Here is a 71,720-nt window from a genome sequence, read left to right as displayed (position 1 = left end):
ATTTAATGATCACAGGGTTCGGCTTCAAGTGAAGATGCGCACGGGGACTTCCCGTAAGCTCCATCGCGTAAGCGACATAATGGGAACGTAGATTAAGTGAATGGACGTTGCACTTACAAAGCGCCCGGTTGGGAGAGTAAATAATGAGAGGAGTTAGGCATTCAGCAGGAGAATAAATCTTCCGACAATTTTCGACTCAGCATTAAACATTAAGACACATTCGCCAAGAAGTTATAAGCATGAAATGAGGGACGCTGAATCTCAATGTCCAAGAATTCGCGCTTTGATAAAAGTTATGAGTATCTGCTTTTTATTTTTTTACATGGTGCCCAGTAAGTATCCAAATCCTTGTCACCCAACTGAAATAGTGCGTTTGAAATTGCAAGTGACAGTAGGTTCATTCAGTTCTTTAGCAAAACAGACGTTCGATTCCGCACTGCTGTTTTTAGAGTCGAGGCTTTTATGCAGGTAAAGGGCCCCTGGGAGAGAAGGAACATGTAATTAAGTTTCTGCACAACCTAGGGCAATCTTTAAACTTTGTTCTTATTTCTCTGTCGAGGCCTTCATTTTTTTTGCTAGCCTAATGTTGCAGACAAGCAAATGCGTATTTTAAAAACTGCATAAAATTGTTCTTTTTGGCCCTCTGTTAGGCTTCTAGTCGCGAAATACAGCTGACGAACTCCAAATGAATTATGCCGGACGTTTACCTTTGTGGTAATGACAATTGCCCCGAGAGCCGGAGTAGTGCGTATTGCCGATGTCAGTTCATCAACTATGTGTGGGGTGTCGAAAAACGCATATGAAAATTTTCTGTCGCCACAAGACATTTTTTAGAGTATTTTTGGCCATGAACTTGTAGTAACAACTGAATTTTCTGTAGTATTGTGCTGTCCCTTCTCGTACACTATAAACACGAATGTGCCTATATGGGAGCAATAAGAGAGTAAGCTGTCCTCAATCGCACTTCCTTTTCTATAAAAGAGAGTTCTCTAGAGGAAAAGTTACTCCCTTTTTATTCCTGCCTGTTCAAAGTGTAACGGCAGAGCTACAGAAGTACGCTACAGAAAAGTAATACAACAATGCAGAAAAAATTGTTGCTGCGAAAAAAAGACAAACGATTCTGTGAAATTGTGGGGGTTATAAGTTAGGCGTGCGTCAGGCCAGACCGTGTGTCGCACCATATAAGGTGGGTGTCCGGCATGACAGACGAAGGAACGTTGAGAGGAGAGAAAAAGGAATGAATTGAGGAAAAAGATGAACTCCTGAGATGACGAATGTCGTCATGGTGTTCAGATAAATCAATAACTGACATTTTGGACAATCAGTGAGACGCATTTTCCTACCGTCGTGCATGACATCACTGCATTCTGGCCAATCGGCTTACCGCGTTGTCAAGACGTTATGTGTTACGGCAATGGCACATAAACGGTAAACGCGGGCTTACCAGCTGCTTTTTAATGAGCATTAGAGAGTATTAGATCTAACACAAATGCTTAGTGGCTCACCTGATGACAAGAATCGATCTGTAGTGGATAACAATTTCGATGGAGGCGAAATTCTAGAGGCCCGTGTACTGTGCGATGGCAGTGGTCGAAATTTCCGGACCCCTTCCCTACGGCGTCCCTTATAGCCTGAGTAGCTTTGGGACGCTAAATCCTATTAAACCAAACCAATTTTTCTGTTACGCTATGAGTACAGTTTGAATATTGTTTAAGGTGAGGCTATGGTACTATTAAGCGTTTAATAGTTACAGCAGTCTTTGGGTTCTAGCACATTGTACTCTACAGGTTAATGCAGATAAAAGCTCGTGATCATCGTCATTATTACTGTGTTCAAAGTCCTTACTTCTTATTTGCGTCGCAAGGTTGTTATTCAGGATCCAAGAAAACCTCCCCTGCACCTGTTGAAGCCTGTAAACCTTGCAGGGTGCGTCCGTGTCCGTGAACATCTATCCAGCCATCGGCATTTTTATCCACTCCCTGTTTCCGGTCTTGAGTTCGTGAGGTCACTCTCCCGTCATCGTCTTCGAGCCAACACATTAAACTTTCATGTGACTTACGCCGCCACTGGCAATCAGTCAAGCGAGCAAAACCGAGATATAGCAAAAACGTGATGAAAATATAGCTTGTTGATTACTGCTTGTGTCATCCCGCCAGGAGCTTCCCGCGAAAGTCGCCAGTAAAAGTGAAGGAAAGTTTCTTTCGTTTTCTTCTGTCGCGTTTGTATGCCCGCTGAAGAACTGCTGGCAAAAGCCATAGCGTCTAAGGCGAACACGTCAAACGCTGACGTCAGCAGCGTACCATAAACTCGCATCCCCGGCATTCCCCGTGACCGAATGTATTCTTCGGTCATAAGGTAAAGTAACTAGCACGTGATCAACGGGCTTGCGCACGCTATGGGGGTTTTTAACCTTCAGAACAGGCCGCACTACAGAGAAAAGGCCTTCGTCATTTCCTTCTCTGGTAACATCTGAAACATTCATTCACGGACGCCATGGTGAGATGGAAGACGGAGATGCGAGTAAGTGCGACAGCCTCGTACAGTAATGTACGGCGTCGATGAACGATAAGAATGCAATACTCCGGGTGTGCCACACTTTCCGCATTGAAGTGCGCCTAATCTCTACGAACGGGAAATTGAAGACGGCGAGCGCAAAACTTTACCCGGAAGTCCTGGCGGAAATTGGTGGTCTGCACTCACCGTGCTTACCTTTTTCGGATGAAGGTTAAAGGAAAAAAAGAAATTATATACACAGAACTAAACGAAATGGTCGAAGCACGACAAAATACGATTTATTCCAGGGAATATACGCCTTCTTCCTGTACGCCTAGATGTTTTTATTTCGACATTGACTCCAGGCTGTTTGCATTGGTGCGATCGTCGTTGTGGTTGCTGGAAGAAGAAAAGCCAAGGACAAGAATACGCCCTGCGCTAGCTTTTCTCCTATGTTTCCTTTTTTTTAGCTTGTTAGCTGTTGAAACGTTTGGTTTCCTGCACAGGCACCCTCCAAGGTGCCGGAAAAATAAAAATAAAACGAAACCCAGAAAGTAAATGTAGTTTCGATTACTGTTTTCATTTTGCGTTTAGGATAAAAGCGCCAAGAACAACAGAAAGCCGACAGGGAGGAGAGGAGAGACCTGATGCAAGAGAAATTCAAGCGGACTGTTATGGGTCGTTTACGAAGGCCATTAACAAGAGGCATTGAAAGGAGTTGTCAGGTATGTGGAATTTAACGCCAGGAAGCTATCCATGCGCGATTAGAGGCGCCCCTTAGTAGAAGGCTCCAGGTTAATTTCGACCACCTTGCGTTCTTTACCATGCGCTGACATCGGACAGTACACGGGTGTGTTTGCCATGTGCATCCATCGAAATATGGCTGTTATGACTAGGATGCGAACCCGCGCCCTTAGGCTCAGCAGCCAGACGCCATAGCAACTAAGTTGTAGGTCGAAGTTCTGAGCGAGTTCGCGTTGTATTTAACGCACGCATTGCAAAGAGAGGGAAAAATTGTAACCCTGCGAGACAGTGGTAAATGGTAAAGCGTTGCATGACCCACACGAATACCTACAATTACAAATAGTCCATGGTAGAGAGAGGGTGCGGTAGATGGTCCTTGGCGATCACAAAATGAACAAGGGAGGGGAAAACCTCAGTTTGCTAGAGCCAACGTTTCGACAAGGGGACTTGTCTTCGTCTGGGCAAAGCGTTCATCATCGGCAGGGATTATATAGGGCCTTCGCTCCGAGGAGGAAGGCCCCGGGGGTGGGGAAGGAAAGTGGTGTGGGAGGGGATGCGTGTCAGGAAGGGGAGGGAGGTGAATCATCATTCGCTAGGCTACAATAGTGCAACAACCTATATCCGGGTGGTATGCAATGAACAAAAGGCTTTGAAGGGGCTGCGACGGGAGGGCGGGGGGAAGCGCTGGGTGAACCTGCAAAACTCAGATAAAAGGATTAGTCAGTGTGGTACAGGGACATGATAACAAGGAAAAAAAAAAAAAGGGGGGGGGGGGGGCTGGCACTGGAAGGAGAAAGGAAGGGGGGCATTTCCCAGGAAGGACTAGGCAGGGGGGGGGGGGGGGGAATGGCTCGTGTTCAGAGAAAGCCAAAAAGTGGGGGCAGAGGGGGTAACAGGAGTGTCTTGGTTTCCGAGAACTGGTAGCAGGGGATTAGGAGAAAAAGAAAAAAAAAAAGAGAGAAAAAAAAAAAAAAAAAAAAGGTGAACAAAGGAAGAGGGTGACAAGGCCGGAAATGGGGTGGAAGATATGACTTGGGAAGGGTGCAAGGAGCGACAATATACTTATGTGAGGTTCTAGGAAATAGTCTGACCACGTGCAAGACATTTGTTAATTTAAAATTATGCTGAACCTGGAATGTACCTGAGAGATTCCAGGTTTCCTCTGGACATGTTGATCCCTGTTGGTTGCAGTGTTTTAAATTTGTGGATTAGGAATGCTTCTCTGTATTTTCTGTCCCTAGTCGATTTGAAGCCTGACTGAAGAATGAACAATTTGAGTTCGTCGAATTTGTGATGGCGTTGATTAAAATGGGTCGACACTGGCTTCTGTTCATTCCGTGTTGTGTCAGCCCGGTGCCCGTTTAATCTGGCACTCATTGTTTGTCCGGTTTCTCCGATATATTGTTTCTGGCAGTAGGAGCACTGGAGCATGTAGATAATATTGGACGATGTGCAGTCAAAACTGGTCTTTATATCGAAACTGAAATCGCTTGCCGTACTTTTAATCGTAGTGTCCCTTTGTAAATGTTTGCATGTCTTGCATCTGGGTCGAGAGCATGAAGTTACTGTCGGTGGTGGTTTCTTACCGAGCCTAGCATGCACCAGGATGTCCCTCAGGTTTGTGTTGCGTCTGTATGTTACCCTTGGTGCGTCGGGAAATATTTTCTTGAGACGGTCGTTACCACTTAAAATGGGGTGGTATTTCCGCAGGATATTGTTTATGTTTGGAAGCGCGTTTGAGTATTTCGTTATAAGTGCAGGAGGTCGTTGACTGTTAGCTTTTGTTCGTTTTTTAAGAACTACATCTCGTTTCAAAGTGGTTGCTCGTTGGAACGCATTATTAAGGGTTGTCTGTGGATGGTTTCTGGTGATTAGTGTGTTTTTTAGCGAGTGGAGGTGTTTCAGGTAGTCATCGTCGTCGCTACATATTCTTCTTAGTCTCGTTGCCTGTCCTACGAATATACCTTGTTTGCAGTGTCTTGGATGATGGCTAGTGAAATCTAAGTATTGTTGTCGGTCAGTAGGCTTCCTGTAAAGTGTGGTTTTGAGCTTGCTATTTTCTAAATGGACAGTGGTGTCAAGGAAATTGACTTGCGTTTTCGAGGAGTTGAAGGTGAATTTAATGCTGGGGTGGAATGAATTGAAATGTGTGACGAATGCCTTCAGGGTCTCAGCCCCGTGCTCCCATATCATGAAAATATCGTCTATGTACCGCAGGTATATGAGTGGTTTTTTTAGAAATGAATTTAGAAGTTTAGATTCTAGTAGCCCCATAAAAATGTTCGCGTAGGTGGGTGCGAAGGGAGTGCCCATGCTTGTTCCAAATACTTGAAGGTAGTAAGAAGAATTGAATTCAAAGTAGTTGAGTGTTAGTACCAATTCAAGTAGCGTGAGGTACACTTCAGTTTCGTGCGGGTGAGGACTTTGAGTTAGAATTTTTAAGAGTGCGTCGATACCTTCATTAATGGGAATATTTGTGTACAAAGCGGCGACGTCAAGTGTGACAAGTATGCTATCTGCTGGGATAATGGAAGCGTCATTCAGAGACTCTATTATGCGGAGAAAGTGCGGTGTATCCTCGACAAAGGAAGGGAGGTGGGTGGGAATATCTGCAAGATAGTTGTTCAGGAAAATTGATAAGTTCTCTGTGGGCGTGTTATTGTTTGAAACGATAGGTCTGCCGGGGATATCTGCGGTAAACAAGTCTTCTGCGGAAACCTTATGAATTTTGGGAAGTAGGTAAAAGCGTCCTGCCTGTTTGTTTAGCGGATTTAAAAAGTGGTAATCGGACTGCGTGATTAGTTCTCTTGATAGTAAGTTTGCCAGTTTGTTCAGAATCAATTTGCAGAACTCTGAAGTGGGATCTGAATCTAATTTCCTATAATGACAAGGGTTGTTAAGTTGCCTAAAAGCTTCTTTTTTGTATTTTTCGGCTGGCAGGATAACTATGCTACCTCCTTTGTCTGCAGGTTTAATGACTATATCGGTTCTAGAAGCTAAGTGGTTCAGAGTAGCCTGTTCCGTTGGGGTAACGTTTCTGCGTTTTCGAGCTTGCTTTGTTTGGTCTATAATTTCTTTCGAGACAGATTTAATGTACAAGTCTAATTCGGGACTCTGCTGCGCTTCCGGCGTCCACGTGCTTTCGGCTTTGAGAGGGATGGGATTAAGGCTGGTTACTGCAGTAGGGTGAGCACGTGTTGACCACGTGTTACAGGAAAGAGCTAGGTTAGTAATTGGGGTGTTTGCTTTTTCGGCAAAGAATTCCTTAATTCGCAATCTTCGCGCAAATTCTGTGAGGTCTCTGTGAAGTTCATACTCGTTAAAATTATTGTTAGTTGGACAAAATGTAAGGCCATGCTTCAGAAAGCATGGCCTTACATTTTGTCCAACTAACAATAATTTTAACGAGTATGAACTTCACAGAGACCTCACAGAATTTGCGCGAAGATTGCGAATTAAGGAATTCTTTGCCGAAAAAGCAAACACCCCAATTACTAACCTAGCTCTTTCCTGTAACACGTGGTCAACACGTGCTCACCCTACTGCAGTAACCAGCCTTAATCCCATCCCTCTCAAAGCCGAAAGCACGTGGACGCCGGAAGCGCAGCAGAGTCCCGAATTAGACTTGTACATTAAATCTGTCTCGAAAGAAATTATAGACCAAACAAAGCAAGCTCGAAAACGCAGAAACGTTACCCCAACGGAACAGGCTACTCTGAACCACTTAGCTTCTAGAACCGATATAGTCATTAAACCTGCAGACAAAGGAGGTAGCATAGTTATCCTGCCAGCCGAAAAATACAAAAAAGAAGCTTTTAGGCAACTTAACAACCCTTGTCATTATAGGAAATTAGATTCAGATCCCACTTCAGAGTTCTGCAAATTGATTCTGAACAAACTGGCAAACTTACTATCAAGAGAACTAATCACGCAGTCCGATTACCACTTTTTAAATCCGCTAAACAAACAGGCAGGACGCTTTTACCTACTTCCCAAAATTCATAAGGTTTCCGCAGAAGACTTGTTTACCGCAGATATCCCCGGCAGACCTATCGTTTCAAACAATAACACGCCCACAGAGAACTTATCAATTTTCCTGAACAACTATCTTGCAGATATTCCCACCCACCTCCCTTCCTTTGTCGAGGATACACCGCACTTTCTCCGCATAATAGAGTCTCTGAATGACGCTTCCATTATCCCAGCAGATAGCATACTTGTCACACTTGACGTCGCCGCTTTGTACACAAATATTCCCATTAATGAAGGTATCGACGCACTCTTAAAAATTCTAACTCAAAGTCCTCACCCGCACGAAACTGAAGTGTACCTCACGCTACTTGAATTGGTACTAACACTCAACTACTTTGAATTCAATTCTTCTTACTACCTTCAAGTATTTGGAACAAGCATGGGCACTCCCTTCGCACCCACCTACGCGAACATTTTTATGGGGCTACTAGAATCTAAACTTCTAAATTCATTTCTAAAAAAACCACTCATATACCTGCGGTACATAGACGATATTTTCATGATATGGGAGCACGGGGCTGAGACCCTGAAGGCATTCGTCACACATTTCAATTCATTCCACCCCAGCATTAAATTCACCTTCAACTCCTCGAAAACGCAAGTCAATTTCCTTGACACCACTGTCCATTTAGAAAATAGCAAGCTCAAAACCACACTTTACAGGAAGCCTACTGACCGACAACAATACTTAGATTTCACTAGCCATCATCCAAGACACTGCAAACAAGGTATATTCGTAGGACAGGCAACGAGACTAAGAAGAATATGTAGCGACGACGATGACTACCTGAAACACCTCCACTCGCTAAAAAACACACTAATCACCAGAAACCATCCACAGACAACCCTTAATAATGCGTTCCAACGAGCAACCACTTTGAAACGAGATGTAGTTCTTAAAAAACGAACAAAAGCTAACAGTCAACGACCTCCTGCACTTATAACGAAATACTCAAACGCGCTTCCAAACATAAACAATATCCTGCGGAAATACCACCCCATTTTAAGTGGTAACGACCGTCTCAAGAAAATATTTCCCGACGCACCAAGGGTAACATACAGACGCAACACAAACCTGAGGGACATCCTGGTGCATGCTAGGCTCGGTAAGAAACCACCACCGACAGTAACTTCATGCTCTCGACCCAGATGCAAGACATGCAAACATTTACAAAGGGACACTACGATTAAAAGTACGGCAAGCGATTTCAGTTTCGATATAAAGACCAGTTTTGACTGCACATCGTCCAATATTATCTACATGCTCCAGTGCTCCTACTGCCAGAAACAATATATCGGAGAAACCGGACAAACAATGAGTGCCAGATTAAACGGGCACCGGGCTGACACAACACGGAATGAACAGAAGCCAGTGTCGACCCATTTTAATCAACGCCATCACAAATTCGACGAACTCAAATTGTTCATTCTTCAGTCAGGCTTCAAATCGACTAGGGACAGAAAATACAGAGAAGCATTCCTAATCCACAAATTTAAAACACTGCAACCAACAGGGATCAACATGTCCAGAGGAAACCTGGAATCTCTCAGGTACATTCCAGGTTCAGCATAATTTTAAATTAACAAATGTCTTGCACGTGGTCAGACTATTTCCTAGAACCTCACATAAGTATATTGTCGCTCCTTGCACCCTTCCCAAGTCATATCTTCCACCCCATTTCCGGCCTTGTCACCCTCTTCCTTTGTTCACCTTTTTTTTTTTTTTTTTTTTCTCTCTTTTTTTTTTTCTTTTTCTCCTAATCCCCTGCTACCAGTTCTCGGAAACCAAGACACTCCTGTTACCCCCCTCTGCCCCCACTTTTTGGCTTTCTCTGAACACGAGCCATTCCCCCCCCCCCCCCTGCCTAGTCCTTCCTGGGAAATGCCCCCCTTCCTTTCTCCTTCCAGTGCCAGCCCCCCCCCCCCCCTTTTTTTTTTTTCCTTGTTATCATGTCCCTGTACCACACTGACTAATCCTTTTATCTGAGTTTTGCAGGTTCACCCAGCGCTTCCCCCCGCCCTCCCGTCGCAGCCCCTTCAAAGCCTTTTGTTCATTGCATACCACCCGGATATAGGTTGTTGCACTATTGTAGCCTAGCGAATGATGATTCACCTCCCTCCCCTTCCTGACACGCATCCCCTCCCACACCACTTTCCTTCCCCACCCCCGGGGCCTTCCTCCTCGGAGCGAAGGCCCTATATAATCCCTGCCGATGATGAACGCTTTGCCCAGACGAAGACAAGTCCCCTTGTCGAAACGTTGGCTCTAGCAAACTGAGGTTTTCCCCTCCCTTGTTCATTTTACAATTACAAATACCTCTTCGTGTGGAGCTATTTGACCCATGGGAAGCTCTATGAACCACAAACCATCAATCCTCAACCACAAACCTCAATGAACCATCAATCTCACCAAGAACGGTGACAGTTTCTATTTATAGAAAAGAGCAATAGGGACCCGTCTTTCGCCTAGGTCTTCATATTGTGGTACCTGGCTTAGCCAGCGTCACATTTCGGTATTATTTTTGCAGCACCTGTAGGTGTACTTGTGGCTATACTTGAGCTCAGGTGTTGTTATGGTTTAAGGCAAGCAGGAAATGCATGAGGAACTATTGAGTCCTTGATAAGGGCAGCGATGGTGGATTCCACAACCGAAGCTTTCCTCAGTTAGATCCCAAAGGTCCTTCTTCGGACTCTGCAGGAGCTTGAAAACTCCGTCAGCTTGGAAAAAGCGACAAAATATCGCTTCTGCCTAGAACTCCGTAAAAATTCTCTTTTCGCCATAATTTCATACTTCTCAAATTCCATAAAAAAGGAGAAATTTTCAGAATGAAACATGACTGCCCTGGGCTTAGAAGAGTCGAGTGGTCGTTCTATGCACTTTTCCATTCTTTTTTTTTTCTACGGGGTTCTAGCAAACAAAATAATTTGCGTACAAACTTTTTATGTGAATATGCAGCGGAAATTACGCGACAAAATGTTTCACTTTTATCTAGAACTGCGTCTCTATAGCTTAGCTCACTTTTGCTGGACGCAATCTCTTGCTCAGATTATCTACCTGTCCGCAGGCAACATGGTCGCGCACGTTCCCCTAATCCTCTTGAGCGTGCGTGCTCGCACATGTGTTAGCCGTGAGGCGCTGCTCAGCCAAGCGCGAAGCCCAACGACGTTCGTAACACGGTCACATTCGGCGAGCGTTGAAGCGAACGCTCCTCGTCACGCATGGTGTCACACTGCAATTCCTTTCTCTCGAGGAAAAAGAGGCTGGCTTAACACCTTGCGGATTACGGAACGAAAAGGATCGCGCGAGTATCACCACGTGAAGCGCATGATAAGCTTCGTAAGCCCATAAACCTGAAACCAGCCACTGGTTGTTCCGCGAGCGCAGTTTTATTGTACTGCGAAATAAGTCGTAAAGCTGTTCAAGTCGATCGCGAACGCACTGTACCGAATCAGGATAATTTTCGCCAGCACGAGTCCGCGCTTTTTACCGTGAGCTGGAATACGAAGTATAGTGATAAAATCTGAACGCTTGGTTTTTAGTACCATGCAGCCATCCAAACGCCCTTGGTTTCAGAGTTCCGTGTAGGTAAAATTGAGAAAGGAGGAATCTTACTACACTTATTTTCTTTCCTTGCTCTCTCCTGCTCCTTCTGGGAGAGGATAATAAAATGGCTGTAGCACACCTTCCTTCCCCCTTTCAGACCACCCAGTGTCAGCCATTTTAGTCAGGATTAGGTGACCACACACGAAACATTCTCGAAAGCTGGATACCGCTGCTTCCTACTCTACATATTCTCTGTTCACACAACCCGCGACTGGAATTTTCAGTCTCCAGACGTTGTTCTACTCGCTCCTCTTGATCTGTTTTACCACGCTTTCAGACATTCATCGTTTTTCGTTGTTGCTCTTGTGCACCTGTTCTGTAATGCCCGAAAGGGGAATGCAGGTATGAAGTGAATAAATAAAATAAAAAATTATCTCACCGAGGAGGTGAACGCAGCAGATTTTTGTGACGACGTACTACGGCTAAACTTCTTCGAATAATCCCTCACTGAGATATCATCGTCAAAATGAAAAATATTAACGCTTCAGTACACTGTTTTTTCTGGAACATGCCTGAAAGGTGGAAAAGCGGTTCATTTTTCGCGCAAAACTATAAAATTCTATTAATTCCATACCATAAATTACCCCACCGTGGGGGCTCAGTGGTTATGGCGCTCGGCTGCTGGCCCGAAAGACGCGGGTTCAATCCCGGCCGCGGGGGCTGAATTTTAATGGAGGCGAAATTCTACAGGCCGCGTACTGTGCGATGTGAGTGCACGCTAAAGAACCCCAGGTAGTCGAAATTTCCGGAGCCCTGCACTACGGCGTCCCTCATAGCCTGAGTCGCTTTGGGACGTTAAGCCCACATCACCATCATCATCAGCCTGACTACGCTCACTGCAGGGCAAAGGCGACTCTCATGTCTCTCCAATTAACCCTGTCCTTCGCCAGTTGCAGCCACCGTATTCCCGAAAATTTCTTAATCTCATCCGCCCACCTAAGTTTCTGCCGCCCCCTGCTACGCTTGCGTTCTTTTGGAATTCACTCCGTTACCCTTAAGGACCAGCGGCTATTTTGCCTTCGCATTACATGACCTGCCCAAGCCCAGTTCTTCCTCTTGATCTCAACTAGGATGTCATTAACCCGCGTTTGTTTTCTCACCCACTCTACCCGCTGCTGCGTTGTCCTTAACTTGAGCTGAACCCTCTTTGTTAGCCTCCACGTTTCTGCCCCATAGGTGAGTACCGGTAAGATACAGCTGTTGTATACTTTTCTCTTGAGGGATATTGGTAAGCTGCCATTCATGATCTCAGAGAACCTGCCATATGCGCTCCATCCCATTCTTATTCTTCTAGTTATTTCCTTCTTATGATCTGATCCGGATCAACTGTCACTACCTGCCCTGAATAGACATATTCTCTTACTATACTTCCAGCACCGCGCCATCAATTGCGAACTGCTGTTCTCTTGCTTGACTGTTGAATATTACTTTGGTTATCTGCATGTTAATTTTTAGCCCCACTGTTCTGCTCTGCCTGTCTAATTCATTGATCATGCTTTGCAGTTCATGTCCTGAGTGGCTTAGCATGGCAATGTCATCAGCGAATCAAAGATTACTTACGTATTCTCCATTAATTGTTATCCCCAACTGTTCCCATTTCAGGACCCGGAATACCTCCTGCAAACAAGCAGTGAATAGCATAGGCGTGATCGCGTCTCCCTGCTGGACACCTTTCCTTATTGGAATTGTAGTAGCTGTGCAATCGTTATAAATATCTTCCAATATTTTCACATAACACTCTTCTACACCCTGATTCCGCAATGTCTGCAGGATTGCTCAGGTTTCTAATGAGTCGAATGCTTTCTCGTAATCAATGAACGCTATATATAGGGGCTGGTTATATTCTGCGCATTTCTCTATCACCTGATTGATAGCGTGATTATGGTCTATTGTCGAGTATCCTTTACGAAAGCCTGCCAGATCATTTGTTTTATTCAAGTCAAAAGTTGTCCTGACCCTATTAGCGATTACCGATTAGCGATTAGTGATTCCTTAGTAAATACCTTGTAGGAAACATACAATAAGCTGATCGGTCTGTAATTCTTCAAGTCCTTGACATCTCTTTTCTTATGAATTAAGATAATGTTAGCGTTTTTCCAAGCTCTAGGTATGCTCGAGGTCACAAGGCATTGTGTATACAGGGTGGCTAGTTTTTCGAGCACAATCTCTCCTCCATACTTCAACAAATCTGCTGTTTTCTGATCCTCACGAGCTGCTTTCCCCTTTTGCATTGCTCCTAAGGCTTTCTTTATTTACTCCTTCGTTACTGGCGGGACGTGCCATTGCTGTTCTCTACTGCCTCTCTCAGTAACATTCCGATTGCAATCGCTACTGTATAGATTTGTGTACAACACTCCGGCTACTTTAACTATCTTATCCATATTGCTAATGACATTGCCCTCTTTGTCTCTTATCGCATACATCTGGTTTTTACCTATGCTTAGTTTTCTCTTTTCTGCTACACCCCCATGAACCGTACCAAACCAAACCAAACCAAACCAAACCAAACCAAACCATACCATTAATTCTAGTAGTTACGCATCATGTCTGCGACGTTCGCGGAACGCAACAAACCACATGCGCCGCGGCGCCTGAAGTACACGCTAAAAAAAAAAAAAAGAAGAGGAGCAGAAAAAACGCACTTGCATCGAAATCACACGGCCCGGAAGCCGAGGCCACAAAGTTGCCGAGTGCGCGTGAACTGGAAGGGCGACTCGACAAGCAGGCTCTGTCGCTTTCCTGCACGTGGCGTCGTCACAAGGCGCCCCTTGAGATGGAGTCGCCGATATGAGGCAATAGCCCTGAAGCCCCTTCATATATTTTACCATTTTTATTACCGTTAGCTCATTGAGCACTCACGTGCTTTTGAACATTCGCGACTTCCGATGCAAATCAGGGTGTTATGTATAGACGGCGGCATTCTAGCACAGCTGCGATGACGCGCACAGGCCGTGTCTGGCGCAACTAACTGCCCTCCCTCTCCAGTGGATTTCAACGCCACCGATACGAAAGAAGAAGAGGACAAGGAAAAAGTGGCGTAGCGAAGGCAAACGGAGTGGACTGCGGCGTGCATACATGCTACTGGAAGCAAGTTTCCGACGACAGCGGCGTATGATTTTTATATCGTATCCTAACTGTTCTAGGCTGGAGCATGTCTGTGTTCAAGAAGAAAGAAGACTGATTTTCCAGAAAGAAAAGCCGGTGGAACAGTAGTGTTTTCTCGTCAAAATGGAAGAAGAAGCGGGAAGAGCTTAGATGCACCCTGGCCAATCCCCCGCCGTGGATGTGTGTCATTAAGCCTCAGGACATCATCATCATCAGTACCGAAAACGCACGGCCTAAGGCATCTTGTGGTTTTTATGCAGAAAACAAGCAAATAGGTCACACGTCGGCGACGGTGCGGAAATAAATGAAGAGGGAACAGACAGGGGCGGCGTAGGCTGTTGGAGTTTGGGAAAGAAGTTAGCAAAACTCGACAAATTGGAAGACTCCGAATTAATTTCGAGCATTGAGCCTTCTTTAACTCCAATTTACGCCGCACAGAACATGGGTGTTTTCGGGCTTCGCCCCAATCTCAACGTTACTAGCGCGGCCTAGACTAGTGTTCAGCACCCGAACGTCATAGTCACTGACCTACCACGGCGCGCCTAAGGCATGCTGTTGGACATCTGGCTGTGGGAAGCAAGAAGTGGATGGCGTCCAGACAGCTTATAGGCTGCAGCTCGAGACTCCTGCTCAACGCCAGCGCAGTCCGAAAACCGTGTGATTTCGGTGCGTTTCCAACATTATAAGAGATTTGGAGCGCAACGACCACGTTAGATGTTAGAAGAAGGCAACGAGCAACCATGCCTTTGCTCTATTCCAACTGACACGTTTCCACAGAGTTGCATGCAAATGACGACTTGCATGTAAATGGTGAGAGCGAATACACAGAAGGTTATTCACCAGCTGGCGTAAGCCCAATGCCATTTTCCTCCCCACTGGCGCCATCGGCCGCGCCGACCGTATCGCGAGTGTAAGGAGGTGTTGAACCGTATCGAGGAGAATCCCACGACCCTCTGATTTGGCACGATGCTTCGATGCCCGGGCCGTATTTCTCTCCAGACTGGATGTACTTCCCAGATCGTCTTATTAAGGCGTGGTTTCTCCAAGCTCACTAAGCACGCTTCACTTAGAAACAGCAACACACACACACACACACACACACACACACACACACACACACACACACACACACACACACACACACACACACACACACACACACACACACACACACACACACACACGCACACGCACGCACGCACGCACGCACACACGCACACACGCACGCACGCACACACGCACACACACACACACGCACGCACGCGCACGAGCACACACGCGCACACACGCGCACACACGCACGCACACACGCACGCGCACACGCACACGCGCGCACGCACGCACGCACGCACGCACACGCGCACGCACACGCGCACGCGCACACGCACGCGCACACGCACGCACACGCGCGCACGCGCACACCCGCACACGCGCACGCACATGCGCACACGCGCACACGCACACGCGCACGCGCACACGCGCACACGCGCACGCGCACACACACACGCGCGCACACACGCGCGCGCACACACGCACACACACACACACTTATATATAATGCGCAGTCTAAAGAAAAGTCGCGGGACACTCTGCCGTCAAGAGCCGGGTATTTAACTTTCCCTTCGCAAATTTATGTACACGCCTAGAAGTATTTTCATTAAGACAGCATCAGACGAACCTCATGCATTGATACACACAGGTAATTAATATAAGGCCATGAAAGTTATGGAGGAGAAAGTATCGAAATTCACGCAGGTAGCTGACGCACGCAGAATAGCAAAGACTGCCGTAAAGCGTTCGGGGGATGCACCGGTTGACAGAGCTACTCCCCTCCCACCCATGCGCCCTCATATACGCATGCCTCGCGGAATGCCCGGTGAACGGCGATGTATCTTTCGAGGAATCAAGCGGCGCGCGTCAGCGACCGAGACCGAAGGACGCCGCCCGAGGGGGAGCAGCCCAGCGATCAATCGCTCGCGCGGATTATCAGCCGCGAGATTACGCTCCGGCGCCACCGCCATTACAGCAGCCGCTTGGAATACAAATTCGGGTCGCTTACCTGTGGCGCGCAATGTTTCGATACGCTGCGTGCTTTTTTGCTCGCAGCCGAACCCCTCCCGTTTAGGCCTTGAAACGCAAACCCCCTGGCCCGTTTCTCGTCGCGAGGAGCGAGGTTCGTTCTCGATACATTCGTGGGAATGAGGGCGAGCGATCTAGCGATTCTGACACACACTGACGAATATAACGCGGAAGTGTCTTAATAAGGAAACAGCCGCGCCGATTTCGGTCAAGTTTGTAGGACTCCAAAGAGTCTTTATTTAGACCCTCTGCTCTGCGCAGAAATATCGCTGAAAACTGCATTTTTTTTTAAACAGAGAGCTTAAACGTTTACTTTTAAAACTCCTGCGTCTCGACCGCAAAAACGTGTCAAATTTATGCAGCCCAAAATTAAAGGAAGGCGCTGAAAAGATGGAATACACGACGTGAATGTGGACCGAGTCAAACGAACGCTGCCCGACGTAATATCAGCGTCGATTGAAACGCGAACAAGCCAATTGAAACGCGAACAGCACAACTCGCAGATATTATACTAGGGAGGCAAAATACATGAGCAGTTCATTTTCCCATCGAAGCCGAAAAGACCGCTCTTCTGAAATGTTAATAGCCCACGCCTGCATTTCATCTCGAGCCTCTAAAATGCTTGATTTTTTGTGCTCTCGTTCCAGTTGTTTTGCTCGCGTTTCATTTGACGCTGATAGTACATATTAGGTTGCACTGTTCTGTAGACGTGGCTGTATCGTTACTGAAAGGGTTAGCTTTACGCGACTGTGGATGTGAAGCCATCGGCGCTGTGTCAGGTAATCGAACTCTGAAAGGGAAAACTGGGACGAGAAAGCCGGTATGCGTTTTGGGGAACGCTTTGATGTGTTAAGTTCAGTGGCATGATCGGGCTGGCGCCGAGGACATAAGAACATGGAACACGTAGAAAAATACCAATTAGTTGCACGGCCTTCGCATCATAGCAAACGCTATAGCTTCAGCGATTACAGGACAACCAATAGGAATCATGTGTTCAAAAAAAAAAACAAACAAACAATGCAAACTCGGAATAAATCCTCGCGTTCTGCAAAACATGACGGTGTACTCTCTGCAAGAATTTCGACTTTGGGATCAAATCTTTCGAACGAGGCGTGTAATTATAATTGCAGCGGCTTCCGATTGCTGTATGCGCAATGGCTGCGGAGTACAGGTAAACGCAGCCCAGCTTCGTGAATGTGTAGACTTAGCTGCGTGTTTATGCACGCGGCGATCCTGACATATTCCCGACCAACCTGTGGCCATAAATGAATGCGTAGTCTTAGTTAAAAGTCCGCAGTTTACCACACGAGTGCCCGAATCGCAGTGCTCCACACTGCTTCTTCCACTCCATGCGTTTGATAATATCCTCACTAAGTTAAGAGGATTTCAATGCGTCTAGCTCTAGTTTTGATCGACAATATTTTTTCGTTCCGAAAACATACGCTGTCTGAAAGTTTGATGAGACCTCAGGAGCGTGTGGACCATGTGCCCACAGTAATCGCCGGTGATCAGTGGGCTCACAAAGAACATGTAGGAAATCGTTTACTGGCATGGCTAAAAGTGCAGTAGTAGGTTTTTCTGATACCCGGGAAAAAAGTGTAGGCAGTTGAAAGCATAAGTGCATCATTATTGAATTTCCATTACTTCGAATGTGTTGCTTCTTACTTCCTACAGGTTTTATTTCTTTTCTGAGAAATTGTGTGCTTTTTTTCTTTCCTAGCAGGGGTAGCCTTATACTGAGCATTCTCCTGGCTAAAAGCCTTTGACGCCGCCAGCCATTAGCGTTGCCGTTGTGTACGTTCCCCGAAATATTCGACTCTCACTGCCCTACACTGACGACTTGGAGGTGAGCGTGAACTGTAAGACACACGCACCAAGGTATGGGGGCTTTCGAAGTGTACCACTGGGGTCTTGCGATTTTGTTGGACCTATGAGTAAGCGCGCTTAAAAAAGAGTAGGTGGGCGCAGTACGCTTATTGTCGCATCTTCACACCGTGGCAGGCCGAAAGACGTGGAAGTTCTGTTTAAAATCCTAGCTTAGTGTGGCTGAAGCTTTGCAAAGTAGCTAATGCCAGAACGCAGATGCTACTTTAGCTTTTTCAGGTTGTGAACAGCTTTCAACTGAACTTAAGTTTAGCACGCGAAGTATAGACTGGAGGAAGCTGTGATGCCTGGCGTTTCGTAACGTGCAGACTCCGCCCGGCGAAGCTTGTCAGCTCTGCTGCATTTAGATGCGGGCGTGTTACTTAAGCTAGGCGTTACGAAACTATTGGAGTCGCTTGAAGCGATTCGAAATCGAAGCACGTATGAGGGGCTCGTGTGTCCTGATAGTCGATGTTAGTCGGCGCGAGGTACCAACTTAGCGTCAGGCCATTCCAGGAGCGCACTGTGAGGTACGAACATGTATTCTCAATAATCGAGCTTGCAGAGTGCCGCTCTGAGCCTTATGCTTACTACGACCGCGACTAGCGCGCTTGCAACTTAATGAACTTGAAGTGCGTCATCCTAGTAGACTGCATTTTTTTTTAGTTCTGAGTGCGTCATCCTATAGTAGACCACATTTTTAGTTCTTTTAGCAATGCGCCGCTGAGCGCCTAGAGATTTGTGTTTCAAACTGGAAAGAGAAATAAGAAAGAATGTAAATAAAACCGGTCCGGAGGAAATCCCTTCAACGTAAAGCACACGTCACGTGAATTCGAAACTATCGACACAAAAATGCGTCGGGCAGCAGGAAGACTTCATCTGGAACAGACGTCGGCTATGCTCGACGGTTGTTCTGTTCTTGTATTTTGATAAGTGTGGCACATGTTAAGCCTTCCCGAAGAGTGAATGGCCTAGAGGGCATTGCGAACGCATCTGGCAGGACAGAAACACCGCTGTTTTGCCCTGTTGCCAAGCACAGCATTTGATGCCCATGTCTTTCCTCAGATATACTCGAGTCCCCTCGCATTTGGCACGAGTTGTTGTGACCTCTGTTGCGCTTTTCATTTCTGTAAACTGTGAATGGCAGGAAAGCTGGCACTTCGTGTAACTTCAACCCGGAAACAGCGCCACAGAAAAGAGAGACGCAGAAATGCCTCATAACTACCTGGCAGAAACCACCTGCGCAGTTTTGACGCAGTGATACCGAACAATTCTCGACTAAAGCAAAGTGAAAGAGTTTATGTACGCAATTTTTTTATATATTGTAAGGTTTCATTATAACAACCAATATGACCGAAGCTCTCCCGTCGGCAGGCTTGCATTTTTTTGCTATTAACTTTCTGCTATCGTCCGAAGCGTCCTGCATTAGTTTTTCTGTGGCAGTCTTAACTGCTCGATGCGAGCGATGGAAACACTTTAAAAGAAAGAATTTGGTACCCATCGGTTAAATGGATCATTTCCTTTAATATTTTCATAACAGCACCTTACAATTTTTCAATGTTGACAATTTTTGTACAAGAATGTTGGACATGGTATTTTGTCCTATTTCTGTTCTCTCTCTCTGGAGAATGTGTTTGAGAGTTAACTGGGGGATACTATCATTGCAATTAAGCTACGTGCCCTTCTGGTCTTATTACCAGCTGCGAGATATGTTTCAAACAAGGTTCTGTGTCCTGAATACAACGAAAAGCAATATTATTCACTGCCAACGCCAGGTTCATATGAGAGTAAGGGACGTAAGAAAGGGGCTCATGCCAAGGATGTTTGCGTTGGCTTCTGTGGTTCCTACACAGAACCACAGGTTGGGCTTACACAGAGAATGTTCACTACAGGCCTGTGTATGGTTGGTCTAAAAAAATTTTTTTGGGGGCCCCAAAGAACATTAGTGATTTCTGTGTGGAACGGACGGAGTTCTACTGAGAACTAATGAAAATAGCGGAGTCGAGTCTTTTGTTCAGGATGGTAGATGGCCGTAGCAAAGCAGGCACAAAGTAAATGATTTAGGGCGTTATTTCATGCCGCTGTTCTGTGTCCACAGGAGCTGCGACATAAGTGCTATTGAAGACCACGCAAGGGCTTGAAGCAGCGTAGACAAGTTAGAGAAGGTATAGTGTAGGTCTGTGGCAACCTTACGTGGTTGAGTTACAGGGCGTGTTAGGGTGCATGTCAGTTATCCATCTGCAGAATAAGTCATTATCGGTCTTCTCGACAAAAAAAATTGCAATCATTTGGTGACAAGTGCCAACAACCGTCTCTTTCGCAAGACAAAATTTTCATCGAACAACCCTTATAATAACAACTACGAAAGCAGCACAAAATAAAGCGGAGATGCTGCTGTGAATGATTCAGAAGAGAGTGATAAAACTATGTGATAAGATTAAATAACGACAAGGTGTACCTGAGAGCAAAAATACTTCAGATAAATAGCGAGCGAATAAATATAACTAAAGCGTACTTGCACGCTGACCTCCCAGACAAGGGACCTTGCTGTTGCAAAAATTTATAACTCATCGGCTCAAGCAAACAACTCGACAGGAAACAGTGTGTGGCGTCCGTAAATTGTTCGCACCAGCAATTTAATAATCGAATCATCTACTTTCGCGTAGAGAACATGCTGCGACATGCTGTAATACATCACCTGCTATACTGATAATCTTCGGCTGCACCGATCTTACTTTTCCATCCTAATCAACAGCCGATGACTCCACTGCAAAGGCCTGAAACATCCCCACTTCATCTAGGCTTGCTTCGCCTCACTTCGCAGCTACCGTAGCGAATAATCGCTCGATCTACTTTTCGCTTAGCGGACATGCAGGCAGTGCCAAGTACTATAGGATACGTAACGCTGACGTTAATCCCGTCTGATTCTACTGTATAGTATCCCACAAGCGAAGACTCGACTGTAAAAGATAGGCATTCGTACCACACGCACGCTATGTTCGTCCCGCTATCGGAGTGTCCTTCTTGACAGCGGGCAATTAAATCCAATTGGTTTCGTTCTCTCTGCGTGGCTACTTTCTTGCGGCATCAACAGCTCTGGCACCGAACCGAGACGGCCACGTGGAGAACCCGTTCTCTGCCGCCGTGCTCCCAAGGCGGCGAAGGCTGCCGTCGGCCAAGGCGCCTCTTTCGCCCATTAGGTTGCCACTGCACCGGCGACCACGGGCGTTTCGCCAAACAATGCTGGCTAGGACCGCTGCAGCTGCCTCATCGGCGCGCATGTAGGCACGTGAAACACTTTCCTCAATATCTTGTTGCGTAGACGTAGTAGTTAAATTATGAGAAAGGAAAGAAAGAAAGATGTCCCCAGGTGTCATAACGTTGAGTAGAACGAAAAAAATTGAGCTTGCACTATGTAGTACACCGTATCTAAGGTGTGGTCTAGTTGGGGATCATGACAGATGTTCTGCAGGGTAAACTATAGCACGTGGAACATGTGCCTCTCATGGGCCAATTGCCTCCGGTCTTTCTCCCAGCCGGGTATTCACAAGCGTTTCAAGCTGTAGATCTGTAACGCAACGCCATTCTACACGGCGGCACTAGAGGCCTCTAGCCATGCAAAGGGGCGTAAATATTAGTTGTAATACAATAACGACAAATATGAGTGATTATTACAATAAAATTTAAAATAGTCCACCCCCTCCCCCTCCTTGCCTCCAACATTAATTATTTCGTAAAACGGCTGTCATGTCTCACAAGTTGCCATTATTGATCTCGACGAGCGGTTAATCTAGCATTCTCCGTCCGTTTAGTTTAGCAGTACTTCATTATTACAAATAAAAAACGCTGTCTAGACTACTTCGGGCTTGTGTGTACCCCTTTGTATCTTTGAAATTCATTACCGCGAAAACTTAATTTTTGGCGCTTTCTGCCAACCGCTGCCTCCAAGGGTAAACACGAAGGGTTAAAATACTTCATTGGAGATTTTCGTTCATTGACATGTCCACCTCTGTTGAAGGAATGCGCGCTACTCTAAGCAGGAAAAAAAAGAAGTAAACTGAAGAACGAAGTGTGAGGATGCTGATACAGGCAGCATGTGGTTGGTTTTTAAGGAAAACTCGTTCATGACTCCGCAGCAAGTAAAGAGCTTGAGCGTTTTCTGTCGTGACTTTCCGCCTTTCAGCCCTGTCGAATTGTTTCATCTGCTTCGTTTTCTTGCCGCTGAAAGCAGTGTTGTGTAACGTCCAGAAAAAAAAAACCCTATTTCTTTCCTTCTTTGCGACGAATCCGAGTCTGTTGATGTTCCCAGATACACCTACCTTTATTTATACGTTCGTCGCGTTCTCTTTTGCTGGAATCGGCTTACGTAACTTTTCCTTGCGCGAATCCCCGCAAGGTGGAGTGGGGATGGGGGCCTTTATTTATACGCTCATCGGGTCCTCTTTTGCTGGAATCTGCTTAGGCAACTTTCCCTTGCGATGTAGTTTCTGAATCCGTGGCAAAATCGGGAGGGGGGGGGGGTCTAATTCGCTTTTTGGTTTCGTGCTTTTCCATTTACAGCCGCTTCTTGCGCTCTTGCAAACACATTGAGAAATCGTGTGTTCCTGGACAGGCCTAGGCTCAAAACAGATTGCGATTCCACTAGCAATGCTGAGTAATAAGGAGGGAGATATTTCTTATAAGAACACAGCTTAAAATTGAACCAGTCCTGTGGGTCGGTTTGCTTATATTCTATAAATTAAAATGATATGCTTCAAATGGAAAGAAAAGCGAAAAAAAAATCCTTCACGAATCACTAAATCAGATGCTGGTGATCTAGGATTGCACGAGAGGATTAAAAGACTTAAGTATGAAAATAAATGATGACGACGAAAGCAATCACCTAAAAACTAAGACTCCCTCACAAAATGCCGCCAATATATACTGCTCGCGTATACACCTTGACTCGCCTTAAGCATAATATAAGCGCACATTCTTCCACGTGCTCTCCTGCTTTCTGTATACTTACGCTTGCTACGAAACCCCAAGCATGTAACAGGGATGTCAAATGGGTCAGGCAATGAGGCTATGTATCGCCCGCGCTTCGGATGCCAGGTGAGTTTCCGCTTCAGGAGACATTAGGCCAGGAAGTTATATACCGTAAGCCAGGTACACAGTTTACTTCTACATACATTAATTGTTTCAATCCATTTCTCTTTCCACTTACGTCATCATCATCATAGCCAGCCTGACTACGCTCACTCCAGGGCAAAGGCTTCTCCCATACCTCTCCAATTAATCCCATCCTGTGCCAGCTGCGGCCTTCACAAACTTCTCAATGTCATCGGCCCACCTAATTTTCTGCACCCCCTTACCCCTCTCCCCCCCCCCCCCCCCCCACCCGCGAACGCTTGCCTTCTCTTGGAGTCCACTCCGTTACTCGTAAGGACCATCGGTTATCTTGCCGTCGCATTACATGGCCTGGGCGAGGCCCTTTCTTCCTCTTGGTTTCGACTAGAATATAATTAACCTGCGTTTGTTTCGCGACCCACTCTCCTCTTCCTGTCTCTTAACGTTACACCTATCAATTTCCTTTCCATAGCTGGCTGCATTGTTCTTAATATAAGTTGAACCCTTTAGTAGACGTGCTTTTACCGCTTGCAGCACCTCGCTACCAATAGTAAATTGCTGTTTTCTTCTGGGACTGTTGAGCATTACTTTCGTTGGTTTTGGTTGCGTATGCGACATGAAACCGACGAACGAAGCATTGATATTCATACAGATGTGATTGTGCTTGTAACTTTCGGTAGGTGAGAGTTGCTTCACAGCGCATCAATTGCGAACATCCAGCTTGCTAGGAAGCAATGGCTGCTTCACCATGAGTGAAATAATGGGCTTAGAGAAATCGCGGGAACGTTAGGAAAGTTGACGAATTTAGTAATGCGCCCAGATAGTGCTGCGAAAATCTGAGTAAAAAAATTCAATCACGACGAACACATCATAAACTCTGCGAGCGAGTGACTATTAGAGGAAAGAAAAATTAAACATTTTAGTAGAAAATAAAATAGGACTGGCAGCCAGAGCTAGCAGGTCTTTATATTCGGGCACGATTGGGCGGTTTAGTAGGGTAGAATAGGCAGAGAACGTGAGGGAGAGCAATCGAAACCTTCAGGCATGAAATATCGTAGACTATAATAATAATCATGTTTAATTTCACCACTCGATACAAGTGAGCGAAAAGAGGTGGCTAAGAAAAATGCAAAAAGATTTGTCGAAATTTTTCGGCAAAACTTACGTCTCGGTGCCTCCAGGAAGTTCTTGTCCATCTCGGGAAGGAGTGCAAGCTGCTTTCCGAACCCATTGTTCTCGTAGACGGCGTCGAGCTTGCCGTTCTCGAGGGGCGAGATGGTGAGGAGCACCGGTTCCTTATCCATGGCCAACTCTTCCTCGGAATCCGCTACCGGCGCTGAGCTTCACAAGAGCCTCTTAAAAGCCCGCCAATGGGGCCAAGCGTTTCGAACGCGGACTCCTCGCAACCACCTCACTGAACAGCGCGCCGGCAGCACCGACCGCGCTGCTATTTTCCACCTGTCTCCCGGTCGACGCTGAAGTTCATGGAAGGCACGTCCACGACAAATGCACACAACACACGACGGACAGGAGCGCGGACGTAGGAACGTCGCACCGCCTCCTCTCGGAGCGTAGCTGCCGTTTCGGGGTGAGAGGAGCGAGAGCACGACGCCAGCGGTGGAGAACGAAGGCGCCACTGTGCTCGCTCGCGGTGAGGTGAGGGCTCTTTGGCTTCAGTCCGCTTCCGATCATTCCCGATGTCACTTTTTTTGCGCCATCGGGCACCGATGGGCGGGGGCAGGGAGAGGACGGTGATGCTGTGACGTCAAACCTTCTTTACAAAACAGGTTTTCTTGCTTACCGCCATCTCCCTTGAGCGGGACGCGCGCTCTCCGTGAAAGTGAGGCGACGCTGTAAGCGTTCAAAGCGAGAAGGAGGGGAAGGTGGAGAGGGTGAAAAGAGGCGCCGCTGCGATGGTGTCTCCTCGCGCGCATAATGCTCTGCCTCCGAGGATGGACACGTCCTCTTGGCGCTTGCCCGGAGGCTATCTGGGCGTCCGCGGCAGGCAAACGGCGACGACCTTGGTGGGTTGGCGGTGCGCGTGCGGTCGCAAGGTTAGCGGCGGCAGCATGAAGCCGGTGATTATTGAGCGGCGGCTGTTGGCGGCGCATGCGGCCTCTCGCTGCTACTATGGACGCGTGCGTGTGTACGAACCTTGGGAGCAGGCGCACCGTGCGCGGTTTCCTCTTTCAATGCACTGCGCGGCGGAACGCGATGGAACGCAACGCCTTGCCAGAAAGGCCTCACTTACGCCGATCGGCATCATGTGTCGCCGTGGCCGTGAGGCCGAGGAAACGCGTTCTGGATATGAGCCGGCAATCGGCACTGTCGTAATTTCACCCGGGGATAACCTCCACACGAGTACGGGGTCGTCGGAAGTACGTCAGATATCGTTTTCTTTTGTACCGCGGCTGCAGCAGCGGGTGATTGAAGGTTAGTGCGCGGAACAGCTTTTTTCGTCTTTTTTTAAGTCCGCTAGCACTAAAGTCCACACTCTGCGAAAAACCCGTGATGTATACTGAAGCCTCCGGAACAACCCAGTGACAACCTGCCCAGGTGTATATACATATATAGGTCGCCAGGCGCAACTTCCATCTGGTTACTGAAGAGCATATGGTTACTACGCAGTTAACAGATGTTTGCCACCCGCCGCACTGGGAAGGTTGCGATGATGTCACAAGGTCACGTGACCTAGGTGGCAAGTGGGCCCCGTGCTTTTCCGCTCACAACGCCGACGACACCGGATTTTCTGCATAATAGTAGCCATGAGAGATACGCATGCATTGAACGACTGTAATAAACGTTGTGCCATGTCTAGTATGCTTCAACCAGGCCATGCAAAGGAACACAACACACAAATACCCTTGATATGCCACTTTAATCAGACAGCAATATCATGGATAACAAAGCATAACCACGATAAACAACTAAAAGCCAAGGTAAACAATGCAAAACCAAGGTAACCAAAGCAAGCAACAATGGCCACACAGAGCTAGCGCACCTAATTTGCATTTGACCTAACTACGCATTTCGATCATCATTTATTTTTATACATTGTAGCCACGGCCTTCATTGCCGTACCTTTGATCTCGCTGATAATCCGCCTCAGTGCGCGTAAAATAGTATCTAAAGTGTGCATGAAAGCACTAGTAGCCCATACGTCTTACAGCACGAAAACCAAGTGTCAACGAACTGCAGCATAGATATGCCAAGCAAACGCAGCAAGCTGTGTTTTGCTTTTGAAACTAACGTCATAATGTCAAGGCCGAAATGAGTCCGACGTGTGGTACTAAATATGCTGCCTGCGCCCGCTCCATATATGCTTTCAAGCTGCACGACTTATTTTTTTTCTTAGCTTCTACTCGCCGTCAGCGCAGGCTTGTCACTATTGATTTGCAGGTTTGTTTGACTGTACGCATGACCAATTTTCCTCCTGTGGTCGTCTTTCACAGCGTAGAAAACAGCTGCTGTCCGATACGCTTGCCGCCCCGAGGCACCATCGCGTATCGACATTCCTTGCGTCGTGTTGGTATTTTGTGTACGTGCGGAGGTCACCTCGAGCGCTTATGAAGTCGTTCTCTTCGTTCGCAAAGGATTATGGGGTGAAAAACCCAAGAAATACAACTACAAGTGAAGGGGCATGTGCGCTTTGTGTATATACGCGTTCACGCTTATTATGTAACGATGCATTACTTCCTTATAGTGAAAGCTATCATTCCAACCCACTGCCATCTGCGAGAAAAGGAGAAAAACAGTGCGAATGGTTTCTTCCTTCTTTAAAGCCTTACGCGAGAACTTGTTATGTAATTTGTCATTTCTTTGGAGTGCATCATACATTTTTTAACGTCGAAAAACACCACTTCCCCTAGAAACTATGCGTTTCACTTCAACGCGAAGGTTTGCAAACGGAAGTTACACAACAAGGGCTTCATTAAAAAAAAAAAACACTTCTGTAGAAACAAATTTAGCAGAATCTGTGCACCGCGTAAACTACGGATGAAAGTTGATTGAATATATAATTCCTACGTTGGAGGGAAGGAAGTATATTTTGAAGTTGGAAAATTGGTTTGCATGTATAGCACTTTGAGAAATTGCGCTTTGGAAGGTAGGAACATTTTCCGTGAAAAACAAAACGAGACAAAAATAATACAGTGTGCTCACAAAGCTTCGAAATCACTCGCCTCACTCGTGGAGAACAAAGTTCCACACAGCGGTACGAGAAAGCTATACCGTGATCTACGAAGTGTATCAGTTCAATGAAATAAGCATCCATATTCTCGGCGATAGTCCTGCAGACGTCTCAGTGAATTCGGAGGCGTGAACTCGTCTCGTAGGTTCAATCTTCGATGGCTAAAGCTGTTGTGTCTAGGTAGCACAGTGTCAGGGCTCCCCAGTGGATCAAAACATCTGAAATTATACAACACGAAAACATCATCTGCCTGTTGCACACAGTTTCATCTAACTACAAAATATTACCCAGTTTTTTCTGAAGGTGAATTCAAATCGGCAATCTGGAGCATCGCTCTGAATCCGCAAAGGGGGAAGAATGCGGCCATGGTGTTCCGCGACCCCGAGCAGCGAAACGCTACTTGGTGCGGCCTACTACGGAGCGAGTTGGTATGAATGAGCGGTTTGAACGCAGGATCCGAATCCGAATCATTGACCACGTTTTTGGTTCGCGGAGTATGAAAAAGTGCACCGATTCAAATTCACCGTTAGGGTTTACATCGTTTTTGACGGGTTGGTGCTACGGCTCTAAGCAAATCGGTTAGCATCACGCCAGAACAGAAGGGGGCTTAATAAAACTCGTTTTCTGAATGGTATAATCCAAACGTGTTCTTAATTCCCAGTGTTTACGTAACCCTAAAGCTGTAATAGTATTTTAGCAGTTATGAGAGGTGCCAACACGCACTTAGTTATTTTTTGTCGGCTGTCCTTCTGGAACTATGCCAGCTTTATTTTTTTGTTTTGCGTGGTTTCACCAAGTCATTCAAAACAGTGGAATCGCTAAAGGCAAATTAGCGAAGTGGTGTTTGTAAACTTTGCATATTAGGGACAGAACACTGTGCGGCTGTTCTGCACTGGGACAAAAGGAGAAGGTTGTGAGGAAAGAAGTGGCACGGCAGCGGCCTTAGCCTGGTTGGAAGCCGGAGCCTCACCGAGAGGAACGGCATGAAGAGAGGGAAAAATGGCGAAGAGAAAGGAGTGCACGTGACGGGCATGCGGCCTACGTAAATACTGTCGTAGGACGACAAAAAGAATTAAAAAAGAAAATGTCCCAGCTCAACGCGTTGTATACAGTGAAATGCCACTTAACGAGCTTGAGCCAAAAAAGAGGAAATGTTCGCGTAAGTTAAAGTTCGCTTAACTCAAATCAGCAAGCAGCCACTGATATGGATGAAACGAAGTATATTTCAAGCATTTAAATTTTCTCCGCAGTCTTTTTTATTAAAAGCACTGATAATTCCAGGAATGTATTACATCCCTGAAACGTAACAAAATGCAGCAATTTTAAGGCAGACTTTTATACTAAACATTGCCAACGCAGTAAAATTTCGGGGCTCATTAGTGCTTTTTTCCCACTTTTTTGGATGACATACCGACTGCATGGCTGATGCTTTCAATCTACATACACACATATTTTCCCTCTTGAAGAAATCCTAGTGCCATTTTTTTTTTTTTGAAAACAGGCTCCTCATCGATTTTTGCCTGACACGGAGAGTGAGCCAAGCATCGCAGCTAAAACGTTCGGCTGCTGCTCAACTAGAAGCCATATGCCCAGACAGCTATAGAACCCTGAAGTTTTCGAAGCGAAAGTATGATGTTGAGGAGTTTCACAGGCTGAGCTGCTTCGGGATTGAAGTGTCGAAAGACGCTCTGCGTTTCCGACGAAATGATGCATTCTGATCCGGAAATAATGGTCAATGCTTAATAAATGTTGAATGAACTGGAAGCTTCAGTATGCTCAAATTTATTGAAATGAAACACATTTTCGTTAAGCCCAATAACTTCCAGCAGGGTATTTCGGTTAAGTTCGTTAAACTGAAAAGTTTGCGAAGAGATATTCTTCTAGGTGGAAGTTCGCTGTACTTGGGAACTAACACGTTGTTCCGGTGGTGCTGTGTAACTAGGCAGTTTCTTGGGTCGGTCATGGTGTAAATCACGCAAGAGTTGTTTACAGGACTGTAGACATACGAGCTGTTCCTTATATGAGTATATTAGAAAGAGCATTCACCACTAATTGCGCTCAAAAACATACAACGGCAAGCGCACACACGAAACAAGAGGCATGCCTGAGGAGTAATGCAAGTATCGCTATTAAGGCTGTTGCGGATGCTGCAGGCTTCCCTCATCATAATGCTAAGGCTCGGCTCACACTAATAATCCCTACCATCATCAGCCTAAGTTCACTGCAGGAAAAAGGCCTCTTCCACTAATCTCATATTAACCCATCCCCCACCAGCTGACGCCGTCTTATCCTCCAGACTTCTTTATTTCGTACGGCCACCTGGCTCTCTGTCGCCTCCTGCCACGTTTGTGTTCTCTCAGAATCCATTTCGTTATTTCAATAAAGCGGCGCTTATGTTTCATTCGTCCATAACGCTGAGACGTAAAGAAAAAGCAAATAGGTCAATGTCACGCACAGAACTCGCTAGGTTGAAAACAGGCTTGCGTTAACTGGGATATACGCCCCCGTGTACTCTTGAGGCCATGCACTTGACTACGCGAACGAATATGCACAACAACTAACCGCTGGCAGTATAACCTTCCCCTTAAAATTATGTATACGTAAATCATCTGAAGAAACCTCGGCCTTTACGTAAGCCCACGAAAGGAGCCTCGGCCTGGGAGGAAAGCCATGCACTTGCAGATGCAGAGCACCGCTTCAGCTTCTATGGAACTTACAGGGCAATTGCGAGTCATTCGCTGAGGTGTTGTCGCTGGTGATTTCTCTGGCGGCTCTATGAGAGACGACGGCGCCGCCAGCAGTGAATCGCGCTTCGAGGTGAAGCCTCCTTTTGGTTCAGCCAACGGAGCCTCCTCGCTGGCTCCACTGGTTCTGAAGCTGCTGTAGACTATCGGCTCTTCATCCATGCTGGACTGCGTTACTTCTTTGCCTAAATGTGGCGAAGTTTTATCTTTCGTAACGCGGTGTTGATCTTTCTCAGTGAGAGCGGCTCCGCTTGACCTCTTTCCTTTGACAAGGTGTTCTGACTTTGCTTGCTGTCCAGAGGGTGAGGTTTTATGTGCGTGTTGCATATGCTTGTCATGCCTGTTATGCTCTTTCAAGCTACTCCCGGCTGGAGGACCATCTTTCCCTTCGCTCGGCTTTTGTTCTTTAGGGGTATGTGCAGGCACAGCTTCATCCTCGATTCGTTTGAAGGGAGTCTGTTCACATCTCGGAGATTCATCGCATACCTTCTGAAATGTAGAATATTCCACTACTAGATTTTCTTGGTGCTCCTCACGCTGTGCATATTTTTTGTCGCATTTACCAGATGTTGAGGGAGCGGGTTCCTCATCTAAGAGCCCTTGTCGCATCATGCGGGAATCTGCCTGATCGGGTTTCACTGTTTTCGTTTCGCCTTCCAGAGGCCTCTGGACTTCGGTTTTGTCCCGGAAAGGGCTCGACTGTCGCGGATAATTGCTGGAAGGACCAGGACTCCCCTCTTTCGAGTGGCTGTTTTCCTGCTTGCCAAGTTGATTAGGATGCGATTGCTCATCTTCGGGGTGTTTCTTTGCTTCAGTCGCAAGGCCCGAACGCTGGGAAGCCTTCTCCGCACCTTTCGCTTCGCCTTCTAGGGGCTGCTCGGTTTTTGTTTTGTCTCGAGCCGCGTTCGAAGTTCCAAGGTGGTGCCTGGACAAGCCTGGACTGGTCACTTTATGCTTACCGCGTCCTTTATGATGGGAGCCTGATTCCTCACCATCCAGGTGTTTCTGTGCTTCGATCGCAGGTGCGGAATGCTGGGGAGCGGACAGTGCTTCGTCCGCTTCAAGAGCAAGAACAAATTGCTGCTCCTCACCCTTGGTCGTCCCAGCTGTATTCTCCGGATTAGCAGTAGCCGTAGTCTTGTATTCAGTTTGTGCTGCATGAATTGAGGTGGTCTGGGCTCGTTGATCGGATTGGTGGTAAGAGGGAGAGGGCGCTTCTGAGGCTGTGGCAGGACTGCAGAGCTGGTCCACATGGTCATCTAGTGGGGAGGAACTTCTGTTAGCAGTCCCGGAAGGCGACGCCACGCCATCGTGCGCGTGCTGAGCCTGGTCCCTCGGCTTAGATCGTCTGGACCTCTTGGCCTTCTTCGGTTTAGGAGACTTAGCTTCGGGCGACTGAGCGTCCATTACTTGAGCTCTTCTTCTTTCTTCTTCTTGATACCGACGTGGAGAATTTTTCTCTTCTTTTCGTTCTCTTCTTTCGTCTTGAACAACTTACCTGTGCCTCCTCGCGAGCGAGTTGGCGGACGGCCTCTGCTCTGCGTGACTAATGAATTGGTAAGCAGCTACAACAGAGGAGTTCTCACTATCTGGAAGCTGCATTGCGTCCGGCATGGCCGTGGCTTCGCGGCCATGGACTAAACGAAACAGACTGAAGCGCGTCCTTTCTTGGATAACAATTTTATACGCGAAAATGACGTAAGTCATTATTGCACTTCAGTTCCGTTAGTCCGTGTTGACGTATACATAGAAATGACGTCGGCGATCATTTTGTTGAGTCGTTCAGCGAGTCCGTCCGTTTGAGGGTGAGAAGCTGTTGTTTTCCGGTGACATGTGTCGCTCAGTCGCATAGCCTCTTACTTACGTGTAGAGGTGAACGCTGTTCCCCTGCCCCTTAGAACGACCGTGGGTACACCGTGACGAAGCACAATGTTTTGAATGAATAAGGTCATAATTTCAGCCGCGGTACCATGCGGAAACCACGGGGATGCCCCGGGGGGGAGGGGGATGGGGGTGCTTGGTCTCACAGTATCGGCTGCTTGGTGTCACAGTATCGGCTGAGATAGTCTGTGGCGTCCAAAATGTTACGGTTGCCCAGCGAGGACTCCGGAAGTCGGATGAGTAACTTAACGGGTAAGTTGGGACTAGCATAAGAGGGTTCTCCCACAGCTTCCGCCCTCACCGTTCGACAGTGTGCCTACGTGGCAATACAGGACGTACTGCGTCCGCCGCTATGGACGAGGGTGGCACTGGTGAACACTCTCAAGGCACGGTTGCACTACACATAAATACCCTCGAAAGCAGAAGATTGTACAACCGCCGCCGTAGCTCAGTTGGTAGAGCACCGGACGGGAAATTCGGAGGTCGTGGATTCGGAACCCACCGGCGGCATATGGTTGTTTTTCTCTTTTGCTTTTAATAGTCTCCCATTGACAAAAACTAACTTTAAAAAAAGACATCCCCTATGCTTCTCGGTTTCAATGGTTGTTGATTTCCGTCATGTATGTCATAACGAGCGCCTCTTTCCATTATACTGTCTGCTGAATTATATAAGCAGATCGTTTATACTAGGAAGTCAACGCTTTGAGTAGCGTGGCCGACACGGACAATCCATCTCGTGCAGCACATTACACAACTCCACCCGCCAACGGAGCTAAGCGTATAGTGACTGGGAGGAGGCAGCGCGAGGGTGCATTGTGGGCGCGTGCAGCCGCACACATACCTCCCCTCCTGTAGCCCCCTACATCCGCTCATGCAGGGGTATTCGACGACGACGCGCACGGCGCGCACCACTCTGGCGCCATCAATGAGCGAGCGGCGGCACTGTCGTTTGCTCGGTTACACCGGCGACGGCAACGCGGATCAACTCCCGAGTGGGCGATTAAAAGCTCCGCTCTAAATGCAGCGCCGATATCCACCAGTGCGGTCATGTCATGGTTTTCCGCGATTGCCGGAGTTGCGACGGAAACCGGTCGGTCGCAGCGCGTCGTTGAGGTCATCGGGTTAGGTCGTCTTCGGTTGGATCGTTGCTGCGAATCGACTGGTGGAGGCTCTTGACTCGTTCGAGTAGCGGCGGCCCTACCCCCAGAGGACGCCGTATTCAGTTTTCTTGATGCGGGGATGTGCCTCTGAACTGGCCAAAGGACGCAGGGCGGCCGAGGGAAGAGAGCCGCCTTGGGGATGGCAATCAGACTGGCGTCGCTGCGAGGTCGATAGCTGCACGTTAGCGGCCAGGTAAGCTCGATATCCCGTAGCCAATTATCGTAATGCGGTCAAGATGCTTGCGGTGAAAACCTCTTTAAACCCATTCTGCGGGAGGGGCAGTTGAGGAGGATGTGGCAGAGCTCCCCGCAGTGGTAACAGCGCGGCCCATTGTTTGGCGTAAGGCACACATGCGCTTTACTCATGGTGTGTCTGGAATCCCGGTTGCACGGTGCGCACAGCTGCGATTGGGTACCGCGGGGAAGGCACGTGGTCGACGGGAGAACAAGCGTGAGACACTGGCCCAGGACTTCGTAGTGCATTGCTATAGGTCATCGCGTAGTGCGCTGGCTGTGGAACTGGTGGTGACTGCGCTACTCGTCGGATTTCATATAGGACCTCTTCCGTTACGGCAGCGACGCTTGCTTGCGGAGCTTCGAAGGGAAGTTTCTGCAGTTCTTCTTGCATAAGGCTCCTCAAGCTTTCGAAGCTCCTCGGCGGGCAGCGACGTAGGCGTGCAGTGGCAAGCGCCTGCTACACTAGCCTGACGACAGTAGCGTGGGCCCTCTTTCCTGCAGAGAACGTTCCATACTAGTTGTCTCCTTTGCAGAGTCGGCCACAGTTCTTGGTGGGTCACGGACCAGTCCGGCAAACAACTGCTCCTTAATGCCGCGGATTAAGTGGCGTACCTTCTTGGCCTCGGGCATAGCAAGGTCGGCCACACTGAAGAGTCGCGTCATGTTCTCGATGAATTTGGCGACACTCTCGTTCGGCTGCTGCGATCTAGAGTACAGGGCGATTTCAGCCTTCTCCTTTTTTTCGCTGCTACTGAACGTCGCTAACAACTCTCGGAGGAAAGCCTCTATATTGGTGAAGGAAGCCTCGTGATTCTCGTACCAGATCTTGGAAGAGTCCTGCAGTGCGAAGTAGACGTTCCGCAACTTATGCTCGCCGTCCTACTCGTTGAAGCTCACCATATGATGAAAACTGGCCAACCAGTCTTCAACGTCCTCGATCCTGTCACCGTGGAACGATGGCGGCCGAAGCACGTGGAGGACGAACGGTGGGGCATTCCAGGAATGCTTAGTTGTCTGGCTACCTGCGATGGGCGTCATGGCCCTCACTGATGTTGTCAGTCGGCCGAGCTCCGCCTACTAGTTAGCATGTCTTAACCGCATTCTGGTGCTCTACGCCGAAAAAAAAAAGAGACCTTGGTATTTAAGAAGGCAATTTTTAAAATTGCTGAACACCTGAGGTGAAACACCCGGTATATGCAAATCCTTATAAGTACGCGCAAATTTGTTATGGGTGATAGTCGAAATTCATGGCGCTTTTTGCAACTGCGGCGCACGGTGGCATATGACTGATGCTGATCGCTGCAGCCGTTATGGTGTGCCCTGAACCCGCGGAAATACGCCAAGTACACAAGTATTTGCTATTTCTCTGATGCGAAGATGAGAGAAACTATTAATGGAAGATAGGTTGACCTTGATGACCCTCCGCTGAAGAGGCCTTAGGGGGCTGAACAATGCGAAATTGTTCCTGTCGAAAATGGAGCTGTGCACCAGGCGCATACATTAAGGGTAAAGTCTGCTATGACAAAGACGATTAGAACTGTCGAATAAGCAGATACTTTCTGTTGACGGTCATGCGTAATTTGAGCTTTCGAACTGTAAAAGACTGTTAGAATCATATTCAGTTTAGTTCATGGTTTCTAAAGTCCCAAAGCGGCTTAGGCTATGAGGACGTCGTAGTGGAGGGCTCCGGATAATTTCGACCACCTGAGTTTTTATCGTGCACTGACATCTCACAGTATGCGGGCCTTTAGCATAAATGTTCCATCGAAATGCGACCGCCATGGCCGGGATCGAACCCGCGTCTTTCAGGTCAGCAGCCGAGCACCTGAGCCACCGCGGCGTCTGTTAGAAACCTGTGCGTCCTTATTTCTTACAGCAGGGCGTATTCCTTTCCTATATCAAATGTTGAAGACAAGGACACTTCCAGCTTTTTCATTCGCGAGGTGCTAGTCATTTAGAACATCTTTGCTCTCTATCGCGCACTAAAAACCTGGCTGTACACTTGTTCTTGAATCCGGGTGACAGTGTGGCAGCACGACACCACAGGTCTGTCATTGCGCCGAATAAAAGAAAATGATTTCTTTATTATTATTTTTTAATTTTACTGCATTTCCACGTGCAGCGCACAGAAAAATAGGAACAGAAATGTGTCGACTGCAGAGCCGGCCGTGAAAACGTGTGTGTACACGGGAACGACCAGACGCCACCTCCAGGGCGCGTCGTGTGCAAGCTGTATTCATAGTACTCTTGCGCCACTGATTGGTTGCCAGCTATAAGAATACTTTCGAACTTGTGGGAGGCTCTCGATGAAGAACGGGGTATATCGGTAAGCTCTTGTATTTTCAGAAATTGCAGAGAGTACAAATCCGGATCCTTAGTCGTGCAGCCCCGATGTGCTGCAGTCAGCATTTGCGGCATGTTCCTCTAAGGTATAGATATCGACGCTGCGGCAGGGTTTACACACAAGACCAACTATAATTAGCAGGAGCTTGAAGACCAAGCACTCGACGTTGGTAACTGGCCTGTCGACCACGGCAAACAACGTGGCCTCGATCAGCAGGCTGCTTTTCCTCGTTCTACATGATGTGGGCCCGAAACACAGCCGGCGAAAGCTAGGCCGACGGAGGTTTGGCGCTGATTCCTTCGAGAACCTCCTATTTCCTCAAGAAATCATGCTTTTGATCGCCCAAGTAAAATTACAAGCGTCGGCTAGATCGGCTGATGTTTGTTGCACGTCTGTGTACGCTGCGTGCATAGAAACGCGCGTTCCTGACGCATTGTTTATCCCGCACAGGTACAGCCTTTGTCAAAAGTTTAGAGCCCAGGGGGTTTGCTTCTGGGCCACACTGCTTTGCCCGTAATGCGCACTCAGCGTCCCAAATCTCCTGAAGGTAAGAAGATTTTTGATCCTGCTCCCTCCGATGCGTAGGACTTCCATTAGTGCTACAGGAGCGCCACAATAGTGCTTAGAAGCAAACCCCCTGGGCTCTATACTTTTGACAAAGGCTGTACTTCGGGAGCTCGCACTCCTTTAAACATCTCTCGCTCGTTTTTGCATACTTTGCGGGTATTAAACTTCATTGTGTTCCTGCTGGTATGGCCAGTACCGATCTGAAGACAGTATTAGAATACCGCGTACCCTGTTAAATGAAGTCGCCATGAATGCTGCAATGCAGGTGCTACAATGCCACAATGCAGCAGCAACAATGCAGGTTAGTATTAAAATTTTACTGGCTTTTGACAAAATTAATCACGACGTACTCAACCCGAGTGGAGCACTTATCCTGTCAAAAAATCTTAGAGGGCTAACGAGAACCTCGCTTTTCGGCATAGGTCTTCACCTGATTACAGTTCCTTCGTCATGGCTAAAATGGAGGGAGGCTACTTATCACGCACCTAACCCTGTTCACATATAGGGTGTTAAGTGCGCTATATCATGTTTTGTCATTTCCAATAAGAGGGGAAAGTCTCATGAGCGGATGTTTTTGGAGCGTTGGGGCTTGTTTGCTGGGTGGAGGCGTCCAGGGGATGAGCCCATTTTTAGAGACTGATCTTCTTTTGAAGACGTTGGGATGTGACTCGATTTCAGACGATGGACAGAAACTTCAATAGACGTCCGTATGTTTCGTACACATGCGCTGAATCTGTGAGACGATGTAGCGGTGTCCGTTTGGCATATTTCGGGGCAAAAGTTTTATGCGCCCGCTGATGTTCACGGAACTGTGCCGCGAGCTCAGCCTGCGTAATCTAGACATCTTCGTCAGGGAGCGCAGATGCTAATGGAGCTAATTCTAGAGATGCAAAACTGCTCCTGGGGCAAAGGTCCACCCATATAAAGGAGCAATCCCGGTGGCGGCGAGAGTGGGGCGCATAGATGGGTGGCCACGATTTACGCACATTGCTCGTGAACACATTCAAGGTTAGGTTACACGCAACGCAAATACGATCGAAAAAGTATGACCTTAAATAGCCACCGCCACAGCTCAGTTGGTGGAGCACCATAAGTGGTTTACACGGGTAATTAAATGAAAAAAAAAAGAAAACAGGAGAACATTTTCACCATTTGACGAAACAGCGAAATTGTACAAATCACACAGCCTTCAGATGATCAAGCTTCCATGGCAAAGTACCCAAATGACTGCTAAACAAGTACTCGATGTCTAGTGTGAAAAATTCGACTGAGACCTTTCTTTGATGTTTTCTTTCTTTGATGCTCCTCTGTCACTGTACTAACTGAGCTACATGCTTGCATTTGTGGTTTCCGATTTTCTCAAAACCTGTAACTCATGCTTTAGTACCTATCGTTGCACAAATGAACGAACGAGACGCTGATCTTGTCAAGCTTCCCCAGCTTTTCACCTAAACTCCGACCGTTGCTCTTGTGTGGTTTTACCCCGGAATAAATTCGAACTTCAATTTGTGTTTTTTTTTATTTCGCAGCTCGGCATATGGGCGCGAACTGAAGGTATGTAAATATAAAGAAGGCCCCAGGTGTGCCAAACAGATGTTGTAATGCCAAAATTTCTTCCCACTTCAGTGACCTTCTTCTAATCAACTAAGTTTACTGACTGGCCAGCTGGCAAAAGTGTCAGTGACACTTTGAAGGTAAATCTAGAGTGCGGTTACGTGACTGTGATTCCCATTGTTACATGCACGCTTGGTCCGTGATTAAAGCTCACTGCGAGAGCGAAGTACTCAAGAAATCGGAAAAACCTGCCGACGATAGTTACGCTTTAAAATTCCGAATTTAACAGCGCAGAACGTATACAGGAACACTAGGGAAAGACACAATGATCGCTGGCTTTCAGCAACGTTTATTTGGAACACAAAGAGGGTTATTATACCTTCTGCACGAAGACAACGCACACATCACAGATACGTCAAGACAAAACATGCGACGTGACGCGGGAAATCTTAATGATGAAAGTCATAACAAGTTTAACAAGTTCTTTCTTTGTTACTGATATGGACGGCGGGCTACCGCACTCTTCATGCAGCCTGGCAATTTCGGCTACCTCGGTAATATCACAGACCCAGACGAATTGAAATGCCTCAGTCGACGTGTGAACGGCAACCCGTCGAGAAAGAAACAGGGGTGCACAGTAAATCTCCAGAGTTGTTTTGTAGAATACGTGGAACCGTTGAATACTTACACCTCTGGAAAAGAGCACGTTGGACAGGCAAGTAGGCGCACTAATGAAAGGGTGAAAGAACACAAAGATAAAGTTGATCAAGCTTACAGAAATCGAGGAGTTCACTGTAGAAATTACCCCTGTAAAAGTTGTACGCTGTAATTAAGATGTTGCCGAGTATTTGACAGACACAGTGGGTAATTTGGGTATGAAATCATCGAGGCAGTCGAAAGAGCTAGGTTGCGGGAGCACTGCGTTAGACCGACGCCTGCATCGCTGACAAAAAAAGAACTTAACCCGTTAATCATTGTTTGACGATTATGATTGTATAAGACTTCCCGTGTCACGTCACATGCTTTGCCGTGACGTGTCTGTGTCACGTGATTTTCCTTCATGCAGAAGGTACAAGAAGCCTCTCTAACTTTCAACTAAACGTTACTGAAAGCTAGATCTTGTTGTGTCTTCGTCTCGCGTCCACGTTTTGCGCTGTTAACTTGAGAATGAAAAATCAACAATCCCAAGCTGTTACTCTGGGTTTAAAATTACCTATAAACAAACTCCTGGCCCGGTGCCCTAGCCTTTCCTGAATAACGTCACCAGTGCCATCAAACAAATACAGTGTACGTCACCCCTTTGTAGAGCGCTCGAGCAGTGCACTTGCCTGCATGCAAACAAAGCGGCACCTCACCGCATCCGCTTGATCCTATAGACACGGCGGTTGGTTGGAAATAGAGCAAAGCAGAATGACTGGTACGTGAAGTTTAGCTGAGATACGTAGGCTGCTGTATAAATTCAGTTTTTTTTTTCTCCAATGCTCACTGCTCGAGCACTCTACACAAGGGCGAAGCAGACTTGTACATCGCGGGACAGCGTCGTCACCCGGTGACCTTCAGTTATTTATATCTTGTACCGTGCAGCCGCGCTGATGCTATTCCGGCAGGTTTTCTGAGCTCGTTCTACCGCCCCTTACTCTTGGCGACGGTCAATTACGCCCTCTTCCATTGAATCCACTGGGTCACTCTCATAACCAACAATTCTGGACACAATCAACCGGGAAAACGCTTATGAGCGCAGTTTATGAGCGGTGGTCTTGAATTTTTTTTGTATTAACGTTTTTGCTATCGTCAAAAGCGTTCCCCATTGGTTTTCTATGCCAGTCTTAATTGCTCTTTGAGATGGAAGGAAACACTTTACACGAAAGATTTTGCTACGTATCAAAAGAATGAACCATTACCTTCATTACCGTAACGGTAATACCGTAACAATATTTTCATAACGGTATCTTACAATTTTCCAGTTTACAAATTTTTCGTCCGAGAAAGTTGGACATAAAAAACACCAGTGGTCGCCAGCTCTTATCATCTCATGCGGGTGCCTTATAAATTTATTTATTTTAATATTTCTTCAACTCGAGTTGCTCTATAATGAACACGTTTATTCGCCTCTTAATTAAACACATAAAATTTCTCTTTCCTTCACTCGCTGAACTGTTTTTAGCGTAATTTCTCGCTTTTGTGGAGGGCTCTAGGTTCTGGACGATGAAAGAATATTGTCTGTCCACAAAAGTTGCCTCCGTGCACGCTTGAAATTAAATATAATAATGCCAAAAGCAATATGCACCGCCCTTGTGCAGATTGTGTTACTGCCCTTCTGCAAATTTAGAGGTGCGTTTCTGCTTTCCACATGCAAAGTTATACCAGCATTAAAAGTTTCGTTTGCCGATTCAACTAGCAAAACAACCAACGCTGCCGCTCTTATCCCTGTCAGACACGCATTATATTCTAATATTGAGGAAAGAAAATTTGTGCGTGTGTATATTTCAGCCCCTTATCTCCCATAATTAGCTCAAATACTTTGCGAATTCATGTGCGCCGCACAATTCCTCAGTCGCAGAATTTCAGTCTTATTCTACTATAAAGAACATTTATGCTGAATTTGTCATTTTCCTTATCCTCCGAAGTTGTTTCCGTAACGAAAACTCAGCTCCAGTGCCCTTTAATAAAACATCCCATGGCGTCGCAGAAAAAAGCGACAGCAGCGGACCGCCCATCTAAAGCGGGCCGTGGAACTTCGCGACGGCCATCTTTATCTCTTGTTTTGGAAAATGGACTATTTTCTGTCTAGGCACTAAATGGTCCTGCCATTGAGTCCTGCATCAAATGTTGCGGACCTCCCTTACATAGTTAAAAACGCGCTAGAATCCTCGAAAGACAATCTGAAAAGTCGCGGGCGCAATCGTAGACTCAAGTCTATTTACTAAAGACAAATCTCTGAGGCCCCGAGAAGGGAAACACCGTTTCGCGCGCTCTTTCAGAGATGGTGCCACCGTTATGAAAGCGAGGCCTTTCCCTCGCATGCACAATTCTTTGAAAGATCTCCACAGATGGCACCACCGGGGCAGGTTTTTTTTTGGAGGGAGCTTTGAATATGAGCAGGGGACGTGATCAGGAGTGACATGCTCAATAATCTTTTATTTGCCATTTCCTGCGTATTTAAAGTGAAGGAGTACAGAAGAATTCAGGACCTTAGGTGAGCCCGGTACTCTTTTGTAGAGTTCCATACATTCTGGCAGTGCTTGTCCCTCGCTCTCCGTTTTCTTACTTGGACTTTACGTTACTCGGACGCTACCTTTAAGAACATTGAAAGAGCCACAGCCAACTCCCCTCCATCCCGTGCCCCTCTTTAGTGCGTTTTTTGTAAGATAATTTAAGATGTAGTACTATGATCGATTAATTTGAGAAAAAAAGCTAAACTTGCATGAACCCTACGTATACAATGAAAATAATGTTAGAGACCCTTATTACTTGATGGCTTGTGACGTAGTGGAAAGCGTTTGAGCTGTAACTAAAAGAAGGGAGCGATGGGCTCCAGTATGAATTTGCCGTATGCTCGAAAGGTGACTTCAACCTTGTGTTGAGGAACCTTCACCTGGATAAGATATATAACCTATGTCTCCTACCTGTGCATGTATGCAGAGTCCAGTCCAGGTGGCCATGCTTACAGTGTACTCTTACAAAGAGATGGATACTATTTATTTTCATTCAGGTAATTTGGGAGGTGAATTATTGCACAAGTGAGGTGTCCGTTCGTGGTTGGTCTGAAGGAAGGACAAAACTCTGCCGACAAGAGAATGTTAAAAGGAAGAAGTTAAGTGCCTTCCATGCCTGCAAGGTGTAGTATGCGGCACTACATCTAACACGTGAGCAGAAATAAGCTCCGCCAGTAGTAGTGCTCATCTGTCAAGGAGTTTGTATAGTCGCAACACTCAGTCTCGCGCCAACCATTTATTATCTTCATTTCTTGTAAAATAAGGAGAAATAAGAAGCCGTCAGTTGTACCACTCGTCATTCGGAGTAGCAATCATGCTTTCTTGATCGCCTCGCATGCACGTACATTAGCTAGCTGCTTTCTCATTCCTTTAATCCACATTGCGAACTTTGAACTCAAATTTTCATCTCAAATCAACGAGTATGCGACTTAGAAAAAGTTATGAGGTAAATTTAAAGCATTTCCAAGTGGTCTTTTGTACATTACGCAAGCGCACTGATGTTGCTTCCTACTTATCTACTTGAATTTCGATCTGCTTCCATGAACTCTGTTACCATGGCCGCAACACCATTTCATGTAAGAGACTAACACCCAAGTATATCATCCTGAGCCTCGTAAAGAAACATCAGTTAACGATAGGCAGCGAAACGTTAGAAATTGAAAGGAGATACATCTGGGGTGGTATTCTCCCGGTGTCGTTTTTTGCGACATGTCGCATTCGCTCTTCACTGATTGGCTCGAGCCGCGGTGACGGCGGCGTGACGACACGGATCCGCCTTCCTGCTACGTCATCGTGACGTCGCCCCAATTTACTACGTTTAGTCGAACAACGGAATGCGCTGAAGCGATTCGCGCGGGCGACGGGCTACCGTTAGCGTACGAGCGCAATCGGCAGCTGCGGCTTTTGCGCCCTTAGCGTGAAAACATGGCGGCGTCCTTCCAAGCGAGAGCCGCCTGCTTCAGCCAATTCAACAGTCCTTGCGATTCCGGTCGGCATGTTTACTGGCAACTACTGGTGTTGTTGCTTTTCGCTATGACTTACCTTGCTTCGACGATAAAGTTTAAGCTGCAATTCAGCCCAGTTTTTGATACGCTCTTGATTCTGGAGCGCGCAAGCCTAATGGGACCTCCAGCTACACTGCTACCGTCTGCAACTGCCCGAAACGGAGCCGAAACCTAGCACAACCATCCGGAACGAAACAAAATTAGATTTGGAGCTTTTTCGCGGTGTTTTATAGACTTAAATGATGTAAAGCGAGTTTATATTAAATTTGCAAATGTTTTTTTGAACATTAGACGTCACGTGATGGCAGATATTCTTGCTATAAAAGATACGAAACTACTGCTGCTAGTGAATCAGCAGTGGTAAATTGTCGCTTCTCGGAGTGAATGAAAGCACCGCAGACGAAAGTGCCAGGGGCGTTTTCCGTTTCCTCGAGCAACTGTACGCACTTTTTTAGGCCCCGCCCTAATGCGACATGTCGCAAAAGGCGACACCGGCAGAATACCACCCCTGCTTAGGTCCGCCAGTGACCGCAGGTCCGGAACAAGAGGCGAAATAATCAGGCGAATAAGAATTAAATGAATGTATTTGGCAGATTACCTCATATTTCGTTTTTCTTGTTTTCACTCGTACTGTTTCGGATGTTTGCCATTGTTGTGCTCCATGTTTTCCTACATTGTTGTTCACACCTACCCGTGCAATAGCCCAATAGGGCTGCAGTATGTATAAATAAATAAATAAATAAATAAATAAATAAATAAATAAATAAATAAATAAATAAATAAAAAAATAAATAAATAAATAAATAAATAAATAAATATTATGATTGACAGTTTACCAGTATTTCTCAAGCGGAAACTATACAACAGCTGCATCATCCCGGCACTCATTTATCGGTCAGAACCGTGGAGGCTAACAAAAAGGGTTGAACTTAAATTTGGGACAATGCAGCGAGCTATAGAAAGCAAAATGATAGGTGTAACGTTAAGAGATTGGCAAAGAGAGAGTGGGTCAGGGAACAAACACGGGTTAATGACATCCTGGTTGAAATCAAGATGAAGAAATTGATATAGGCAGGGCATGTGATGTGAAGGCAAGATAACCGCTGGTCCTTAAGGGTAACGAAGGGGATTCCAAGAGAAGGCAAGCGTAGCAGGAAGCTTCAGAAAATCAGGCGGTACAGGTGTGATTAAGAATGTCTGCCGTAATAAGGTGGCCACAGATGGCGCAGGAAAGGGTTAGGAGAGACCGATGGGATAGTCATCTGTCTTGCAATGGACGCAGTTAGGATAATGACGATGTTGAAGATATCCTGAGACCGGGCATTGGGGAATTTGTCCAATATATTCTGACACTGTAGTCAAGAGACTGAGTGTCGCGAAAAGATCTTCCACCGGTACCTTTAGGACTCGTGCTTCTTTCTAGTGAGTGTGGTCAAAGTCGTATTGTTTCCATCCTTTTAAAAGCACTAAAAAGTAAAAAAAAAGTGACAGTCAGTGGGAGCACGTTTTACGGTGGCGGTAGAAAAAGCAACCGAATTCCAGTGCTTTTTAACAGCAATTAGAGAACTTCGAATCACATATGAGCCCTCGAAACAGTACAGCCAATGCACTTAAGCACACATTTGAGTGAAGCGGCGTTGTAATTTTCTTCCATGTTTCGGAAACATCATAACCTCCATAGTCAGCAATTATCAGCACTGAGTCAAATGTTCGAAGGGCCGCTAAATATGTTCCTGCAACGTTTTCAAACTCAAATTATCAAACCCTTGTTTGGCTTTGGCATGCCCGTAAAATGTACTTGCTTATGTGACAAAATAAAGACATGATTATGATTACATCTTTTTCTATGACAAAAAAAAATCTGTTGGTTGATTTAATAGCTGTGTGGCTAAAAAACATGGTGCTACAGTAGAGCTGGGTTAGAACTTTACAGTAGAGACGTGCTGCTATTTTTAACCTTGCTTTGTTTTTTCTTCGTGGTTACAATGATGTTTTGTAGAGCATACAGATTGTTTTGTTTCATTATTATACACCCTTCGCTTGTCTTATTATTCTTTCTGTACCCCCTATCCTTTTTGGAATAGCAAAGCACAGTGCCCTTTCTGGTGGTGCTACCAGCCTATTCGTCCCCGTTTTCATCTGTATGTTTGCTCAGTCATTTGCGCACACGAAGTAATGGTGAATAAATATAAACACACACATTTTATTTCTGCTTGCATGTACTATAAGCAAGGAATGAAACGCGAACAAGACAGCTGAGCCACGAAACGCAAAATAAGAATATTTTATCCCGGGGAAGCTCAATACTTGCTCGGGTTCTTTTGACTTGGAAGGCGCGAAGACTCTTCTTCAGGAGTGTTATTCAATCGCACTAGCATTTCCATTCCAGGAGCTAATATTACGGCGTCTTTGAGATGTCACCTCAGTTTTCTTGTTCGCGTTTCATTCATTGCTGATAGTACGTCAACGAAACATTCAGTTCGCTTTTGTCTCAGTTGTCACCTGTAGCTTTGCGAACCCGGTTCAGTACTACTTTTAACGTGAAACTATTAACATGACGGCAAGGAATATTGCAAGCGGCATTAGACAGAAATAAAAAGAAATAACAAGCAATATTATTTTTGCTTCGCTTGAATTTCCGGTTCTCGAAACCGGAGGGGCAGATGTCCGTTAAAGAGCAAAAGAAGTATATAAACCAGGAAGTCGCCGCCGCTTTTCAAAATTTAATGAACTTAAGAGCGACACAACCAGTGCGCGGCATCTGTGTGAATTAAATTTTTTTATTTTATAAAAGCAATCGCTGCCTCGGTTGTGACTGGCCCTACATCAAGAAAGTCGTGACTCGCTCATGAAGCTCCAAACAACGGTAGAAGCGAAGCCCTAGATGCGGTTGAAGAATTCACTGGAAGCGCAGATGCGAAGCTAGAGGCCCTATACGACTGGACTCATCAGCGGCCCCCTGATAGCGTCCCTCGCAAACAGTTTAGATAACCTAGAGGCACACTATAGGTAATCTACACATTGTTTATTGAAAGTTTCGCAATGAGTGACTATTCGGGTGACTATTCGAAGAATGATTATTGCCCTATAATTCAATTTGGAATGAATCCATTAAAATAAAATCAACGGCGGGCATGGTGTATACTTTCACCATGCCCATGCTTAAAAAAATGTTTTCACTGTTTTGAATGTGTATAAAACCGCAGCAATGAAACGGTCTCATGGAAGCCTCTGCATTACGAAGGCTGCTCTGTGCTGCCGCTTTGAGTGATCTTCATACATTTTCTGTGTTAGGTCTATTCTAATTCAGTAGCACGTAATACATTCAAGCATATCCTTGGAGAAAAAAGGCGTCAAATATAGTTCAAGCGGAAAAACAAATGTCTCGGTGCTGGTAGGTCACTATAAGACGACGTGTTGGCTGTTTCCAGTGTCCATTATGACACTGATGTCATGCGCAAGGTGAAAAGAAGTTTTTGTGTGGCAGACCGATTATCTGGACTGATATCGTTCTCCCAAAGAGCGTATTCACTAGAAATTATTTCACAATTCCATCGGGGCTTTTCCTCAACACTGATACGAACAAGACTGCAATCTTTCAGGAGAACGAAATCCGCAGGATTCTGAACTGTTCCGTTCCAGTCACATTTAAAATGGTCCATGACAATCAGCCGTGATAGTAGCACTTGATGAGTGAAACGAAGCCAACGAAAAAGGCAGTAGTGTGTCACACAAATAAAATCGCTTCGCGTGCAAATTAGGAGCCAAAAATTGTTAGGGTGCGTATTTCCAACATTGCCAAGTCGAAGTTCCTAATTTGAACGCGAGTACTGCCTCAATCTTTTTCTTGCCCTCTGGAAACTCCGCGCGCACGAAAACAATAAGCAAAAAAAGCTCATCTGTGCTTCCAGGCAATTCTTTCAGGGTTATTTCACTAAATTAGTCTACTTCAAACTCAAACTATGTGCTCAAGGTAGCCTATACCTATATCGTGTACATATTGTTTGGTGCTGCGCCAGCAGAAATACTAGTGTCACAAAATAGGAACGGTGGCTCACGTTTTGTGAACGTTTAACGTTCAGACATTTTTAGAAATAGACTGCAGACTACAGCTCCTGGCAACACTTTCAGCAAATTGAGTCAGTGCTGCTGAAATGATATATTGATGTGTCCAAGAGCGGAGTTCTTGCTTCGTATAGCGAGCTACATAGACGCGCAAAGAAGGTTGCGGGTAGCCTCTTCTGACTCATTGGCGGAGTGTTGGACACCCAAGAATTTGCCAAAACTGCGGTTCTTGGTATAATTATAAGCGGACAGTGCGGTTCAGCGATTCTTTCAGATCTGTCTGAGGAAAGCGCAAGCAATAATTCCGGTGGAAGGACTGCTGAATGTGGAGGCTCAAAAAAGCAGCCGTTGCTGTTGCCCGCAAAGAATTATAATTTGCCCTTTAGCTCAGACTCTTGCGGCTGCATTCACAAGCGAGATGCGAATACTCGCTTCCGCTAGCGCTAGACGGCACTAGAGACGGGTACAAAATGGGAGAAGGCGGCCGACAGTCATTGTTATTTGCTCCTGTCAGCCGTCTCTGTATACGCTTCCAGCGCTGTATTTTACGGGTAAAGGCGCGTAAAAAATAACCGCACAACCTTGTTCATATCACTTTTTTTTCTCGCACGCTTTGACTTTGACGTATATATGTCCAGGAAATTCAGGTGCGCCTCTACCATTCACCTTGAAACCAGTTAGAAAATGTTTTACGCTTCTCGCGCGAGGACCTCGTTTCTTCGTACGTTTTAAGAGACTTTTTTTCTTTTTGTAGATTTAGGCTTCAGTTCCGACCGGCGCCAAATGCAGCCTTGCAAAGCCTTTTCCCACCTTTCTCAGTTATTTTGATTTCATTTTCATCCACGCTTTTTTTTCTCGGTACCAGCCTTCTCCCCTTTGTCGTGTAGCTCACGCACTATATAGCCCCCCTCCCTCCTCCTCTCCCTCGTATATACGGCAGCCCACAAAGGGGGTGAGAGGGTACGTCCCCTCAACTATAAGACTGCTTATGCCGCCTCCTGTGGATTTTCCTAGCAATCGTCGAATTCATTTTTTTTTTTTTCACTCCGTGATACGACTGCACTCGCGGTTCATATACTCAGACCACTTGCTTCTCGCGTGCTGGAGCTCCGATCCTCGTACGGCGTTGCTAAAGGCACCGTCTCTTCGAGCGGAGCACGAGCTCGGGAAGCAGTTATTGGCGTGCGTGCAATAAGAGGCTTGTTTGGAGGTTTCGATGAAGTAGTAGTGAACAGGGGAGAAGCTTTGGTCGTACGCCGTTGAAGTCCTTCAACATGAATAGCACGAAATGGATGTTTGTGTGCGCCTTGATCATATCTGGAGCGCTGACAGGTGAGAAGCGTCGCTGTTGTTGCTCTCGCGCCTACTCGATGCAGCAATGCTCACTATTCCTTTCAGAAAATCTACGCGCTGCTGTTGAAGCTATTCGAGGCATTCTGATGTAGTTACTGATGCGACATTCGAAGAGTCAGGTGCAATAATTGGTAATGGTTCTTTTCCAATTCATTTCTGCAGCCTCTTGGACGTTGGTCAGTGCTACCATTAATAATGAGGCTGGCGAACAGCTCTGCTTGAATCTATAGACGTTGATGCAATGACAAATAACGATCAGAAGTGAACGAGGAAAAGGATTAAACCGGAAAATAATTGCCACAAAATGCGGGCCAAGGTGTGAGCTTCGCTGTTGTGGCAAATTGGCTAATTAACGCTTTTTCACTTAGCCGTATTGCCTTTTTTTCCTGGGCAAACATGATGTGGGTAGCATGCGTAAATGGAATAATACTGTGCACTCGCATACGGTAAAATCCTGAATAGTCAGCTGCAGATCTGGCTACTACCACAACGCGTCCTTTTCGTGAGGCTAAGGGGTGTTTCTGTAACGTTGATGAACTTTGGCCATCGCACAGAAGCAGTATGTGTTCCTGAAAGTTATAATGCTGATCTCTCAACCTTGCTGCTTCTTGTGGCGAGTCGTGGCGCAGCAAGTAATTTTTTTTTTTACAATATTTGTGGTTTTTTACCATGGCGAGCAAGAGATGAGGCGCAATCAGGACAAAACAATTGGCAAATAAAAAATTTTGGTCCACATGTAATTACACAGAGCAGACTATTAACATGGGAACTTCTGTATGTTCATAAACATTTAGGGAATGAGGATCTGGTTGGCCAAATTGATTGAACTTCGTTTATTCAATTTGTATCGCTTTGTAGATCAAGTAGGCATCGACTCTTCGAGTCCTTCTATCTGGAAATAGCATTTAATCTTTCAATGTACGTGCAAACAAATGTATTTAGTAAGTAATGGTGCATTCTCGTTCATGTCACATATTTCACATCTGCACAATAGCTGTTTTATTTTAGTGGAGTGGCCAGTCACATTAATTGTCAGTATTTTAATAGAAATTATATATGTACTATCAGGGACAAAAGTGGTACACTACACGCGGCGGGAGCCGGAACAACGGAAAACTGCGTTGCAGCGCCATCTACAGGCGGCATCTGGGATCGAGACAGCCAATACGTGACCTTGATTATCAGCAGGCATTTCGCTTGGCTCGCTTCAATGTTTCGTGCTTTATCTCGCCAAAATGCCGCAGTTTTCCCCTGCACCGGCTCATGCCTCATGGAGTATACCACTTTTGTCTCCGATAGCACATAACAGCGAGAAACTGCGAGTAGTCATTCCACTTTCGAGCCTAGAGTAAGCAACAATGGCCGTACCGTCTTTGCCAACAGTAAACAGGCTGCCTTTACCGTTTTTTTTTTTGCTATGTCAGAAATTGTTTCTTGGCAGCTGATCAAAAATGTAAGCAAAAGTCACGAGAAACTGAAAAGACATAACGGTGAAAACATTTACTCCATTTCTTAATAACTGCTTTATTATTAATATTAAATGCAGTAAGTTTTTTCACCAGTATGCGTTTACAGTTTCTCTATTTTACGTTTCGGATACAGCCTGTCTTCTTGAAGACTGAGGCTACGTGGTTCTTCCTTCTCTTCTTAAAGGGCAACTGCGTAGGTTTTAGACATCGACGAGATTAAAGGGGTCGAACGCGTGAAACTTGCAAGTAAAGTATGCGGGGTACTTTCGGGCCAGCGGTGGGAATGGTTACGCAATCGCCGATTGGAATCGAGATGGCCATTAAGCTTCTCCGCAGCGCACAACTCCAGGGGGTTGGGTATCTGACGTCATCGAAGCTACCAGTATATTTCCAACGCATAAATGAAAAAAAAACGCCACCGAAGGCAAAGGCCTCTGAGGGTCGTTTGACAGCGTCCAACTAGGCACGGCAGGGTGTGGTTGGCGGCAGCCTAAAATATAAATTTTACCTTCCTTGAAGTCACACCAAACTTCTCCGCACTCCAGAAGTGTTATGAGGAGAAGCGTATAAATTAATCGTCGATTACTTTACTATTTTAAATGCTAAAACAAAAACACTTGGCATGCTTTCTCTGCAGTCTATATAGATTTTAATCCTTCAATAGTGCGGAATTCCCAAAAAGTGGTGTAGTTGCCCTTTAAGGCATTGGCGTCTGAAGAGACGTCTTACACAAACAACACAACAATCAAACAAAAGTCAGAGGAAATATGGGTCTGGGAGTACCACGGCAAAAAAGGAAAAAGTTGGAAAAGAATTATCCTTGTCGTCCGCCACAAGCGGCGATTGTGAGCGAGACAGACCCTGGCGGAACAACAGAAAAGATAAGTTTAGATCCAGGTAGAGAGTTCTGTCATCAGGAACTGATTAGGAGGTGAGTCAAGACAGCAACAGCACCACCGGTGGCATCAGTGACCGTGCGTTAATACTCGCGCTCTGTGTAGGTACACGAAAAAAGAAAGTTGTGTGGGGGTCACTATGAAGTCGTGTGGGGCGTTAAAGCGAAGATTCTCGGCTCCGCTTTCGCCGGAGAAGAGAAGAAGGTGGCGGAATATGAAGAGCATTGTGTGAACGGAGCGCTTTCATTCGGCTGGGAGGGAAGGTTTTTTTTTAAGCATGAAATGCTTTTAGCGCCCGTTGTCGGCAGTGTGGTGACGGCACGCCGAGACCGAGACCCATCATCCGGGTACTGAAATCCGCTCATCCGGGCACTGAATTCCACTCATTCGGGCTCTGAAACGAGAACATCCGGGCACCGTACGAGACTTTACGAGATTCAACGAGACTCTCTAAGCTCTCCTACGGGACCGGCATAGAAGCGCCGGTTGCTCTCCAAACGAGTCACAAAAAATAACTGCTGCCAGTGTCTTCTCAATGTTTATCAAGATATCAGTCGAGCTGTGCATTTGATAATGCACGGAATTATAATTTCCGATTTCTAATAACGCGTGCAAAAAGCACATACATGTCACAATACACTTCGTTGTCATACGTGATCTGTTCGGGGCTTTGAGAGAAGGCCGCTTAGAGAAAGAGGGGAGCTCCAGGGCGAGAAGGGCTTTCGGCTGAAAAACTGCTTTCGCGTGATCCCCAAGGATGGCGCTGCGGTCCTACACTCACGCATGTAAAAGACCGGCCGCAGGGCCTTCATGCCCTTTCCCCCTCTGGCAGGCAGATGTATACACGCTCGCTGAGTATTCGAAAGCGCTGCATACACATTCTTGTCAGGACTGCGTCTCGTCGTGTCCGCGTACGCTTCTGCATCGTCCTGGATTTCAATGCCGCCACCGTCACAGCTGCTTAAGCCGAGCAATGTTTCGAACGCGCTGCATATACATTCTTGTCAGGCCTGCGTCTCGTCGTGTCCGGGTACGCTTCTGCATCGTCCTGGATTTCAATGCCGCCACCGTCACAGCTGCTTAAGCCGAGCAATGGAGCCTGTGTTAGGCCCGTAAACATTTCATGTTTACTCTACTCTCGGTTACGGGAGAGGCATTTTTTTTTTTTAAAAGGCAACTGTCGACGAACGACAGAGGCGTGTCAAACAAGGACTGCGAATGATCAGCACTGGCTCTGCAAGGGGCGAATGCAGAACAATGCGCCTATGCTTTCATTATGCCGTGGGGGACTGTTCCAAACAGATAAATAAAGTACGGCTCACGCAGCTCCCGTTCCCGGGCATTGTTGAACTTAACCGTCAGGACTATGAACTCACATGAGTCTAATCAGCGTTTCTTCTCATTAATATGTTTCGGCAAAAGGAGTAGGGCGGGAATAGGACATGAGCGCTGTGGTTATTAAAGCGAACTTCATATTGACGTAAAATTTAAAGCGGTCGGTTCTCTTGAAAAAAAAGGTAATTGAAAGTAAGTTCGCCAGAAAGTCTTCCACAAGCATCCAAAAATAGAAATAAGCGCTGCCTACAGCGCTGTCGACGAGGCATCTCCAAAACAAAAAATGAGCCGACGCTGAGGCAACGATCGAATATCGAGAGTTAACATACGTAATATAGATTGTCGGTTCGAACCCCTGCCTCGAGCTAGACTCTAAGTTAACTAGTAAGTTTATGATGCACGAAACGTGAAATCCTATGCCACCACTCCAAACGATCTGCGATAAATGGTTGAGCCCCAGTGTTCATATGAAGATTCGTAAAGGCGTGCAAGCGGGGGAACTTAGGTCGCCGGTTCGAATCTATGCCTCAAGCTACATTCTAACTTAACTAGTAATTTTAGCGCTGCAAGAAACACTGAATCGTATGACACCATTTGTATCATTCTGCGGCAAACGCCTGGCCCATAGCGAAACAAAACTGCGCGAAGACGACGGGACAAAAGAAAGGCACGAATACACACATACAAAGCGCAGACTTCCAACTGACTTTATTTTGTAAAAGCAGGGTGTTTATAAAGGCAATCACAGCAAAATAGGAGACAAGCAGAAGCAACGTGCGAACGGCAATGACAGGGTAAACAAGACCACGTGTGAATTACGACGCATGAAAAGTTCGGATGTGTCCATCTAAGAACTTGATTTCCTGACATGAAAGAGATAAAGAAGGGGCGCTAACACACTTATCACCCCTTTTAGAGAGCAGGTCGCTTGTACTGTGAACCACTGTCGAAACGTCTCGTCACGCAGAATCATAGAGCGTTTACTGGATCAGCGATACGCGATAAAATTTTGTATAAAGCTTGGTAAAACGGGCAAAGAGACTCATGATATTATTAAGGAGGCCTATGGTGACGCGGCCATGGGTAGATCAGGTGTTTTCTGAGTGGCACAAGCTGTTTCGAGAAGGTCAGAAAAGAGTGGAAGACGACAACCACTTCGGACGCCCTTCGACTAGCAAGACCAACGAAAATGTGTTGCGAGTGAAACATTTACTGAACAGTGATTGTAGGGTGAGTATCAGAATGATTGCTGATGACTTGAGCATTCCTGAAACCCAATTTTTTGAGATCGTGACAGAAAAATTAGCCATGAGGAAAGTGTGCGCGAAGTTGTTGCCAGGAGTATTGTCAGAGGAGCAAAAGGCCAACCGGAAAGTGATCTTCATCATGTGAATGAGGACCGCGATTTTTTGCCCAGCACAAGGCGGCAACGCTGCCGCAGGCCCTCTACAGCCCCGACTTGGCCCCGCCAGACTTTTTTCTTTTCCCGAGAATAAAATCGACGCTCAAAGGGAAACATCACGGATCGGTAGAGGCGGTTCAACAGGCCATGACGAGGGAGCTAAACAGCATTCCGTTCCAGGCGTTCCTGGAGGCGTAGGAAAACTGGAAAACTCATGGGCAGCAGCGCGTACGTGCGGAAGGGTGCTACTTTGAAAAATTTTAATCGTTTGTGTTGTTCTCTTGAATAAATTTTATTTAAAAAAATCAATCCTACTACTTTCACAACAGAACCTGTATGTACCGTTATTTGGTTGTTCTTTGACCGCTCTCCTTGGCCCTTGAGCTGTTTTTTTTTTTAATGAATAGACAGATAAAAGAGTAATGAACGTCGAGTTTGATGGCGTTGAGGGAAGAACCGTGGTAGATTCATCCCGCACAACTTCTGCCGTAAACCAGCGTCGACACAAGAACTCCCATCATTTTTCCTTGCGCCGGGTCGAAGAAACAACAGTGACAACGGCTTCAAAGCTCCCGTTCCTCCAGTCCCCATTGAAACAATAGCTTCACCCATAACCACGCCTACCTGAATACGATGTCGTTGATGACATATATTTTTCATTAGCCAGGTGAGAATCCTGATCACATTCGCTTATTCAGGCTGTCCAGTAAAGGTTCTACAGTCTGTGCGGCGTTATACTTAACTGAACGCGCCGCACTCACTCCCAGGTGCCCTTCGCGCAGCTATCGCTGTGGCACGTTAGGTGTTCGAAATAAAAATATGGCCACTGTTGCGACCAGTGATCTCTCCATCAACATCATCGTAATCAGACCGGTTGTGTTAGCAAAGTAACATTCACTCCCATCACCTCCAATGAGTCCTGTCCTGTACCACCTGCAGCCAACCTATCTGAAAATTTTTTCTTATCTCATTTCCCCCTGACGCCCTCTCACCGCTGCTTCGTTTTTGCGATCTTTGTATTAACTTCGGTACCATAGGAAACACCGGTTCTCTGTTCTCTACCTACTCAGCCTCAGATGAAGCTTACTATCATTCATCTGCACGCAGTTTGAACAGTGAAAAATGCGAGGCATGCTCAGGATGCAAGCTCTAATCACTTTGCTCCGTGTCTACCGCGTAGAAGTCGGCGACACTTGTCAAGGCACTAGCGATTTCTTTGTACCCAGGAATACTCGAGGCGAAGCGCGTCAGAAGGTCGTCGGAGCAGGACAACCCGACAGACCAGCGGCTCAAGAACAAGTGCTGGCTGAAGCCCAACCAGCAGCACTGCAAAGACTACGAGCCACGGTGGTACTACGACACGACCTACCTGCTCTGCAAGCAGTACCTGTACGGCGGCTGCGGAGGGGAGGATTCCAATGCGTTCAAGTCCCACGAGCAGTGCATGAAAACCTGCGCGTTTGAGGTGAGATGCCGCAATAAAAAAATTCAGGGGGCTTAGCTTTGGTTAAGCCTGGTAGGTTGCGAAAGGAAAAGCGCAACGCCTCCAACTGAAGGAACGCAGTGCGCCGCGTGTACAAGTCACGCGTGGCTACCGGCCGCCGCTATGCGACGACTGAAAGTGTCTTGGAACGCAGTGCGCCGCGTCTACAGGTCACGCGTGGCTACCGGCCGCCGCTGCGCGACGACTCAACGCGTCTTCGGTAATTTTTTTAATATTTTGTTTTTGATGTTATTGCTAATTAGAGAAAGAAAACATAATCTACAGCTGGTATGACATCACAACGGTAGTAGCGCCACAGGTGCGCGGCGTAACTGCAGCCGGGCTATCTGAAGGAGCGAGTTGGTCGCCCATATTCACTCCGCTGAAGGTCAAGCGTAACTGCGGCCGGGCCACGCGAAAGCTTGAAAGTGCGAGTAGCATTGCTTTCGCAAAAATTACCGCCTGAACTAGGCTGCGGCTTAGTAAAGCATGCGGCGAGAGCCGCCATTGGTCGAGCGTGACGAACGTCTATCGCATCACCCATAGTACTGCAGCGGCTGCAGCGCCACAGGCATTTTACTCCGTCTTGCTGTGGCTTAACGTGGCGCCACCGCAGCAACCTCTGGGAGTCGCCCTTACTTCTGGCTTTCTGTGTTTTGCTACTTTCACCGCAGCTTTAGATTCAGTTCTCTGTTCTCTTCTTTTTGTTTTAATGTGATCGCATTAAAAATCTCATCGTAAAAATAATGCGCCGTCGGTCACAACATGCGCCTATCGGCTGTAAGGAAAAGACGTCTTCAGACCGGGCCATTTCCATTCGTCTGAGGAAAGTGACGTTAGCAGACCGGAGATGACGTCTCTTTCGGCAAAGATATCAACAGCTTCGAATGCTATCGCACTGCGAGCACATTTTGTAATTAGGAATGACCTTGACGACTGCTCAGGGTGAGCTCTATATAATGCCTCTCGCCGTAAAAAAAGAAGACAGCCTAGCCAGCACAAGAATATTTAGATACGCAGTAACATGCTGTCAACCATGTTCGGCAGCAGAACCTAACACAAGAGAAAATGTCATACCAGCAATGTAAATCATGACAGTGGTTTTCGCGTTCCATCCTGTCTTTATCGTAACCACCCATAAACCTTTCTTATGCCCGTTTCGCCAGTGTTAAGTAGCAAATAAACCTCTATCAGCCCTACTCAGTACAGATAAAGTACGAACGAAATGATACTCTGCATCGTACACGTCTTGCGAGTGCTTATTGAAGGTCGCACTTTCATGGATGCCGTCCGAAAAGGTAAAAAAAAATTCAAGTGGTGCGCTCCGGCAAACACTAAGCCTGAGATGTGCCGCAACGCATTATTTCAGTATGCAGCGCTTGAACCTCGCCCCCCCCCCCCCCCCCCCCCGCCTCGCCCATCGTTTCTGAAACATAACGAAGCAGTTGAAGTAATATCATTATAGTAGGATTTTTTTTCGTTCTCACTAACACAGCCAGGTTAACCTTTGAAAGGCGCTGAGGGTTTCGACAAGAAGTCTTGTTGAGGCTAGAGACTTGGCGGCAGGGATAAAGAGTTGTATAAACTATTTTTTGCTTCTACTTGAGGTTTTCGTGTCTACAAGTATCTTTGCAGTTGCAGTTTTATGATATGGCAATGTGTATAGTAGCTTAATTAGTACTCTGAGTGGTCATGAACGAGTGCTAGAGTCCAGTACTTGCAAGCTTGTAGTGTAGCTGGTTTCATGCAACCGTGGTGTGAAAAAGCTTGCGTACGAGCACTCACAAAAACCAAGGAAGGCCTGTTTACTCACTGAGAACAAGGTCAGTCGTGCAGCATTTTTTCGAAATTGCTATCACTCAGTGCTTCTATTTTTAGGCGATGTCTTATTCATGGATGCCGTGAAGTAGTGTTTGTTTCAGCAACCAGACGAACTTAACTAACACACACAATTCAGTGGCTTTGCCTTTGAAAGGGAGCCTGGGTACAACCGAGGAAGCTTTTGGCTGCTGAGACAATAATGCACGTGAACAGTGATTGCGTACTTGCCACATGCATCGCGCAGCCATAGCGCCAATAAATAAATAAATAAATAAATAAATAAATAAATAAATAAATAAATAAATAAATAAATAAATAAATAAATAAATAAATAAATAAATAAATAAATAAATAAATAAATAAATAAATAAATAAATAAATAAATAAATAAATAAATAAATAAATAAATAAATAAAAGTTTATTCAAGAGCACGATTGATAATGGTTGAACCGATACAACACCGTGAAACTTCATTACTTTTCTTGTTTCGCAGAACCCTTGCGTGCTTGCCACTGACAGGCATAAATATGAAAGATTAGTAGTTTGAACAGCAATGAGTGCATTGTAATCGTGTACATCATTCGTGGATAAAAATTTTGAATATTGGAAATCCGTAAGGTACTGGTATAGGAATATTGAAGGTAATGGTCCATTCTTTCGATATGTAGCAAAATCGTTCTTTGGTAGTGTTTCCATCGCTCGCATCGAGCAGTTAAGGCTGCCATATAAAACCACTGAGCGTTTTTGACGAGAGCAATAGCTGTAATAGCAAGAAAAATTCTAAACCTGCCGACGGGAGATGTGCAGATATATTGATTGTTATAGTGAAATCTTACAATATATGAAAAATTACTTTCAAAAACTCTTTCCCTTTAAAAAATCGCTTTGTCCAGAATTGTTATGTATGTGATTTGCGGTCTTTTTTAGCTTACTTACCCCTGTAATATGCGCGCCATGTTGTCTACTACGGGATCCTCGTCGTATTTCCAAGGCTTAAAGATAGTGCAACGCCAGTCACGCCTATCGACGTCTGTTTAATTTCTTCTGCAAAGTCTTATTTCATCTATCTTCACTATGATAACAGTTTCAGTAATCATCTACTTTGAGCTTATCATTAGTCTTGGGTCAAAATACGGCAAAGTAGAAATAAGTTTGCATCAGTTACCCGATACGGTTCGTTGTATCATTGTAAGTATCGATTTGGGAAGAAACGGCGAAGCACGAACGTGGTCTTCCCGTATGCGCAAGATATATCACAAGATACAATTACAAACGTCGGCGTTCGATAATGGCAAGAGACATGGCGGCATGCCATTGGAAGACCGACGTACGAACACCACTGACTAACTTTAGTCGTGTTAGAATGGCAGTGCACAATGTCTTCAATTTGACGCAGTGCTGGTTACGGCGGTAGCTGGCGTCCAGTATCTATTACTGTAAAATATATAGCAAATGGCACAGGCTTTTTTCGTCGAATCAGACGTGAAACCATTCCAATCATACGCTAGGTACACATACACTAATACAAGAACGACAAAGTCTTTATTAGCGTTCCGGCTCGATGTTTATGATTTCGGTTTTGTATTTTGTGTTTTGTTTTTCTTTTCATTCTAGGTTCCTGAACATGCAAGAAGGTCTGGTGGCAAAGGCGGCCAACAGCCAGCAAAACATGGTGGCTGAGGCACCAGTTAGAGTGCAAAACATAGTGGCGGTGGTAAGCAGAACGAGCGAAATAAATGCTATTTTTTTTCTTTTTGACAATGTTTTGACATCACAGTTACAATGCCTTTCCTTTCCGATGCCTGGTCACCGCCATATTACTTTGCTGGTGGCGTCCCGTATGAGCCAAACTTAAAATCCCAAACCGGCGCCATCTTGGGCTGTGCGTACAGCGTTGGTTGGCTGCTTTGCGGTGCTTGTGAACGCTGCAGGGTAGGCTGGTGTTTTGCGATGTTCCTGAACTGAGAATATTGATGGTGTTTTGTAAGTGGGCCAACAAACCACGTCATCCGAGAAAGAGATCGGCACTGCCGTATATATGGAGGAAGCGGTTGCAAGCAGTAGTACTTTGCACCCAGAACGACACCGGAGAGCCGAGCTCCGCTTACTACCCAGATGTCTGTTTTATGATTTCTGAAGCACATATTTCGAGTTATGAATTGCAACTGCAATTGCAAACGGGGACACTGGCGCGCAGCGAAGGAAACGCATGTGCAGGTATATCGCTCAAGTGGTGCAGTTGCACTACGGTTTTTGGTTTTGTTTGGTTTTGTGGGGTTTAACGTCCCAAAGCGACTAAGGCCATGAGAGACGCCGTAGTGAAGGGCTCCGGAAATTTCGACCACCTGGGGTTCTTTAACGTGCACTGACATCGCACAGTACACGGGCCTCTAGAAATTCTCCTCCAAAGAAATTCTAGCCGCCGCAGCCGGGATCGAACCCGCGTCTTTTGGGTCAGCAGCCGAGCACCATAGCCACTGAGCCACCGCGGCGGCGCAGTTGCACTACCACTCGCCGCAGTACTCCTGCATCGCGCAGTGCATCCTGCTTCATATATGGTGACTGCTGCGACTTAGAAATGAGCTATCCGAATATCACACAAAAGAATCGATGTTAAGCAGATCACGTCAAATGAGTATCATTACCTGTTGTTTTTGAGGTTTGACGTCTCGCCTTGGTGGACGTAAAACTATATATCGTTTTTTTCACCTCATGAGCTATGCACTAGCCTTATGTCACGACTATGGCTATGGCCATGGCTGGATTGTCAGTATTGGGCTTCTGATTTGTATTATCCATTTCGGGGTATTGAATGTGCGCTGTCGGGCATTTCTGCATCTCTTACTAATTGAAGTTGGTGATCGCGCTGAACGCCAGCTGTACAAGGTCTCCCATTTAGCGGATGTTTTTGAGAAGCGAGCATCGAGAGTAGGTACCGAAGTCAGGTTACGAATGTTTGAGTGTACTGTGGGAACAATAACTAGTGCCGAGGTGTTGCGCGTGTTGTGTGGTCTAGAGAGTTATCGCTACATTCACTGCACTATCCTCCTTATTTAATTCTTTTTTTTCTAGATGGCTCGTCATACACCCGTTCGCTCAAAGTCGTCGAATTGGTGGATAGCGTCAACGAGTGGCCAGAAGTTTGCCGTGCTCATATTGCGCCCACATTGCTATTGCAACGTACAAACCCACTTTGAGTTTTCGGACCTGCCCAAAATGTGTTTCATACTATAAATAACCAGGTCAAATTTAACACAAAACGGAGTTACATTTGCCATCGCTGTTACCACATGGTATCAGTAAATTCACGGCATCGATAACAACTTGTTAAATAATGCCCGACGCGATGAAAGTAGAAAAATCACTTGCCCTGTGCTTGTATCCCAGGTTCAACTTCGTCGCCAGGTTTTCTTCTATGAGCCTGCCATCCACGAAATGGTTGAACATAACCGACAGTTCTTACAATTGGTACGAGTACGAATGCTTTCCTGTTTACGCAAGACGTCTATTGGCAATTTTCTTCTCGGTCGGCGCGGATGAGGTTTAGTAAAAACGTGTCTCAACCCCATTGTGACTGTCATTGTATGTTTCTCGCAAGCGCTCTCGGCGATCTGCTTTAAGTTTCTTTGATTATATGTGCAGTCCACGATGAAGCAGTGCTTTCCCGACTACCTTCTCAGTGAGAAAGGCATTGACAAAGGGATATAAATCTCTTAAACGGCCCTCCCCAACGACATCGATTTTTCTATTTCTTCTTGCATGCCCACCTTCCGCCCTTCCCTCACAGCGCAGCTAAGGTGTTCATTGAGAAATTAGATACTGCGGCCTTTCCTTTCCTGACAAGAAAATAGACTCTCGGTGGGCTTCGCTCGAGCAACCGTTAAGTTTTACCCGCAGCGGTGGCTCAGTGGTTAGATTGCTGGGTTACTCCCACCTTCCACCCTTTCATCACGGCGTGGCTGACGTGTCCACCAGAAGTGAAAACGTAACTGGGACTTTCAATTCTTCATAACCATTTTTTTGTCTGAGTGCTGGATACAGTCACTGCTTCATCGCATCCGACAGAGTGGTCAGGGCGGACCCGTAACGCTGCGGTTCTAACTTTGCGCATTCGGTTAAGCACAAAATAATAATACTCGCCAAGCAACTTGGGCCTGAGGTGTAAATAAGGGGTGCGCGCGTTGCGCATACTTAAGTTTAAGGAAAATGTTAGTAAATCGAGATTCTTGGCCCAAAATAACGTACCACAAACGCACGCACGCGCACGCCCACACGCACGCGCCCACACACGCGCTGTACGCAGGCACAAATTGATGATTTTTCATATTACTTACGAAGTAAAGTAGAGTAAAGTAGAGTGCAAGGATATTTTTCGCTGAAATGGAGCTTTACCTTTACAGATATATTTTAATAGCCGTGCCAAATGGGCAGTCTGAAGTCTCATCGAGTCAGTGGCCATCAAAATTTTTGAGATGCATCCAAATGCGCCCCTGCTGCACAGCAAATTTCAATGATCATTCAGTACTGAGTATGCATTTCAGCAAATGGCGCAGGGCGCAGTGTCATGCAGCAAAGCGCGAAGGGAAGCAGGAAACAACACGTGGCATATTGAAGTAAGTCACAGTTTAAAATGTTATTTTCTCGGGAAAAACTATTCGAATCCTCAAAGTTTGCATCATTGATGGACAGCGATAGCGGAGCGACGATCGGCGACCGTGCGGACTTCGTTTCAGGAGCGTTCGTTTTCCACTGTTGAAGCTGCCACGAATGAGTGATCCTCCAGGCTGTCTCTATCGTGTTCATATCTGCTATCGCTGCATCTTTTATGGCGCACATCTCGTTCTCGGTAGTCGTAAGGAATGCAATAAGAGGCGAAAGCAATAGAAACGTAGGGGCATGGCACCCAGCGAGATTGATATCGGCTTCGTTTTGACTACTGTATAAAAATTATAATTAGAACAAAAAAAATGTGTTTATTTCGAGTTTTTATGTCTTGCCTTTTTAGCGTGCAGTGAATGCGAGGCTGTTCTCCTGAGCTGTGGATATTCCAGTGGCCATTCACGAGCTTCGATTAAGTCGGTATTTATCGAGTTCAATAGCCATTGAAAACCGTTGTGTGGTACTGGTAGACTTTCATGGAGTTCGGTAACAGTTGACTCGGGGGTGTAACAAAGGTAAAGGTTACGCTTTGCAACACCGTGTAAATCACCAATAAGAATTCGTAGAAGGCGCCATTGATGAAACTGAATATCCCAAAGAGGTATCCACCTACTGCAGATTGAATACAAAAAACTGCACGAGAAGTGACGAAGCTTTTTATTCGGCAACTGTTTATTCAATATGTCCGCTACACAAGCTCTTAGTGGCTTATTTGGTAGCCCCAGAGACAATTTTACAGGTATATCTTAAAACAAAGTTCAAAATTGAAGCCCTTTCAATACAGAAGCTACAACACAGAGTTGGGTCTCTGCTGGCTCCAGTGGACCATGCAAACGTGGACCGTGCCTCCTTCCACAGATTCCGCAGAGCGCTCCACTTGGAGGTGGCTCCTTGGTTTTTGTAAAGGCAAATCCATCGAGGCTTTTCCGAGTAATGAAGCATGCATTACTCCATGCAGTGACTAGGACAGGTTAGGAAAAGTTGCGAAAAATGTGACCGGGTTATAGTAGTTGGACATTCAGTACACTGCCCCGCAATATGTATGCATTGCAGAGGCAGTTGCGACCGCAGAAAACAAAGCAAGGGTCGAAGTCGCAATGCTGCTCGCAAGTAAATCGGTACGTGGCTATCACACTTCACATCGCCAAAACTAACAGCGTAGAGTGCGACAGCCGAGGTCTCCGCCAATCACGGACAACTCCAACGAGTGAAGAACCTTCCGAATTCGGATTCCGATCTGAATAGCTGTCTCATCAGTGCCAAATAGTTTTGAGAGACTTAGCGGACAAAATCAGCTTGTACTCTGACAGTCAAATCTGAAAGCGCCTTGGTCGAGCATGTTGACGCGAAAACTTTTGCAGTGGCGTAGTCAAAGTGAAATCAGTAAACGCTGGATTTCTCCCTACTGCTCTGATGATAGAAACAGTGATACCCCGCCATTTTTTCCCTGATGATTGATTCACAGCACTTGTTGGGTCTGCTTGATACAAAGAGTGTCGTGTCTACTTCACGTCCTTGGCATTCGCACTAAAGCAAAATTTATGGGCGGCATGCTCGCTGACTGCCTACATGTATTTTGAGAGTCCTTTTTTTTTTGTAGTAACACTCTAGCTTGTTCATTTTGAATCAAGAGGTTGCATTAACCAGATATCTTTACTTGATGCCTGCAAGAAGTTATTTGAGTGCTTAAAAAGCAAACCAAACCAGGGTTGTAGCCTGAAAATAGCGGAAGTATCTCCTTTTCTTAACATAGAGCTATTTCACTCCCCGCTATAGACATACAGCAAAAGTTTCAGGAGGTTTCCACTAAAGCCTCGTTTTGCTACGTATTCAGGAAGCAGAGGGGACGCGTGTACTTTTAACTAACTCCACGATGCTTGCGAAGTAAGTTTTTTTGCTTCTCTTTAGCCATACGACAAGGGAGGCTGTTAGGAATCTCTTAGGCAGTATTTTGCAGCGCGCCCTGCGCGTTGTGAAAGCAAAGGCAACAGTAGTTCTAGGAAACCGACTTCTCTAAAGGTGGTTTTCTGAACTGCCAATGGCAATTGATTTTCTTAAGCCTTTTTTTTTTGTCCACTCCTTCACCGCTCCGACGACTTTCTCGGGTAAACATGAAGTATAGCAGCGAACATTAAACCCAACAGTGAGTACAACTGTAGTTGGCATTCGTGGCTGTCACTATAACAAATAATGGCGTAACGTGTTCCCCCTGTCTTTTTTTCTCATAAGGAAGTCGTGTGTTTCCCTCAACTTAGTGGATTCTAGAGGTGCGGGTGCCGGCTGTCTGTAAATTCATTTGTACTGTCGCACTGCGCTGAAGCATACTTTCTCTGTAAGAAACGCATCAACGGAGAAAGCTCGTTAAAAGTGAATTGCTTTGACGGCCTTTGAATTCGGGCAATATACTGCCGAGTGCTTTCCTAAAAGTCTTAATTGCGGCAGTCTGTACTCCACTTGTTCTGGCGTCAGTTTCCTCTACAGCCGACATTTCTTATTTTTTTTCACAAATTCGGATCAGCGACATTTATAATTTTTTTCAGTATGTCGGTTCAGTTTCCTTCAACTCCCAAGTTCCGTGCTTTTTTCTTGCTATTTGTGGAGACTAAGGAACCATAGCTATTAGATCTTGACGCTGTCAAGCAATGCCTGCATCGTTCAGAGAGAGGCGTTATTTCTGCACGCTCGTGTGTGTGTCGTTTCTTCGTGTGTCCGTGTTTCGTCGCGCTGTTTCTTCCTTTAAATGTATTACCAACTAGCCCGGAACCTTGCTCTTCTGAACTTTCTGCACGTGCTTTTGAGCCACTAGCATACTGCACGCTTCATCGATGCTGTTCCTTAGTTCATTACCAAGTAATCATCAAGTAGCGTCTTTATTCTGCCAGCTATATTTGTGCAAACGCTCCGGAAAAGGAAAATTAGGCACATAAGAAGCTTGGAATAATTTCTAAGTTTATAGAAACATCCTGAGTGCACGAGCTAGTTCTAAAATAACGTCTGGTAGCAAGCACCTGGGCCATTTCTGTCAAGATGTGTAGGCGTTTGCTGGGTCGCTTGTGTGGGAAAAAAAAACTGGCTTTTGTGCGAAATATTTGCACAAAACACTTTTGATATGGATGGTTGCCCTCTGACTCCCTCATATATGAATGCAAAGGGGGAGAAAAAATGTTATTTCTGCCTTCTGGAATGTTAAATGGGAGTAGAGGTGAGGAACCCTGCACGTGGGTATGCCCTTCAGCCACTACCCGGGGTATAATTTACAGGCAGGACTCATCCGAAAAAGTGGAGCGAAAAAACTCATGGAGGAATATAACGCTCATATCTTGATAAATTTTTACTTATCAAAGAATAACTGTGGGTTATGAATCTCGTCACAGTGGAGCACTCGTCTCAGCTTAGACGAGCTGAGTGGTTTTGCAGCGTACACGAAGCTCACAAGCCATTTGACATACTTGCTCCAAAGAAAAGTGGCTTCAGTGTCATTGTTGCTTAGACAGATATTTGGTGCTAATTAAATTTAATGTAGCACCTGGTCGCATACATTCGGTAGCCGCTCTGGCGATCCAACTGTGTACACTCACTGGTTGCAAGTCAAAGTCGGCTGCATTACCCTTACAAAAGTCACCCTTTGGTGGCGTGAACCTAGAAGACATTCAAAACGACACTGAAACACCCGCACAAAACCAGAAAGATGAGAAAAAAATGGCAATGTGCTTGCATAGAAAACCATTTATTTTGGTGTGCTCAGCCTGTTGTTTGGTCAAAGCGCGCGCGTCGCCTGCGGCAGTGCATATTGTATTGGCGTTGCTTCGAGCGTGCAACACCTAAGCTCAGCCGCAAACTCTGCGGCATTGTCGAAGAGAGTTGAATCTGTTCGCGTTGCCTCCGCATCCGCCGTAGATAAACGGGAGGCATCTCCGGGAGGCACTGTCGAAGTAGAAGGCGCGGAAGGAGGCGTAGCAGTGTCCCGGGTCGGCAGGAAGGAAGCACTGGCCTTGAGCATTGGTGCCTGCCGAGGGACGTAAAGAAAGTTAGGCACACCGGTTGTTCAAGCCATTGTCTGCAGCATAAGAGCGTAAATGAAAGGCTTCTTTAAGAGCTTCGCTGCGCCAGGGCTCTGTGAAAGGGTTGAAACCTTGACCGAATCACTGATATGACTCGCGCACTCTGTAGAACTTGAGACCACCTCATTTATTCCTGGTTTCCTGCCGTTGAGGTTTTCGTTAATCTATGACGAATACTTCTTAAGCCCATGGTGCATTTATTCAAGGTTTACGATGCATTAAAACGACTCTTCTAGTCCAAACTTTCTTGCAGACCGTTTTTTCGTAGCATCTTTTCAACAAACGCTATGCCAGTCTTTTAGACATACCGCAAAACAACGGCAAAACAATTATATGATAAACTTTCGCTGAAACAAAGAAAATATCAGTGTAAGACTCGTCAATTACTCGAGCAAACAGCTTCCATCAACATTCTGAAAGAGAGAAGTAACAACAAGACCGAGAAAATGGGGCACTGCAAGCCTATAGAAATGGCTGCCGAACCTATACATCATCTGATTCAGCCTTCTTCATACGCCGGGCTTATGTTTATATTCCGGCAATAAAATCCTCCCAGTAGGCGATAGTTCAGGTCTGTTAATAAGCTAAGTCCTCTCAAAAGATTTTGGCGCTATGTATGCCATCCAGGCAGATACGAATGTAGAGACTTAACCCCTAAATTAATACAAATTTATGTGCATTACTGCAAGAGCAATCGAAACAACAAACTTAGCATTTGTTTCAGTTGCCTCATTGGCTAGAAGCGTTACGCTTCATGTCCTTGGTGTTTTATTATTTACTTCGTTATTCAACGGTTATTTTGCGTTTCATGAAATGCAATTATTTCTGTTTTCTATTGATATATTTATCCTTTCGTAAGCATTGCCAGCGCTGCTGTGAACGTACCCCTGTATTTGCACCTTTAAGTGGTGTCGAGAGCTCTGTCAGGCAGTCTTCTCTGCCTTCAGCTCTTAGCTCCAGGATATGTGACAATACAAAAAAAAAATTCCAATTCCAATAAAAGAAAAAAAAAACAGGTGACGCAGTAACAGCTTGAAATAGATCTTTTTTTTTTTTATCTTGAACATGCACTATCGCGTTGCACAAATGTTTAGACACCCTAAAATTGTCAATGTTTCAATAACTTTGCGTGCATCACTCATCGGAAGGTTAATAAAGGAACACTAGTGCCGATTTTATATCCTGAGGACTTGTGTTGATAATTTTTATCTAAAAAAGTTTTAATGCAAAATCTCATCAAGAATAAATATATAATGGCTGACTGATGAAACAAACTGCTGCACAAGTTCATCAAGAATTTACGGTGTCAGTCAGAAGTCAGTGAAAACATCATTTAGGCTTTATGAACCCTGATGCAAAAACACGATAGATGCTACCTTTCTGATTAATATCTGATAACTCGCAGCGGGGTGTAGCAATGATATCAGAAATTCCGTACTAACTTTTGTAAGCGATGTGTTAATAAATGACCGCTTAGAGAACTCTGCATGCGAATCCATTCGAATTTTAATTATGCTCAGCATATTTCGGGAAGACAGGTGGTTTACCTCCGAGGTGATGTTAATCATGCCTCCAGGAAGGCATAACGAACACCAGGCGCTCATTCACCATAGGCGGTGGTTCGCGCAAATGCCTTCGTTTGAAAAACGTCCTCCTAGCCTGTTGAGTCTTAACTGCCACAGACGTCGTCCGATCTAAGTTAACTTATTCACAGTCTCACGTCTGCTTTCTGCGTTACCGTCACGCTCCTGAGAACTACTTAACACCCTCTATTTCGTCCTGCGAGCACTATAAGGTTCCTTTGAGAGACTAGCGGTGCTGCATTATAAAAAAATGCAACCTTCTTTTCAGCGACGACATATAAAGATGCTATGAAGATAAACAATGCTCCCTCGAAGCACAACTAATACAATACATAAAGTACAAGGTAAATAATCGAAGTTACGCAGACCTACCTGCTATGACAATAGCCAGCAGCAAGGCGACTACCACAAGCGAACGACGCATCTTGCGAACGGGAGGTGCCGGTGAGTGCGTTTCTCACGAGTGAGGATTCTGGGCAGCCTTGAGTCGGTCAAATACGCGCGCGGCGGCGTCCCAACCGGCAGCAACGGCACCTTCGAGATTCCGGTTTCCTGGGCGCGTTGCGGCGCACGTGTGGACGGTTGGAGCTGGCATCATCCGGGACTCGATCTGGTGCAGGCGCGAATCCTCGCTGCGAAGCGTTCGCATTGCCTTCTCCTTGCCAGTGGGTTTCCCAGCAGAGTTCCACCTACCAGCTACTGAGGAAAATTTCAGACAGCTCGGTCTGGTTTCGCGCGCAATTTGTTTTCGACCTTGGCGGAAAGAGTGCTGGATATAATGCAATAACTTTCGACACTCTGTAATTCCAAGTGCTATCGAAGGTCTGTTTTTGTGACGCGTGCAAACTAGTAGTGTTTCTGAGGTATATGCACGCACCAGTTCGCTCTTTGTTCTTCCGGGATGGCTCAGTGGTTACGGCGCTCAGCTGCTGACCCGAAAGACGCGGGTTCGATCATTTCGATGGAGGCGAAATTCTAGAGACCCGTGTACTGTGCGATGTCAGTGCACGTTAAAGAACCCCAGGGGGTCGAAATTTCCGGAGCCCTTTACTACAGCGTCCCTCCTAGCGTGAGTAGCTTTGGGTTGTTAAACCCTCATAAACCATAAACCTCTCTTTGTTCCTTTGGGTGCAAGACATTAATGCACTATATTTGCCCGGTTCAAAACAGAAGCTTAAATATAACATTGAAAGAAGCAGTAGGTGATAGGTGAAATAGTAGAATACAATACGACACAGTAGATGCAATATAACTTTATTCTTCATGAAATATAGAAAGTATCTTAGGCCGCTGAAGCATCGAGCACTTGTGGGCGGGGCAGATAGTTATTTAGGTCATTTGACGGCACCATAGGTCGGGCTAGATAAATGCGACTGCTGGTAATGCGTTCTCTGTAAGAACGATGGAATAAGAGAAATAGACGATACAAAACCATTAACACAGGTGAGTTTGGCGTAAGCAGTGACAAGAAAAGAGAATACGGAGGCTAGATATAACGCAAGCGCACAGGCTTTGGAACACATAATACGAAAAGAGCAGATAAAGAAGCAGAAGAAAGTGCAGGAAGCACAGGGGCGAAGCATAAGGCCACAAGCGACAAGTATTGGTCAGGGCAGCAACTAACCTCAATGCTAGGGTGAAAGCCCGCGCGCGCGCGCACGCACACGCACACGCGCACGCACACGCACACGCACGCACACACACAGACACACACACGCGCGCACGCACGCACGCACACAGACACAGACACAGACACACGCACTCACGCACGCACACACGCACGTGCACACGCACGCACGCGCACGTGCGTGCGTGCGTGCGTGCGCACAGACACGCGTTGCACGCACAGACACGCGTTGCACGTACAGACACGCGTTGTTCGCAGAGACACAAATGGATGATTTTTCATATTACTTATGCAGTAAAACAAAGAGTGCAAGGATGCTTTTCGATGATATGAAGCTTCACTTTTTCAAATATCTTTAATAGCCCTGCCACACGGGCAGTCTGAATTCTCATCGACACAGTGGCCATCAAAATTTTCGAGATGCATCCAAATGCGCCGCTGCTGCGCAGCAAATTTCAATGCAGCAAATTTCAATGATCGTTGATTACTGAGCATGCGTTCCAAAAAAAATGGAGCAAGGCGTAGCAACGTGTAACAAAAACACGAAGTAAAGCAGGAAAAAACACGTCGCATATTGAAGTAGGTCCTAGTTTCAAATGTTATTTGCTCGGTAAAAGGCATCCAAATCCTCAAACCTTGGCACAAGGGATGTAAAGCGATAGCGCAGCGACGATCGGCGACCGTGTGAACTTCGTTTCAGGAGCGTTCGTTTTCCACTGCTGAAGCTGCCACTAATGAGTGATCCTCCAGGCCATCTCCACCGTGTTCATATCAGCTATCGCTGCAGCTTTTAAGGCGCACATCTCGTTCTCAGTAGTCGCAAAGCACGCAATAAGAGGCGAAAACAAGAGGAACGCAGGGGCATGGCACCCAGCGAGATTGACATCGGCTGTCGTTTTTACTACTGTATAAAAATTAGAATTTGAACAAAAAAAAGTGTTTATTTCGACATGTTTACGCAAAAGGCGGATTGGCGCTTTTTTCGTAATGGAGTTTTTCTGTCTTTCCTTTTTCAACGTATAGTGAATAGGCTGTTCTCGAGCTCTCTGGATATATCAGTGGGGATTCACGAGCTTCTATTAAGTCGATATCCTTCGAGTTCAATCCCCCCTGAAAACTGTTATGTAGTACCGGCAGATGTTCATTGAGTTCGACGTTGACTCACGAGCATAAACAAAGTAAAGGCTACGCTTTGTAGCACCGTGTAAATCACCAATAAGAATTCGATTATAACTGATACTCCGTTTTACAGCGCTTCGCAACACCAATAAATTTGGTACAACCGGATTGGCACAAGGCCCAACTCATGAAACTGAATATCCCAAACAGGTATCCAGCTACTGCACATAGAATAGGAAAAACTGAATTGGAATTGACAAAGCTTTTTAGGCGGCAACTGTTTATTCAATATGTCCGCTACCCAAGCTCTTTGCGGCTTATTTGATAGCCCCAAAGACAATTTTTCAGGTATATATTAAAACAAAGTTCAAAATCGAAGTCCTTTCAATACAGAAGCTACAACACAGAGTTGGGTCTCTGCTGGCTCCAGTGGAGCATGCAAACGCGGACCGGGCCTCCTCCCACAGATTCCGCACAGCGCTCCACTTGGAGGTGGCTCCTTGGTTTTTGCAAAGGAAAATACATCGAGGCTTTTCGCAATAATTAGGTACGCATTACTCCACGCAGTGACTGGGACAGGTTCGGAAAAGTTGAGAAAAATGTGACCGGGTTATAGTAGTTGGACATTCAGTACACTGCCCCGCTATATGTATGCATTGCAGAGGCAGTTGCGACCGCAGAAAACAAAGCAAGGGTCAAACTCACAATGCTGCTGGCAAGTAAATTCGGTACGTGGCTATCACACTTCACTTTGGGAAACCTGACAGCGTAGAGTGCGACAGCCAAGGTCTACGCCAATCACGAACAACTCCAACGAGTGAACAACCTTCCGAATTCGGGTTCCGATCTGAAGGAGCAAGCACTGTAGCTGTCACACCAGTGGTAAAAAATTTTGAAAGAGAGTGTGTACGAGTAGGTGAGAACAGCACTTAGCGGACAAAATCAGCTTGTACTCGGACCGTCAAATCTTGAAGCTCCTTGGACGAGCGTGTTGACGCGAAAACCTTTGCAACGGCGTAGTCAAAGTGAATTCAGTTAACACTGGGTTTCTCCCTACTGTCCTGATGACAGAAATAGGGATCCCCCGCCATTTTTTTTCCTGACGCTTGATTCACAGCGCTTGTCATGTCTGCTTAATACAACACTTGTTGTGTCTACTTCACGTCCTTGGCTTTCGTGTTAGTGCAAAATTTATGGGCGGCATGCACACTCTGACTGCCTATAACTTGTATAATCAGAGTCCCTTTTATTTTTGTAGTAACAGTCTAGCTTGTTCATTTTAAACCAATAGGTTACATTAACCAGATTTCCTGCCTGCAAGGAGTTCTTTGAGGGCCTAAAAAGCAAACCATAGCAGGGTTGTATCCTGAAAATAGCGGAAATATCTTTTTTTTCTTAACATGGAGCTATTTCACTCCCCGCTATAGACATACAGCAAAAGTTCCTAGAGTTTTCCACTCGAGCCTCGTTTTGCTACGTATTCAGGAAGCAGAGGGGATGCGTGTACTTTTAACCAACTTCACGATGCTTGCGAAGTTTTTTCTGCTTCTCTTTAGCCATACGACAAGGGAGGTTGTTAGGCATCTCTTTGGCAGTATTTTGCAGCGCGCCGTGCGCGTCGTGAAAGCAAAGGCAACAGAGCAGTCTGCCAGTAGTCTCCGACGACTTTCTTAGGTAAACATTAAGTATAGCAGCGAACATTAAGCCCAACAGTGAGTACAACTGTAGTTGGCAGTCGTGGCTGTCACTATAACAAATAATGGCATAAAGCTGTTTCTGTGTATTTGTTTCCAAAAAAGAAATCATGTGTTTCCCTCAACTTAGTGGATACTAGTGGCACGGGAGCCTGCTATCTCCCAATTCATTTTTACTGTCGCGCGGCGCTGAAGCGTACTTTATTTGTAAGAAACGCATCAACGCAGAAAGCTCGCTAAATGTGAACTCCTTCTGGCGGTCTTTGAATTCAGGCAATATACTGCCGAGTGCTTCCCTAAAAGTCTCAATTGCGCCAGTCTGGGCTCCACTTGTTCTGGCGTCAGTTTCATCTACAACCGACATTCTTTTTTTTTTTTTTCCACAAGGTCAGATCAGCGACATTCATCGTTTTTTCAGTAGGTCTGTTCAGTTTCCTTCAAGTCATAAGTTTCGTACCTTTTTTTTGCTATTTGTGGAGACTAAGAAATGAAAGCTATTATATCTTGATGCTGCCAAGCAATGCCTGCATAGTTCAGAGAGAGGCGTTATTTCTGCACGTACTTTTGAGCCACTAGCGCACTCCACGCTTCATCCATGCTGTTCCTGAGTTCATTACTAAGAAAACGTCAAGTAGCGTCGTTATTCCGCGATCGATATTTGTGCAAACGCTCTGGGAAAGGAAAACAAGGCATATAAAAAGCTTGGAATAATTTCGAAGTTTCGAGG

The 71,720-nt window shown here is 46.0% G+C and overlaps 3 protein-coding genes and 1 non-coding gene across 4 annotated transcripts in view; 2 read left to right on the top strand and 2 right to left on the bottom strand.

The window, feature by feature from the left end:
- LOC149340618 (ATP-binding cassette sub-family G member 1-like) overlaps window positions 1-24,772 on the bottom strand; it is a 72,275-nt gene extending 47,503 nt beyond the window's left edge. The window contains exon 1 of the mRNA XM_089549448.1: window positions 24,195-24,772. Coding sequence (XP_089405574.1) covers window positions 24,195-24,333 — 139 coding nt within the window. The 5' untranslated portion in view covers window positions 24,334-24,772. The remainder of the gene's footprint in view (window positions 1-24,194) is intronic.
- Window positions 24,773-32,280: 7,508 nt separating this feature from the next.
- Window positions 32,281-32,353, top strand: TRNAS-GGA (transfer RNA serine (anticodon GGA)). The gene has a single exon. It is a non-coding gene; the product is annotated as a tRNA-Ser (tRNA).
- Window positions 32,354-47,764: 15,411 nt separating this feature from the next.
- On the top strand, window positions 47,765-57,930 carry LOC149340616 (kunitz-type serine protease inhibitor-like). The gene is made up of 3 exons (XM_089551306.1): window positions 47,765-47,822; window positions 54,172-54,410; window positions 57,865-57,930. Exons 1-3 carry the CDS (start codon window positions 47,765-47,767, stop codon window positions 57,928-57,930), a joined length of 363 nt encoding a protein of 120 aa, XP_089407432.1.
- Window positions 57,931-64,617: 6,687 nt separating this feature from the next.
- On the bottom strand, window positions 64,618-67,249 carry LOC149340615 (kunitz-type serine protease inhibitor 2-like). Its single transcript, XM_089551305.1, has 2 exons — window positions 66,926-67,249; window positions 64,618-64,915 (listed from the first exon to the last, which is right to left on the bottom strand). Exons 1-2 carry the CDS (start codon window positions 66,975-66,977, stop codon window positions 64,737-64,739), a joined length of 231 nt encoding a protein of 76 aa, XP_089407431.1. The 5' UTR covers window positions 66,978-67,249; the 3' UTR covers window positions 64,618-64,736.
- Between the last annotated feature and the right edge of the window lie 4,471 nt (window positions 67,250-71,720).

This window comes from Amblyomma mixtum, chromosome 6, assembly GCF_055824585.1.
Source record: "Amblyomma mixtum isolate Tamu chromosome 6, ASM5582458v1, whole genome shotgun sequence".
Classification (NCBI taxonomy): Eukaryota; Metazoa; Arthropoda; class Arachnida; order Ixodida; family Ixodidae; genus Amblyomma; species Amblyomma mixtum.
The sequence above is the reverse complement of the archived record's forward strand: the minus strand, read 5'-3'. Positions and strand labels throughout refer to the sequence as shown.

Excerpts from the sequence above, each read along its gene's own strand:
- LOC149340616 (XM_089551306.1), top strand. The coding sequence starts at position 47,765 with ATGAATAGCACGAAATGGATGTTTGTGTGCGCCTTGATCATATCTGGA. Across the intron at positions 47,823-54,171 it reads CATATCTGGAGCGCTGACAG|GAATACTCGAGGCGAAGCGC; the intron begins GTGAGAAGCGTC and ends CTTTGTACCCAG. Across the intron at positions 54,411-57,864 it reads TGAAAACCTGCGCGTTTGAG|GTTCCTGAACATGCAAGAAG; the intron begins GTGAGATGCCGC and ends TTTTCATTCTAG.
- LOC149340615 (XM_089551305.1), bottom strand. The coding sequence starts at position 66,977 with ATGCGTCGTTCGCTTGTGGTAGTCGCCTTGCTGCTGGCTATTGTCATA. Across the intron at positions 64,916-66,925 it reads GCTGGCTATTGTCATAGCAG|GCACCAATGCTCAAGGCCAG; the intron begins GTAGGTCTGCGT and ends GTCCCTCGGCAG.